This window comes from Magnolia sinica, chromosome 18 (genome assembly GCF_029962835.1).
Source record: "Magnolia sinica isolate HGM2019 chromosome 18, MsV1, whole genome shotgun sequence".
Classification (NCBI taxonomy): Eukaryota; Viridiplantae; Streptophyta; class Magnoliopsida; order Magnoliales; family Magnoliaceae; genus Magnolia; species Magnolia sinica.
In genome coordinates, this window is record NC_080590.1 from 3,432,646 (window position 1) to 3,504,734 (window position 72,089).

Consider the following 72,089-nt stretch of genomic DNA (forward strand, 5'->3'; position numbering starts at 1 on the left):
AAACCCGATAAAACAAACAAAAGCCAGTTGTCAAACTTTTGTCAAGCAAATCATGAGTATTCTTACCCTGAATCTTGATACCGAAATAGAATCTATGAAGCCAACCCAGATAGCTAGGAAAACACTATTTGGGAGGATGATGATGATGATATTTAAGACCTCTAATCAACTTGTTCTGCAGGACCAACTGCTATTCTGTAGAAACTAGCGAATAACTTGGGGGCAATCATCACCGAGAAAGTGCAGCCAACAACTCTTTCCAATAAATTAACAACAATTCTTTTTTTTTTGTTTTTTTAAGAATCCTAATCTTAAACATCTTAAGAAATCATAAACCATAGCCGCTACCAGTGTTTTCAGTAGCGCCCGTAGCGTAGCAGTAGCGTACGCTACGTAGCGTAGCGTAGTGATTTCGCTACGTAGTGTAGCATAGCGATTTCCTTACATAGCGTAGCAAATAGTGTTTTTCCCCTGTAGCGTAGCAAAAGTGTTTTTCCCCTGTAGCGTGCGCTACAAGGGTCGTAGCGTACGCTACGGATAGGTAGCGTGTAGCGCAGGTAGCGTGCGCTACCTGTTTGGTATTTTTTTTTTTTTGTTTGTTCAGTGCGGGAAACAATGGTGAACTCACACCACAAGCCAGACTTAAGTTAAAAAAGAAAAAACCTAATTCGAAAGGGCTTCCACCCCCAAACCGAAGCAGCCGACGCAGCTGCTCTCCCCACCCTTCCAGTTGGAGACTAAAAATCCTCTCACAAGCCCAATCCGACGCTGTCGACGCTGCTCCTCTCCCCACCCTTCAATGTTGAGGTTGAAAATCTGCTGCCAGGCGCAAACCGACGCTATTGACGTTGCTTCTCTCCCCACTTTTCAATCTTGAGTTGGAAAAACTGCTTCCAGACGCAAACCGATCGCTGTAGAGCTTCAACATTTGCAGTTTTCACTGATTCAATCTCATCTTGAGACAAAAATAAGTACGCTCCTTCCTCTTTTTTTTGAATTTTTTCGATGACAATGAAAATAACTTGGTATTTTCAATTTTTTCCTCATTTTTTCCCTTTTAAAATGCCGGTTACTGTCGGTTTTTTGTTCTTTATACTTTTTTTTCTATGATATGGCCCACGTGGGCCCCACTGAGGTGCGTGAAGGGGTGGGATGTGCATTATTTTCTATGGTGTGGCCCACGTGGGCCCCATTGAGGTGCGTGAAGGGATGGGATGTGCATTATTTTCTATGGTATGGCCCACGTGGGGTCCACTGAGGTGCGTGAAGGGGTGGATATGCATTATTTTCTATGGTGGGGCCCACTGAGATGCGTGAAGGGGTGGATTTGCATTGTTTTCTATGGTGGGCCCACTGTGGTGTGCTTATGAGTGTAAAATTAAAAAATGTAAGTATTGTTTTATATATTTTGCTTTTTTCTTACTATTTAATATTTATCATATATATATATATATATATATATATATATATATATATATATATATATATATATAAATTAAAAAATAGAAGTATTGTGTAGCTTACGCTACATGCTACAGAGGGTTGAACGCTACGCAACATGCTACCACTATTTAAAACACTAGCCGCTACCAATCTCGATACCTCAACCTCGAGGTCGAGAGACAAAAATCATAAACCATACTCACTACCAATCGGGCAGGCTTGAGATTGATTTTTTTTTTCTTTTTTTCTTTTTTGAATGATACAAAAATATACTCATTCTCCTGTAGCCTGAGTGGCAAGGCAGTTGTTTCGCTCTGTTTTTTTTCCCCCTATGAAATTCCCAGATACATTAAAATAACAAATAATGCATTAGAAATGCGAACATTGAACATTCACCAACGCATAACTATTGAAGTTTGTCCTCAGTTCACCAATTACCCATTCTATAGAATACAGTGGTAACAGCACACGGCTGAATTTTCTCAAGTTGAAGATTTGAAGGTAAACAATGTTCCATGACATAAAGCAACATAGACTTAATTTACATTTAACTTGAAAGTAAGAAAGGAAGACGAGAACTTACGTCAATGACTTCCCATGAAAGACAACTGGAGGAGCAATGGCAGCAAATATGCAAAAACCAATGTGGAACTGCACCATGACCATGTCAGTAACATGAGAAGTTAGTTGATGAAGGTAACTGTGCTTACTGTGCTTAATAAGAAGTGATGGGTCAAAACAATCACCAAGTACAAAAGGAAAAACCAACCAAACTTCAGGGCACTATCCGTCCTGTAAATCAGAAGCAATAATCAGAAATCATTCATCATCCACAGCATTGGGGGGTGGGGAAAGAAACAGTAATTTCATGCAGTTACACATGCAAGATAACTCCTAGACTGCTGTCCTACACTTGTTGAAAGAGAAGTATAGTGACATAAAGCATGAAAAAGAAGTGGCAACAGCTTTAGGTGTGGTAGAGGGGAAACATCTGTTTCAAAATGTTAGCAATTGTAAGCAGCTAGGAAGCAGGAGCGGAGACACAAGTCCAAAGCACCATTGAAAGAAGGAGCAGCACCTGCTTAGAATGATCTTGCCACTAAAAAGAAAACACAATAGATCCCAAATAATGTTTCCAAAAACAATCATATTTGTAGGAATCCAACCAAGTCATTGAAAACATACTTGTCCGAATCCAACTGAGCCATCAAACAAGCAAGCATAACATATAAGTGTTCCTCACAAAACAAAAGAGTTCTTTGTGTTACTTTCTTTTATCATTGTTTTACTTTCAGAACAAATGAGTATAATACTTCCTAAATAGAATAAAACAATTAAGGATCTATATGAAGAATAAACCAAGTGCAGCATGCATACTAACTGAAACAGTGATAATAGCTCCAGTAAAAGCTCAACCCAGTTTAGCTATTCCAGGGTCAGACTAATTACCTCAGGAGGATCTTCGACTGAACAAAAAAATTTGAGCATTTCATCAACAAACCTTTTGAACGATTAGGGGAGGTCATCCATTTTATTAATAGTGCACTTGATTGAATAGGTGTATGCACATAGAACTAGAAAGGAAACCAGAAAATACAAATGCGGCCAAATAACAGCAACCATTGACAACCCACCTCACTGCACGATATAAAGGCCTATACCACAGCACATAAGAAAGAGGACATCCAAGTAAAGCATAAATGGTTGCCAGGAAAAATATTTTAACACCTGCAAATGGTGAAGATTATCAGAACCATAATATGAATTAAGTTCCCATGAAATAATCTTATTTCAAATGGAGCACATACATTCTGCAAGGGAACTAAAGCTTACCTCCACCTCTAATCCAGCAGACAGTCACAGCAACTATGTTCCATACAAGACAAAGAACTATACCTGAAAGAACATGAACCAATGATTAGTTCTTCAACATTTCTCACAAAAACAATTATACTCCACAAAGAACAATACTTGGGACAGATCAATATTTCGCAATTCCAAAGATGGTTCATCGGTTGGAAGGTAGTGGAGGAATCCCTGAATTATTTCAGTTTTCGACAGTTATGGAACTGTAAAAAAGGGAAGCTAGGGATTGAATGGCCTGGATAGCACATTCTCAGACAGGCCAGTTTTGGATCCAGAGCATGTCAAGTGAATATCAAGCAGTGCAAGATGCAGATATTCCACAATTCAGACTGCCTAAACAAAGAATCTGAAGTAAATCTGCTTTGAGAAAGACTCGTCATATTTGAAGGTTACTTTAACATTTCCATTGCAACAGCGTCACCATCATCCTCATCACAAAAAGTAATTATGAAAAGGCAAATGGGAATATATTTTTTGGAAAAGGTGTTACCATCATCCTATCACCATTTCCAATACAAAAGCATCACTAATATTATTGGACGCAACAAATGGGAATATATGAAAAGGCAAGCACTTCCCAAATGGAGGAGGAAGAAAATAAAAAATAAAAAATCCAACCTATTGGCAAAGAGGTGGAGGAGCAGATTAAATAGGCATACCTAGCCAACTAGCAAAAGCAAGATACTGCAGCCTTTGAGCATGGACTGGTATTTCATTTGCAATATCGTGATGGATAATTGGAAAGAAAGGAGGCCAATTTTTGTCATCAGTGGGGACACCAGCTGCATTGAAAGGATTGAAAAACATGTAAATTACCTGCAGCAAGACGATATAGAAATGGCCATAAGCAACCTACTAATCACAAAGCTTACCACTCGACACAGCATCTTCCCTCCGTTTTATATCCTGTAATGACAGTGCATAAATGCCAAGAACAGATTAGAACTTAGATTTCAAGAGTATACAGCTACAAAATGGTGCATAAAACCATCAAAAAATATAATGGCAGTGATGCAACATTACAGGACATCTAATATACAAGGAAATAAATTGCGTTAACTATCTAGAATAGGTGCTACTTGCTAGCACAACCACCAAGTAGAAAGTGCATCTATATTAGAGACAAGCATTAGCATTAATTGACTGGAGTTATAAAGGTAACCTTTTCTCTCCTTTTCAAGTCTGCCTCCCAAGCTGCAAGGTCTTTCTCTTTCTTCTTGGGATCCTGCATATACCACAAGAGCCAACTAATAAACAACTCAATTCTACTCTTGTATAAATTTCAGAATACATGGGAGACAATAATTATTAAAAGTCCCCTTACATTCATATTGTGGAGTGGTATGTCAACAGTTGCATCATGTTTGTTGCCAAAACCCACTGGCTCAGGTCCCAATGGAGGAAGGCGTGACTTTGAACCAGGTCCTGCAGCATTCTGCATAGGAATACATCAGAAGAACCATGATGCAGATTCAACAAATAAACAAAATTCACAAGGAAAAGATTGTTTCATAAACCAATATCTACAGTAGCCTTATACACAATCTCACCTAATAAGCATGTTGTAGGCATGTAAAAGTACACTACAAACAAAGAAAAAACTTTGTTGCAGTTCATTTCCCAGAAAATTGGGCATTGAGTTGACATCAGGAGGAAAAGAGAATTTCTTCAACCAACATCTACCGTAGCCCTATACACAATCTCACCTAATAAGCATGTTGTAGGCATGTAAAAGTCGACTACAAACAAAGAAAAATCTTAGTTGCAGTTCATTTAGAAAATTGGTCATTGAGTTGACATCAGGCTGCCGATCCCTCAAGTGTGGCTCAAAGAAGCAACGCTGAGATGAAGAAACATCGTAAAAATATCCCATCAAATACTAAAGATTTCACCTCCGTTATCCCCTCTGATATAAAATTTCACATCCATCTTGCAACTGAATTTGGCTCCTTACAAATACAGTAAAAAGTGATGACCGTACGAACAATTGAGCATACAAATCCCAACAAAAGCTCAATTGAGCATGCAATTAGAATATGCTTCTTTCTACATAATCGCCGCCACCAAAGCCATTCCAGTTATTAGGGAGTGGCATTATAAATCCTGTTTCGCTAATCATTGTTGGAATGCACATTCTCGTGACTTCTTGCAAAGGTTTTACAATCAGCTGCCAAGATAACACCAACACTTGGACAGAAGTGACATCAACCTTTCTTTCCACATGATGTATGTTCTTTTTTTTTCTTTATTTTGTATCAAATTAGCCATTTGTGCACAATAAATGAAAACTTACAATCCACTTGGTAACCTAGGGTCAGATCTAAGGGGCCGTTTGGATTTGGGGCATCTGGATGACCTGCATATTTTAATTACCAAGTATTGTAATTGCTGGAATTATCATCCTTGTGTTTGGATAACATTTTGGAGTAGGTAATGGTGATTCCCAGAACTTGATTATGTTTGGTTTAATTACAAGTTGGGAATCACAGGTGGAATTGATCATTCAATCACAATCTAGACCACCCATCACATGGGTCCACACCAAGGTATTCCGTAACAGTCACCATCGTTACCTTTACGATACGGGGTGTTGTAACGGCCATTACGGGGGCCATAACGGCCGTTATGGTCTCTTTTATATTGAAAGAAGAACACAAAAAAAAAAAAAAAGCTTGTATCAGCCCGGTAATGGACCATTATGGGGTCTTACGGCCTTTACGGGGGGCTGTAACGGACCGTTACGGGGATGTTAACGGCCTTTATGGGTCATTTTTTTCCATAACGGCCATTACGGCCTTACGTAAAGGCCTTTACGGCACACCTGGTTGCACATCCCTCTTTTTTCTTTTTTTTAATCTTTAAAAAAAAAAAAAAAAAGATCACATTGTCAAATGATTCTCAATGGTTGGGGAAATGGACAGTTAATATTAATCCTACTAAATGTGGTTTGATCATTGATCTAAACCATCCATTAAATAGGTCCACCCTTGATTGCCAATCACTAAAAAAATAACTTACGTGAGTTACATCAGATGATTTTATCCATCTGTTGAATTGTTAGAGAAATGGACAGCTCATATTGATCATACTACTAATGGTCAAATCATTGATCTAGATCATCCAACATGTGGGTCCCAACCTTGATTGCTCATCCCTCTCAAAAAAATCACTTCTGGAAAATGTCATTGTTTGGTGAAATGAATGGTCCATATATGGTGTTAAAAAATGGTTATGTAACAGTCATAACAGTAATGGTGAGGGCCATTACACAATATATGGCCGCAACGGACATCCTAAAAAAATGGCCCGTAATGGTCCGATTTGGGGCTGATACTTCTAAAAAAGGCATTACAAGGCTGTAATGGGAGCCGTAAAGGCCATGTTGTCACGGTATAAGGCTGGCCATTACGGCCATGGTTACCGTTATTGAATATCTTGTATATGAAACATGCTTTCTTTCCATATGGTCAATTGCCCATGTAGAAGATGGCTTCTCTCTCGCTCGAAAATACTTTCCCTTCGGGGGAGATAAAGCATGCCATATAACATGACACAATACAGTTTGGTCATTTTAAAGAAGAGGACTGGCCATGGTTACCGTTATTGAATATCTTGTATATGAAACATGCTTTCTTTCCATATGGTCAATTGCCCATGTAGAAGATGGCTTCTCTCTCGCTCGAAAATACTTTCCCTTCGGGGGAGATAAAGCATGCCATATAACATGACACAATACAGTTTGGTCATTTTAAAGAAGAGGACTGATCACTTACAACTGGCTGTAAGCTACAGCCCATTTTTTATGCCTCCAAATTTTTTATTTCAAACCTTGGCCTTGGAACTCCGTCCATATTTTCAAAGAACTGATCACCGACAGAACAGCACCATAACTTGTGGTGCCATGCTATCTTTCCCGCTAGCAGATATGCCAACTGTGTAAGACATCCATGCCATGAAAACAGTGGCACCGTGAAGATCACCCACTTCTAAAATTAGGCTGATCTACTCACTAAGTAGGCCACACCCATATGTTCTGACAAACTGTCAATTGTCTATTGATTCCAACAGTGTGGCCAATCTGATGAGCGCGCAACCTGATTTTTGTGCCAGGTAATCTTCATGGCGGGGCCTATTGCCTACCATTTTCATGGTACGGATGTCATAAACAAGTGACATGTCAGCAGGAAAGATGGAATGGAAACACAAGCTGCGGTGTTGCTGCCAGTAGTTGATCGGTTCTCATATTTTCAAGGGCAAAATGCTTGTCAGAGGGTTGTAGGTTAACCTACAACCGGCTACATGTAATCAGTTCTTATATGTTGCAGCAGTATTGCAGCATGTCTAATATCCAGTTAGTGAACTCCCTTTTTAAAATCCTTTTCGCCCAAAATTCGTAATGCACGAATACAAGAAAAAATGGGCTGTAGCATGCAACCGGCTGCAGGCGATTGTTCCTCATAGCCACAATAAGTACATGATGAAATGCATACAAATCAATCTACATTTTTAGCCAATTTAACATATGCTGAGCCCGGACCGAGTACAAATCAAGAAACTAGGGTTCTAGTGTATAGATCCAAGATTTCCATCCGACAGACAAGATCAGACGCACGCACAAACACGACATTGGAGGTTGCAAGTGGAATTTCAAAAGATCTAAAACAAAAATGAGGATGTCAAAGGGAAAAAGCGAAAACCCTAGGGCAAAATAGAGAAATCTAAGAAAACGAGAGGGAGAGAGAGAATCAAGGGCGGTTACCGCAAACGGATTCACTTCTTCTTCGTCAAAGGGATTTGGATCGTTGTTGCGACGCATCTCGTCTTCTCCTTTTTTTGAGGGTTTTCTTCCGAAGCGAGAGCGATGGAAATGGGTGTTTTTTTTTACTTCGCACCGACGGAAAATGCGAAAACGAGAGCGCAGCTGGTGCGGTGAGGTGAGTGGAGAGAGCTTTTCTGCCTTTATACGACGCGCCAGATCTGGGGAAAATGTTCGTTTTGCGTCCGTCGGGAATCAGGAAGATCCAGCGTCCGTCTCCACTCACTTGAGCCACATGTTGAGACTGTCTGGTTATTTAGACCGTCCGTTCTAATAGAAAATAACCTTTAATCTCTCTTCGTTGATGATCCTGACCTTTGAGCCACTTAAAATTTTCTTTTCAATGTTATAAATTCATCAGAAATTAAGGACGGTTAAAATCGTCTTATCGGAGTCGTTTTCTTTGTATGGTCCATATACAATATATTCCACAAAATGGACAGATCTGATCTTCATAATACTCATAATGTCGGCTCCAGTAGCGGAGACGCACTCTGCACGTTTAGTCCCGACAGACATAAAAGGATTCCCTCGAAAAAATATTCAATGTGCTCTTCGTTTTTACCCCTGAGTTAAGAGATGATTCACGTAATTAGCCTCGCGGTGCCGGATCCTTTTTCAATTTTGAGAAATGGGACCCACAGTTCCATAATCCAGACCATTGGGCTATTTGTGGCATTTCTCTTCTTGACTGTCTATCTTTATGCCACAAATCAAACGTCTGAGATTTGTCTTATTGGGTGATATTTTTCCCATTATGCCCATCGACCGTAGGATGCAGCCGACCAGTGGCACGGATTGCCAGAGCATGTATCCAACTTCTCAGAAACTCGAAACCCCGGGCATTCTGCGATAAACACGTGTTGCGTGTGATGAGGTGTTTACTAGTTCTACACGCGTGTAGAGCCGATATATATACGCGCAGCACATATGCGAATATGAAAAACATGTATCCGATCGGATCTCTGCATTAGGTTAGAAGTAATGCTTAGATCTTCGATCTAAAAAATCAGACAATTTCAATATTCAAGTGGACCACATCTTTCAAAGTAAACTGACATCTACAATTTTTTCCAGCCATTCATTTGTTTTGATATACTGTCGCCTGCCTTAGGTGCTAAACTGTTGATTTTACGACCGTAGATCTAAACAACAGTAATCTAAACAATGTATAAAGCCTGAGGGAAAAAGCTCAGATCTTGCACATGTGTCACAATGTGACAGATGAGCCCTCGTGTGGATGCGGACAAGTCCCGCACGCGTGTGGGATTAGCAAACATCTGCGTACTCAGTATATCTTTCGTATTTTATAATCCAGATGCAAACAGCGTGATTAGGAATTTCACAATCCTGCGTTACGCAGTTGTTAAGATCAAGATAACTATGTAGATCTGGACATACCTTTCCCGCCAAAATGTCGCTTGTGTGGGAAATCCGAGCCCTAGAAAGAATGGGCCGCACCATAATGCTCAGCTGTGCCAGAAAACATGCTAAACCCTGGTCAGGGAGAACGGATTGGCTACTCTCCCTGCCACTAGCCCCATGGCTAATGATCGGTGCTCTATGGGCCCCACCATGATATATTTGTTTCATCCATTCCGTTCATCCATTTTTACAGATCATTTTAGGTGGGCCACATCACAGGAAAACAATAGTGATTGGATATCCACCATTAAAATCCTCCTAAGTCCCACTGTACTGTTTATTTGACATCTAATCTTTTGATTAGGTCATACATACCCAGATGAAGGGTAAAACCAAAGATCAGATTGATCCAAAACTTTTATGGCCCCCAAAAAATTTTTAATGGCCCACGTTCACTCAACACTGTTTCCTGTAATTTGGTCCACTTGAGATTGAGGTATACCTCATTTTTGGTTTCATATAATAAAATAATCTAGAGAAATAGATGGACGGCATGGATGAAACAAATACATCGCGGTGGGGCCCACAGAGCACCGACCATCAGCCATTGGCTGGTGGCGGGGGAGTAGCCGATCCGTTTCCCTGGTTAGATTCTTTACAACCGTACATCGAGTCAGACCATCATCTGTCCATTGATCCAGACACGGTAGTTCTCCTGATCAGTGGACCATCCGGTTGTTTTGCTGAAGCTAATCTTATGACGTGGTCCACCATTTTGCGTTGCTTGGATGATCTCAGCTAACGATGTACATGTTGGAAATTCAAATAGAATGTCGTACGTAAAAAAATCTCTGATCAGGTAGTCGGGGATCAATCGGACCACCTGAAAATCCAACGGCTGTGGCATTATAATAGGCAATGACTCTCGTGGTGATAAGTTGCGAGTATCAGGTGGGGCCATGGTGCTGACTGCAGGGATGGTTTGGCCATCCACGCATAGGACCCACTAGATGGATGGTGCAGATCCACTACTCCCAAATGCCTAGCGAAGAACGTGGTTTGCCTGTCCCACGCCTGGGAGGCAGTAGCCTCGTCGCTCAACGGACCAGTGTCCACTAGCGCTTACATCAGATCATTCCCCGCATTAGTTTAGGAGAGTTATTTGATACTCTGCTAGACGATAGCTTTTGATACGCAGTCGATCTGAAATTGTATATGTAGCATACATTAACTCAAGTTAAATAGACTAGATTGTGGAGCCTGGCCGTCATAATCCCAAAATCCAATTGATCGAACCATTCTGACCTTTGTTTCGTGATAATTCGTTTGTTGAATTAGTACAGTTGGATTTTTTTAAACCGTCCAATAAATGCCCCACCAACCCCCAATAATCAGGTATTGCGTAGTTTTCTTTATGATACATCTAAACTAGTGCCCGTGATTTGAACAGTTTAATTCGAAGTACGTGTGTGCAGAGCATGCAGCTTCTGAGTAACTTCCATGTGCCTGCGTATCATCTATCAGCCTAATTAGAGTATCAAAGAGTCTCTCAATACTCGATGGTTTATTCTTCTGGATTAGCACGCTGATAACATGATGTGCCGTGCGTGACCCTCGCGATATCGAATCTAACCGTTAATAATTTAATATGTGAACAAGGCTTTGAATTTTGATACTCCACCAGGGTATGTCCACCCGCGAGTGGAACGTACATGTGCCCAGTCCAAGGGAATGAGGCTGTGGGGTTTAATGTAGATGGGTCGCAGTCCAAAAATTATATTGAAGAATCATCATAACCTCGTCCCGTAGGTGGCTGACAAATGGATTGTTGAATTAAAATATTCAATGGTCCAGATGCAGTCCTTTAGTTAGATGTCATGATCGTCTGGTGCGTCTGATATTGGTCATATGCTCCATCTATGGTGGGCCCAATGGTTTACACTAGTTGGATCGTGGTACAGTCCGATCGTGCATGTTATGAATTTTGTGTTAGGATCTTCCGATTTGGCAGGCTTTTGGGGCATGGTCCACCCACACATGGGTCATCCCATCCACCGGTTAGAATTGAATATACATGCGCACCCGAAGAATGTTCCTATCGTGCATCTAACATGGAAAATTTCACAGACCATGCCTTGCTGTTGGCCCATGCACCTACATTCGCAAGCAACTACATGAACAGCTAGCTTGCTTGTGATAGATGAAGAACGCGGATTGCGTCTTACCCCCGCCCGTCTCAATCTAGGAGCGTGCAGGAGCTCTGAGCGGCCATTGTGATGTATGGGTTTTATCCACACCGTCTATCCATTTATATGTATCATTTCAGTAGATATTTCCAAAAATGAGACAGATCTAAGAAACAGGTCAACCACACAATGGGGATTAAATTCTTACCGTTGAAAACTTCTTAAGGGACACAGAAGTTTTGGATCAAGCTGATATTTGTCTTTTCCATTCATTGAAGTCTATGTAACTTTATGAATAGGTTGGATGGTAAATAAACATCACTGTGCGTAAGAACGTTTCAACGGTGATCATCGCCAACACCACTGCTCCCTATGGTGCAGTCCACTTGAGTCTTGGATTTTCCTAATTTTGTCACATTCCATGAAATGTTACAGAGAAATAGATGGATGGTGTGGATAAAACCTCTAGCTTGAAACGGGCAGGGGTAGGACGCAATCCGCGTTGGGATGGATTTATGCCATGTTGTTGGATTTAGGCTGTGGGGCTTGTGAGCAACTACTAATAAATGTCTCTCATACAATAAATACCATGCTATGGATATTTTTTATTTTATACTTAATTTTTTACCATCTTCTGTCAAAATTCAAAAGAAATTAATAATAATAATAGCCATGATGATTGAAATAAGGGAGAAAGATGGAATGTGATAGGTTCCAACAGTCTCCGTTCATCTAAAAGGAAGGCAATCCTTTGATAAAAGTATCTAAAAGAATTTCTGAACATAAAGTTGATTGATAATATTCATTAATCATATTGTCTATGAATGATCCAAAGATCTAATCATTCCCGGAGGCCATCCTAACCATAAAGCTAAGGTGGTGATGAAATCATTTTTACTCCGATAGTTAGTTGATCTGTTGGATATAGGCCATCCATCCTGAACTTCATGTGAGTCCCGAACACCGTGCAGATGCTATCAAACCTTGTGGGCCACCCATTTAGGTCATACACGCATGGCACTCATCTAATGACTAAGATTACTCTGAAGGTATTCTACTCTTTTCCATACTTTACCCAAAGGCTTCCACACTCATGACACGGCTAGATATACTGTCAGTAAGCTTTTGAATTGTATAATTTCGTATTAGAGGAGAGCAGCCTACCGTTTCTAGACACTCAATGGCATGTTTGGAAGCTTTGGTTTGAAATGCATTGGAATTCAAATCATAATTATACTAGGGATCGTTTGGTATCATGAATTTGAGAGAATTTAACGGGATTTCAAACACCTTGTGTGTTTTGCATCATAAAGTAATTGGGATTTAAAATCTCATCCGGCAAAGGGTTTGAAATCTAAGGTGGAAGCTAAAATTACATCTAAAATCTTCTATGAGTTGCATGCATAATATGTGTGCCACTAGACTACTAATTTATTAAGCATGCAGGCATAAGTGATATCCCAAAACAAATAGATTATCAATTACGTCACTAAAATTACTTTAATATATAGGATGGTTTGCACCTTTAAACATTGTCCATGTAAATCAACAATTACAAATATTGGTTAATTGCTTGGATGTGATCTTATGCTTGTGGCCCATTTGATACTTGAAATTTCATCATTTTTCAGCCAAAGTATATATTCCAATGAGCTTATCACAATTATTGTGTTGAACATTATATACATGCATTAGATAGGGATATTAAAGTTAATTTAGTAATTAAATTCAAACCTCTGCAATATACCATGCATAGCTACTTTTTTATTACAAACGATTCTAAATCCCAAGGTGTCAAATATGATCGGGGGATTCCAAGTCTAAGGTATTTTCCAATCCATAGTGCCAAACAAGGCCTTGGAACTAAGGGGATTTCAAATTCTCAGTTGTGTTTGGTTGAAATGCATTGGGATCCAAATCTTCCAACTGGAGCATGTATTTATAATATGCTAGAATTATTCATTGTATTCACATACATAGATTTAAATAATTAAATCCGCTTTCATATTCCTGATTTTTGTGTGTGAGATATTTGATGGAATGGTTGTAATAAGCGTATTAAAATATATACTCTGGCAACAAATAAGGAAAATTTTGAGCTTTAGGTGGGCCACATGCAAGGATAGCAAATAAGCGACTCACCGGTGCTTTTTTACCTTCCACTTACATGTCCAACATTTGGATGGTTGGAATTATTTCATTGATGCAATTTTAGTGATGTTGTGGATAGTTAGATTGTTTTGGGGTGTCATCGGTTTCACATGTTTACGGTGGATTAGTAGCTTAGCAATACTTTTATTATACATACGATTTTCCTACTTTTAAAGTGGAGCACAAAAAAAATCACTTGAATTGAAAATTCCAACATTTTATTGGGATTTCAAAACACAATAAATAGATAAATAAATAAATAAATAACACTAAAAGATATAAAATTTAAAAAATGCTTTCAAGTTACTTTCAATTTCAAAAACGAGGATGGCCAAATGTAAAATGTAACTACTTGTATTTGAAATACACCTATTTATGTAAGACCCATATCCTAATCCGTACCATTCCGTAGGTTTCCGCGGTCCTCCCGGTCGAATTTCGACAACTCTCGATCCGTATCCGATGTCTGCACGCGATCCTAAGCCGAGTCCTACACACCAAAGTCGGCTCGACCCGAAACTTGTACCTTAGCAACTGCGCTATCACCGCTGTTCCAACGCCGCGACTCGCGCACCGAACCGATACCCGGGCCAGGAGATATAGACCCGCATTCATTCCGAAGAAACGTCGCACGTTGCGAATTTCGAGGGAATCTCTACAACATATCTCATCAATCAATCAATTAATCAAGTCAAGTACACCCCATACCTCAAGTACAAGCAATTCATCCCTCTTTTTTCCAAGTCAACTCTCTCTCTCCCCTACCCATCCCTCTTTTACAAAATTTTTAATCAAACTTTACCTATCCATCTATTTTCCTCACAACCACCACTCCATCCATCCCTTTAATCCATCATTTCTCTCTTTCTCTCATTTCTCAAAACTCACTCCTAAGCAATACCCCACGTCCAAGCCCTCTCAAGCTCTCCTAAATCATCAAGTGTGGCCCACTTTTCCACCCTCTCATCTCTCATCTCCACCATCAAAACTCCATCAACCACCGTCAAAAGTTGAGCATTTGAGTTAAGGGGACTAAGGAACCAAGAAGAAGGCCGACAGATGGGTGATCCACCGTTAATTCTTATTTTATGGCCCACTTGTTGGTGGGACCCATTTTGATGTATGAAACTATGAGGGGCCCGTAGTGGCGGGGTCTCTCTCTCTCTCTCTCTCTTGAATGATGTAGAGGTGTGTGGCCCACCTGGTGTATGTGAGTGGCCTACCGTGAAGAATGTATTATATCTATGTCATCCATATAACAGGCCCACCTTGCTGGACCATCCGGCGATAGCCCAGCTAGCCTACCCGTCTGGACAGTCCCAGTTAGGGGTGCACACGGTTCGGTTTGGTCCGGTTCTGGGGTGAAACCGGAACCAAACTGTTCCTAACGGTTCTAGGAAATTTGGAACCGGAACCGAACCGTTGGCACCCTAGAACCGAACCGTTAAAACCGGTTCGGTTCTGGATCGATTCCACGGTTCTTGGCTTTTTATAATCTAGCCCAATTGCAAGCCCATGTCCATCCATGTTGTGGTCCATTTGATGAATGGTTTAGATGTTGTATAAGGTGTTCAAAAATACATTTACGAAAATAATTATAAGGTATGTAAAAATACATCGGTTCGGTTCAAGGTTCGGTTCCACGGTTCGGTTCTACGGATCAAATCCACGGTTTAGTTCTACGGATCGGTTCACGGTTCGGTTCGGTTCTACATACCCCCAAACCAAGAATTGAACCGATATCACCGGTTCTTTGATTTTTGGAACCGGAACCGGAACCGGAACCGGTGCACTCTAAAACCGGACCAAACCGGACCGTTTGGTCGGTTCCGATCTGGTTCTACCGGTTAAATGTGCACCCCTAGTCCCAGTTGAAGGGAAAATACAAATATCAGCCTGACCCCATACTCTCGTGGGTCGTGTCAGCTGCGGACCCACCAAATGTGGTTTTCATCAACTGTTTGCCCGAATGAGTGATTTTTCATGTATATGATATTATATATTATATATAGTATATATATAATATAATATAATATAATATAATAATAATAATAATAATAATATATATATATGTGTGTGTGTGTGTGTGTGTGTGTGTGTGCTAGAGGGCCCCACGTGGGACCCACATTTACTGCAACATCCTACGTCCAGCCGACCATCCAGGTCTGGGCGTCGGACGTTGGACCGTCCAAATAAAAATATATAATATATATTTATATATATAAATTTTGGGTGGGCTACTCATGCAAGCCCCACCTTGATATATGTATATAATCCATGCCATCTATCCTATTTCTCATCTCGTTTTGGGCGTTGAACTGAAGAATGGACCCAGTCTGAATACCTGGTGGGCCGAATTAAAGAAAACAGTGATCCTTACCGTCAAAATCTATCAGGGCCTACTCTGACGTTTCTACACACCAAAATACATTGAATATTGGACTTGTTTGGTCCGTCATGAGCTGTAAAATCCAACTAGGGAAGTGATGCAGGCCCTACCACAGAAAAACCATGAGAAAACATTAAAAAAATAAAATTTTAAGGGTGCAGCAGGCGCTGACGCTGCAACAACGTCCTACTGCTGTGCGTGGATGGAAGGACAGGCAGGGACGTGGTCCTAGCTGTGGGCCCGATGTGAGGCGTGATGCACATCAACACCGTGCATTTGGTAGGCCCCCCTTTGGGGTAGTGGGCCACCCCAAAAATCAGTCGTATGTGGACTTAGGTGGCCCACGTTACAGGGAACAATGAGGATTGAACGTCTGTCATTGAAACCCCTTTTGGATTGATAGAAGTTTTGGATCAGTATGAAATTGGTTTTTTCTCTTCAATCTTGGTCTGTGTGACCTTCTCAACTGATTAGATGGAAAATAAACATTATGGTGGGCCCCACGTGGAAGCCGTTGATGTATGTGTCCCACGCTGATGTATGTGTTGTATCTATGTTGTCCATCTATATGGGACCCACCATGATGCACGTGCTGCATCTAAACCGTCCAACCATTTTAAAAGATAATTTTGAGGCTTGAGACTAAAAATAAGGCAGATCTAATATCAAGTGGACCACCCTACAGAAAACAGTGGTGTTGAGTACCCACCCTTGAAATCCCTTTGGGTTACAGAAGTTTGATTCAATACAATAATTGTTTTCCTTCCCTGTTCAGATCCTAATGACCATATGAACAGTTTGGATGGAAAATAAACACTATGGTGGGCCCACTAGAAACTTAACTGTGGAAATCATTACCACCACTGTCATTTGTGGTATGGTCCAGATGATCCTTTGAATATGATTCATTTTCTGTATGCTCTATAATGATCATGGATGAATGGTGTATTGGACTTAGCCCATGCAACTCATCCCATTCGAATTGGCTCATTTTATTCAGCCTATTTGATTAAGCCCATTGTTGAGGCCCACCTTGATATATATGAGGCCCATGTGATACGGCTCATTTGGTACATTTGAGGCCCATGGGCCGAGGCCCAACGTGATGTACATAAGGCCCATTGCAATGTGTGATTCCACCATGGTTTATGTAATAAAGTTTATGGCGGGCCATGCCTTGGGAGCAATGATGGTTTAACATCCACATTGTAAGAATAATGTTGGTTAAATATCCGCATTATAACTCTCCATAGGGCCCATTGTTAGGCTCATACTTGTTGTGTGTAGGCCGTCTAGGCCCATCTTCGTTATGAACAGAATCTATCACCACATGTTTAGTATAGTTTCATGACTCATGCTCACACGCATCATACGTATGCTTGATATGAGGAGTGACTGATCATAGCATATGCCTTCGGGCAGATTGTTTATGGGCTCCTTAATAGGTGGAGTTGCCCCTTATGAGCGCACGGTACGCGTATGATTATTGCATGACTGGTAGTGTGATTCATGCACTTCGCATTTGTATGACGTGATTTCTATACGCCCTAGCAACATCAGGACTATCACTTCCACAAACATATCGTGGAAAGCAGAATTGGACACGGAAAATATTGTTACTAAGCATCGGGGTGCCATAAATGCCCCTGGGTGAAAATCTCTAAACCCAGTGGTACCAGAGGATGACTCCAACGTCAAGACCGAGTGGATACATGAGCGCACGAGGGCCGAATAATAGGAGGTCGCGTCTCCCACTGTGTCGTGGTCAATTTGAAAAGGGTGTGGCCTTACTCGCCCGAGGGTAGGAGGCATCACTAGGCTGAGTTTGACCAGCTCGTGAATAAGTCTGTTATCAACGTGCCGGATAGATATTGACAAACTATTGGCCAGGCGAATAGTGAGGTTTCTTACGCTCACTTCGACTACGCGCCTAGGAAAGGGGCAGTGCCATTTGGAGTGTATTAAACCTTAGTGATTATCCAAAATGAGAAATGTACTAATATTTGATGAGTTGTACTGATATGAGGATTGACATGCTTGAGTTGCATCTCGCATCACATGGTCTTGATATGGCCGATAGCATTTATGTTTTGCACCGCATAGCCTTGGTACGACTGATTGCTTTAATGTATCCATCAGTATGATTTTGCATTACTCTGGCATTGCATTTTAAGCATGTTCATACTATGCACACACTTACACCACCTTCTAAGCTTTGTATAAGCTTATGCACGATTGATGCATGCAGGTGACGTCAGGATGCAGCCATAGACTCGCCGCAGTAAGAGTGTGCAGTCGAGCTTCTGGAGTTTCTGTTATTTTGCTTATCTTGTATTTCCCTTTCATACGCACTGTACTCAAAGCTCTTGTGGTTATTGTTCGTGGGTTATGCTTATGGTTATGCTCATTACGAATCAAATCATGTTTGAAACCCTCTTTATATGATCCCAGGATCGGAACCTAGTGTATGGGTGTCGGGAGTCGAGAATGGGGTACTATGGAGGTTGTCAGCGCCGGATTCAGCGATCGAAAATTTTGTAAGCCCGGTTTCCGAGTTTGGGGCGTGACAATTTACCTCCAAATCCAATGTGCCGGTGCAAAGCGCAACATGTATTGCCATCATGCCCCAGATCGCCATGGTCCAATGAGTGATTTTCCACGATAAATGTATCGGATGCATATCGGTATATGTGGACGGTTGGAAAAGATATGATAACTGTCTCCATTAAACTCGTGTATGATGTCCCCATGATGGGTAGGGGTGTACACAAACTGAGCTAGCTCGGTTACCTCACTCGACTAGACTAAAAAAGGCTTGATTCGACTAGGTTCGAAGCTAAGTTCGAGCTGAGTCGAGCTGTTTTTTTAGCTCGAAAATGAGTTCGAGCCAAGTTTGAGCAGGCCCTAGCTCGACTCGACTCAGATCGAATCCAGCTCGAATCGAACCAGTTCGATGACTCGGTTACTTTGTCATTGATGTTGCTCACCAAGTGTTTGATAAAATGACTCAACGACATTTGGCTGGTGACAATGCCAACAAGTACTTTCATGTATGTTGGCCGGTGACAGTGCCATCAACGAAGGTGTGGTCATTATCTCCACCTTCCTTTCATGTATGTTGCTCACCAAGTACTTTATATATGTTGACAGTGCCATCAATATGGGCCCTAGGAAGGTATGTACATGAAACAAATACCCTCTCTTTTTTTTTTGTTTTTACTGGTTTTTATGTTGCTTAGAAAGTGTTTGAAAGAATACTTGTAAAACTATTACTTATATTTCACATACAAATGGGTTTTGAAGGTGTAGTAAAGGTGTTTGTGAAAATGCCTTAATGGTGAACTTGGCTCGATCTTGGCTCAAACTTGGCTCGAGCTGCTGATCAAATCTTCCAACTGGAGCATGTATTTATAATATGCTAGAATTATTCATTGTATTCACATACATAGATTTAAATAATTAAATCCGCTTTCATATTCCTGATTTTTGTGTGTGAGATATTTGATGGAATGGTTGTAATAAGCGTATTAAAATATATACTCTGGCAACAAATAAGGAAAATTTTGAGCTTTAGGTGGGCCACATGCAAGGATAGCAAATAAGCGACTCACCGGTGCTTTTTTACCTTCCACTTACATGTCCAACATTTGGATGGTTAGAATTATTTCATTGATGCAATTTTAGTGATGTTGTGGATAGTTAGATTGTTTTGGGGTGTCATCGGTTTCACATGTTTACGGTGGATTAGTAGCTTAGCAATACTTTTATTATACATACGATTTTCCTACTTTTAAAGTGGAGCACAAAAAAAATCACTTGAATTGAAAATTCCAACATTTTATTGGGATTTCAAAACACAATAAATAGATAAATAAATAAGAATGGGATATTACGGAGGCTGTAAGCGCCGAATTCAGCGATCGAAAATTTTGTAAGCCCGGTTTCCGAGTTTGGGGCGTGACAATTTACCTCCAAATCCAAGGTGCCGGTGCAAAGCGCAACATGTATTGCCATCATGCCCCAGATCGCCATGGTCCAATGAGTGATTTTCCACGATAAATGTATCGGATGCATATCGGTATATGTGGACGGTTGGAAAAGATATGATAACTGTCTCCATTCGACTCCATGTACACCCCTAAATGGGTGGACCGCCGTATTATGACACATGACAGTTACCTTAGAATAAAAGGCAGGGTGGCTCAATCATTGCTGGGCCATGCTCACATGAGAAAGATGGACGGGCAGTTTAACACAAGATAGGATAAATGTTCAATGTCCATGTGTGGCCCAACAATGAGCGTTTCCAGCTGCCGATCAAGATTCTGGATCAAGGAAGAGTGGGCTCACTTGTACTATTGCTGCGGGCCTAAAAATGATATATTGCTCCGTGCCAATTTATAAAGTAGTGTCAAGCGGCCCGCTTTGAATGAGGCCCATTCTTGAACGTGAAACGATTTGTGTGGTTTACTCCACTCTATATGGATCGGGTGGGGGAAGTGTGCCTATTGAATGATCCCGCCGGACCTACCATGTTAAGAGGCCATGGTCAAGATTGTTAGGATTGTCCAATTGGTGGGACCCATGTAAGTTGAGACATTTATAATGGGACCCAGCAAATGGACAGTTGTGATTGATGGAGGTGGGCTGCATGTACGGTGAACATCCTACTAGCTGAAAGTGTGGACACTGGTGGAAAAGGGGTTTCGCCTTACTTGGAATCTCAAAGAAGGTTTATTTTGACATCCAAACTTCCTTCTTTTAGTTACCACCAAGTCAATAGGGACTTATCTCGCCAGGGCTCTCAATGGGCCGGATCTCGATTGGCTCCAAGTTTGAAAATTTGTAGCTAGATTTGGATCTGGAGCAGGATCCGGCGTGGACCGAAAAGGTGATATCCATATATGATCCACATATAAATAGTCAAATCTATTTCTAAGTAAAAAAATCCATATAGCCAATGAATTCGAGTCAAATCTAGGTTTAAATTCGCCACATCACAAATCTAAAAATTGTATACGATAATATATTTAATTTCGAATGGACCAAATGGTCTGTTTGGGATAGGGGATCCGATTAAACAGCTACACGGAAGTAAGATAGAGGAAGTCAGAATGGTTGACGGATTGAAGCATGTAATAGTGAGGATCTAATCGGATCTCACTATTAGATTCATATCCAATCTAAATCATGTAATAGTGAGAATCTGACCCGCTTCATTGAATTAATCATACATATTTAAAAATCAAATTCTGCATTATACAGGTTCAGAGTGAATAGGATCTCAAATATGACCTACTCCACTGAGATCCCTATATCTCACTAGCAAATGGTATATTTGGATGCATGGAATTCACACATTAATGAAAATTATTTCTCACTAACAGGATAATTAAACTTGTGTTCACATAGCCATATCATGAATACAGTTCTATCTCTCACGTTTGTAGGATATTGGCACATCTATTAAAATCACACTCCTTTGATCTCTCCTGTGCGAATTGCCTCAAGGCCTATTACGGCGACACTTAAATTTTACTTTATTTCATTTTTGTTGATCATAGTTATATATTAGATATCACTTTTTAAGAATAGATTTCCATTACATAATTACAGTCAAATAAAATGAGATGAGCTCTTACAGCTCCCTATCTCTAATCAATGAGTAAGCTTTTTGGTGCGTTGCCATATGGTAATAGATGTTGCTAAAAAATTAAAAGAAAGGTGTGCTGCGTATTTTGAAAGAAGAAAAGTGATATCACACAAGGCGAACATAGATCACTTGTTCCATGTGAGAGGCATTATTTCAAGAAATGGTAGCAATTTAACATGCATTTTTCATCACACAATGCGAACCTAGATCATTTGTTCGTCTCATATGAGGCATCACAACATCGGACTGTTAAACCTTGCTATTTTACAAGACTAATCCATCAGATCAAAATGACACGAGGGGAGGTAGTAAGAAAGGACTCCGGCTAATTGAAGATCCTTGATTAAATGAAAAGAAAAACATGATTATTGTAGTCAACCCCAAATAGTTTGGACAAGGTTCATATCGATGATGGTGGTTTAGGTATAGTGGCCGATGTTTAAGTAGTTTCATAAAAACCTAAAACTGTATCTGTTGTATCTGTTGGCTGACAGATAAAGGTGGAGAGCCTGTTAACAAACAGAACAAAATATACGTTGAATTGTATTTAACATTTGCAGAACTACATTTCACTGATGAAGTCTCACTCCAAGGAGATAGATGTAATAAACAGAACCGTTCCGAACGGTTCGACCGTTGGCACCCTAAAACCGAACCGGAACCGAACCGTTAAAATCGGTTCGGTTCCGGATCGGTTCCACGGTTCTTGGCTTTTTATAACCTAGCCCAATTGCAAGCCCATGTTCATCCATGTTGTGATCCATTTGATGAATGGTTTAGATGTTGTATAAGGTGTTCAAAAATACATTTACGAAAATAATTATAAGGTATGTAAAAATACATCGGTTCGGTTCAAGGTTCGGTTCCACGGTTCGGTTCTACGGATCAAATCCACGGTTTAGTTCTACGGATCGGTTCACGGTTCGGTTCGGTTCTACATACCCCCAAACCAAGAATTGAACCGATATCACCGGTTCTTTGATTTTTGGAACCGGAATCGGAACCGGTGCACTCTAAAACCGGACCAAACCGGACCGTTTGGTCGGTTCCGGTCTGGTTCTACCGGTTAAATGTGCACCCCTAGTCCCAGTTGAAGGGAAAATACAAATATCAGCCTGACCCCATACTCTCGTGGGTCGTGTCAGCTGCGGACCCACCAAATGTGGTTTTCATCAACTGTTTGCCCGAATGAGTGATTTTTCATGTATATGATATTATATATTATATATAGTATATATATAATATAATATAATATAATATAATAATAATAATAATAATATATATATATATATGTGTGTGTGTGTGTGTGTGTGTGCTAGAGGGCCTCACGTGGGACCCACATTTACTGCAACATCCTACGTCCAGCCGACCATCCAGGTCTGGGCGTCGGACGTTGGACCGTCCAAATAAAAATATATAATATATATTTATATATATAAATTTTGGGTGGGCTACTCATGCAAGCCCCACCTTGATATATGTATATAATCCATGCCATCTATCCTATTTCTCATCTCGTTTTGGGCGTTGAACTGAAGAATGGACCCAGTCTGAATACCTGGTGGGCCGAATTAAAGAAAACAGTGATCCTTACCGTCAAAATCTATCAGGGCCTACTCTGACGTTTCTACACACCAAAATACATTGAATATTGGACTTGTTTGGTCCGTCATGAGCTGTAAAATCCAACTAGGGAAGTGATGCAGGCCCTACCACAGAAAAACCATGAGAAAACATTAAAAAAATAAAATTTTAAGGGTGCAGCAGGCGCTGACGCTGCAACAACGTCCTACTGCTGTGCGTGGATGGAAGGACGGGCAGGGACGTGGTCCTAGCTGTGGGCCCGATGTGAGGCGTGATGCACATCAACACCGTGCATTTGGTAGGCCCCCCTTTGGGGTAGTGGGCCACCCCAAAAATCAGTCGTATGTGGACTTAGGTGGCCCACGTTACAGGGAACAATGAGGATTGAACGTCTGTCATTGAAACCCTTTTTGGATTGATAGAAGTTTTGGATCAGTATGAAATTGGTTTTTTCTCTTCAATCTTGGTCTGTGTGACCTTCTCAACTGATTAGATGGAAAATAAACATTATGGTGGGCCCCACGTGGAAGCCGCTGATGTATGTGTCCCACGCTGATGTATGTGTTGTATCTATGTTGTCCATCTATATGGGACCCACCATGATGCACGTGCTGCATCTAAACCGTCCAACCATTTTAAAAGATAATTTTGAGGCTTGAGACTAAAAATAAGGCAGATCTAATATCAAGTGGACCACCCTACAGAAAACAGTGGTGTTGAGTACCCACCCTTGAAATCCCTTTGGGTTACAGAAGTTTGATTCAATACAATAATTGTTTTCCTTCCCTGTTCAGATCCTAATGACCATATGAACAGTTTGGATGGAAAATAAACACTATGGTGGGCCCACTAGAAACTTAACTGTGGAAATCATTACCACCACTGTCATTTGTGGTATGGTCCAGATGATCCTTTGAATATGATTCATTTTCTGTATGCTCTATAATGATCATGGATGAATGGTGTATTGGACTTAGCCCATGCAACTCATCCCATTCGAATTGGCTCATTTTATTCAGCCTATTTGATTAAGCCCATTGTTGAGGCCCACCTTGATATATATGAGGCCCATGTGATACGGCTCATTTGGTACATTTGAGGCCCATGGGCCGAGGCCCAACGTGATGTACATAAGGCCCATTGCAATGTGTGATTCCACCATGGTTTATGTAATGAAGTTTATGGCGGGCCATGCCTTGGGAGCAATGATGGTTTAACATCCACATTGTAAGAATAATGTTGGTTAAATGTCCGCATTATAACTCTCCATAGGGCCCATTGTTAGGCTCATACTTGTTGTGTGTAGGCCGTCTAGGCCCATCTTCGTTATGAACAGAATCTATCACCACATGTTTAGTATAGTTTCATGACTCATGCTCACACGCATCATACGTATGCTTGATATGAGGAGTGACTGATCATAGCATATGCCTTCGGGCAGATTGTTTATGGGCTCCTTAATAGGTGGAGTTGCCCCTTATGAGCGCACGGTACGCGTATGATTATTGCATGACTGGTAGTGTGATTCATGCACTTCGCATTTGTATGACATGATTTCTATACGCCCTAGCAACATCAGGACTATCACTTCCACAAACATATCGTGGAAAGCAGAATTGGACACGGAAAATATTGTTACTAAGCATCGGGGTGCCATAGATGCCCCTGGGTGAAAATCTCTAAACCCAGTGGTACCAGAGGATGACTCCAACGTCAAGACCGAGTGGATACATAAGCGCACGAGGGCCGAATAATAGGAGGTCGCGTCTCCCACTGTGTCGTGGTCAATTTGAAAAGGGTGTGGCCTTACTCGCCCGAGGGTAGGAGGCATCACTAGGCTGAGTTTGACCAGCTCGTGAATAAGTCCGTTATCAACGTGCCGGATAGATATTGACAAACTATTGGCCAGGCGAATAGTGAGGTTTCTTACGCTCACCTGGACTACGCGCCTAGGAAAGGGGCAGTGCCATTTGGAGTGTATTAAACCTTAGTGATTATCCAAAATGAGAACTGTACTAATATTTGATGAGTTGTACTGATATGAGGATTGACATGCTTGAGTTGCATCTCGCATCACATGGTCTTGATATGGCCGATAGCATTTATGTTTTGCACCGCATAGCCTTGGTACGACTGATTGCTTTAATGTATCCATCAGTATGATTTTGCATTACTCTGGCATTGCATTTTAAGCATGTTCATACTACGCACACACTTACACCACCTTCTAAGCTTTGTATAAGCTTATGCACGATTGATGCATGCAGGTGACGTCAGGATGCAGCCATAGACTCGCCACAGTAAGAGTGTGCAGTCGAGCTTCTGGAGTTTCTGTTATTTTGCTTATCTTGTATTTCCCTTTCATACGCACTGTACTCAAAGCTCTTGTGGTTATTGTTCGTGGGTTATGCTTATGGTTATGCTCATTACGAATCAAATCATGTTTGAAACCCTCTTTATATGATCCCAGGATCGGAACCTAGTGTATGGGTGTCGGGAGTCGAGAATGGGGTACTATGGAGGTTGTCAGCGCCGGATTCAGCGATCGAAAATTTTGTAAGCCCGGTTTCCGAGTTTGGGGCGTGACAATTTACCTCCAAATCCAAGGTGCCGGTGCAAAGCGCAACATGTATTGCCATCATGCCCCAGATCGCCATGGTCCAATGAGTGATTTTCCACGATAAATGTATCGGATGCATATCGGTATATGTGGACGGTTGGAAAAGATATGATAACTGTCTCCATTAAACTCGTGTATGATGTCCCCATGATGGGTAGGGGTGTACACAAACTGAGCTAGCTCGGTTACCTCACTCGACTAGACTAAAAAAGGCTTGATTCGACTAGGTTCGAAGCTAAGTTCGAGCTGAGTCGAGCTGTTTTTTTAGCTCGAAAATGAGTTCGAGCCAAGTTTGAGCAGGCCCTAGCTCGACTCGACTCAGATCGAATCCAGCTCGAATCGAACCAGTTCGATGACTCGGTTACTTTGTCATTGATGTTGCTCACCAAGTGTTTGATAAAATGACTCAACGACATTTGGCTAGTGACAATGCCAACAAGTACTTTCATGTATGTTGGCCGGTGACAGTGCCATCAACGAAGGTGTGGTCATTATCTCCACCTTCCTTTCATGTATGTTGCTCACCAAGTACTTTATATATGTTGACAGTGCCATCAATATGGGCCCTAGGAAGGTATGTACATGAAACAAATACCCTCTCTTTTTTTTTTTTTGTTTTTACTGGTTTTTATGTTGCTTAGAAGGTGTTTGATAAAATACATATAAAACCATTGCTTCTGTTTCACATACAAATGGGTTTTGAAGGTGCAGTATAGGTATTTGTGAAAATGCTTCAATGACGAACTTGGCTTGATCTTGGTTCAAACTCTACCTAAGCTGCTGACCAAACTGAGCCGAGCTGGCCAGTCAAGCTCGAGGACCAAGCCCAGCCGAGTTCAAACTGATGTCAGCTAGTGGCCAAGCGGAGTCGAGCAGAGGCCAACTCAACTCAATTCGACTCCATGTACACCCCTAAATGGGTGGACCGCCGTATTATGACACATGACAGTTACCTTAGAATAAAAGGCAGGGTGGCTCAATCATTGCTGGGCCATGCTCACATGAGAAAGATGGACGGGCAGTTTAACACAAGATAGGATAAATGTTCAATGTCCATGTGTGGCCCAACAATGAGCGTTTCCAGCTGCCGATCAAGATTCTGGATCAAGGAAGAGTGGGCTCACTTGTACTATTGCTGCGGGCCTAAAAATGATATATTGCTCCGTGCCAATTTATAAAGTAGTGTCAAGCGGCCCGCTTTGAATGAGGCCCATTCTTGAACGTGAAACGATTTGTGTGGTTTACTCCACTCTATATGGATCGGGTGGGGGAAGTGTGCCTATTGAATGATCCCGCCGGACCTACCATGTTAAGAGACCATGGTCAAGATTGTTAGGATTGTCCAATTGGTGGGACCCATGTAAGTTGAGACATTTATAATGGGACCCAGCAAATGGACAGTTGTGATTGATGGAGGTGGGCTGCATGTACGGTGAACGTCCTACTAGCTGAAAGTGTGGACACTGGTGGAAAAGGGGTTTCGCCTTACTTGGAATCTCAAAGAAGGTTTATTTTGACATCCAAACTTCCTTCTTTTAGTTACCACCAAGTCAATAGGGACTTATCTCGCCAGGGCTCTCAATGGGCCGGATCTCGATTGGCTCCAAGTTTGAAAATTTATAGCTAGATTTGGATCTGGAGCAGGATCCGGCGTGGACCGAAAAGGTGATATCCATATATGATCCACATATAAATAGTCAAATCTATTTCTAAGTAAAAAAATCCATATAGCCAATGAATTCGAGTCAAATCTAGGTTTAAATTCGCCACATCACAAATCTAAAAATTGTATACGATAATATATTTAATTTAGTAACAAAATGGTACAATTTAAATTATACGGAAGTATTAAAGTATGAAGAGCATAAGTCGAACAACCACATATAACTCACTATTGTGGGAGTCGAAATGGTTGAACGTTTAAAGCATGAAATAGTGGGGCGATCGGATCTCACTACTCGATATGGATCCGACCTGAATATGATTCAGATTTATTTTTTGTAAACTTGAATCCAGTCCATTTAATTAATCATACATATTTAAAAATCAAATTCTGCATTATACAGGTTCAGAGTGAATAGGATCTCAAATATGACCTACTCCACTGAGATCCCTATATCTCACTAGCAAATGGTATATTTGGATGCATGGAATTCACACATTAATGAAAATTATTTCTCACTAACAGGATAATTAAACTTGTGTTCACATAGCCATATCATGAATACAGTTCTATCTCTCACGTTTGTAGGATATTGGCACATCTATTAAAATCACACTCCTTTGATCTCTCCTGTGCGAATTGCCTCAAGGCCTATTACGGCGACACTTAAATTTTACTTTATTTCATTTTTGTTGATCATAGTTATATATTAGATATCACTTTTTAAGAATAGATTTCCATTACATAATTACAGTCAAATAAAATGAGATGAGCTCTTACAGCTCCCTATCTCTAATCAATGAGTAAGCTTTTTGGTGCGTTGCCATATGGTAATAGATGTTGCTAAAAAATTAAAAGAAAGGTGTGCTGCGTATTTTGAAAGAAGAAAAGTGATATCACACAAGGCGAACATAGATCACTTGTTCCATGTGAGAGGCATTATTTCAAGAAATGGTAGCAATTTAACATGCATTTTTCATCACACAATGCGAACCTAGATCATTTGTTCGTCTCATATGAGGCATCACAACATCGGACTGTTAAACCTTGCTATTTTACAAGACTAATCCATCAGATCAAAATGACACGAGGGGAGGTAGTAAGAAAGGACTCCGGCTAATTGAAGATCCTTGATTAAATGAAAAGAAAAACATGATTATTGTAGTCAACCCCAAATAGTTTGGACAAGGTTCATATCGATGATGGTGGTTTAGGTATAGTGGCCGATGTTTAAGTAGTTTCATAAAAACCTAAAACTGTATCTGTTGTATCTGTTGGCTGACAGATAAAGGTGGAGAGCCTGTTAACAAACAGAACAAAATATACGTTGAATTGTATTTAACATTTGCAGAACTACATTTCACTGATGAAGTCTCACTCCAAGGAGATAGATGTAATAACAAATAACATAAAGTTAAAAATTCCCCCGTAAGTTGAAATGCATTGACTTATACTTTAAATAACTAGGAGAATGTTATGATGTACGGCATCCACAACTTAAATAAACACAATTGAACTGATATATTCAATGAAGCTAATAACCACTTCCTCGAACAACTAGGTTAGACATCAATTATAGTATACCCCTTTTTAACTTATATATATTTTTTCTTTTTCTTTTTATATAATTTTGGCTTACACCTGAGAGTGAGCAAATTGCATTTTAGTTAGTCTTACATTATTGTTGTTTATCAAGAATATTTGCAATCCACGTTGAAGATAAATAGAGGCCATCAAGAATACTATGGATCACACAAAAAGTTGTCCACATCCCAAAACTAAGGTAGGCCAAAAAATAAGTAAATACATTTCAGACATAAGTAATGCTGTAAATCCTGTTGTGGAACAAGCCAGCAAGACCAAAACCATGCTCTAAAATTTTAAAATTTTATTTATGGCCAATCACACTTTTGCAGTGAGCACATTTCTTGGTGAATTCCTTTGCCACCTCTCAAGATAAACAGGTTAGATAACACATGAATGTTAGCACCTACTTGGCAGCGTAGATTTGGAGCCCCAGGATTCAGAACCTCCTGGATTTAAAATCCTCCTATTGCATTTTGTAACCTGGATTAGGAATCAACTTTAATCTAAAAGTAGCTGTGTATGGTATATTTATAGGGGTTTGAATTTAATTACTATGCATGTAATGTTTGACATGGTGGTTGTCATAAGCCTACTAAAATATATGCTTTGCCCGAAAATAATGAAATTTCAAGTCTCATATAAGCTTCAAGCACAAAATCATGTCCCTCTTGTTTTGTTTTGCACCTTAAATTAGGAGTCAACTTTAATTTATAAGTAGCTATGTATGGTATATTTATAAGGGTTTGAATTTAATTACTAAATCAACGTAACAATCTCTAATTAGTTAATGTATGTAATGTTTGACATCATGGTTGTCATAAACCTGCTAAAATATATGTTTTACCTAAAAATGATAAAATTCCAAGTCTTGTATGGGCCACAAGCACAAAATCATGTCTAAGTGACTAACCAATGAATTTTTATGGTTGATTTACATATAAATTGTCTAGACAGTGCCTATAATACAGATGCAATTAATAATTTAATTGTTTTGGGATATCATTAGCAGGCCATGTGCCCGGTAAAGTAATTGCTTGGTGACACGCTATAAGGATTTTAAATATAATCTAAGTTTTCACTTGGATCTGAAACCCTTTGAGGGATTTGAAACCCACAGTTCTTTCATGGTGTCAAACAACCTGGGATTTGAAGTCCCCCCAAATCCACGTTGCAAACCACTCGTAATGGTAGTCCTTACAATGCATCATGTTGACCACCAAGAAGCCTTTATTTAGTAGCTATTTGGACTTTCGGCCTGATTTTTCAGTCGTCCAAATTTTATCATGTAGCTATGTGGACTAAGATTTCGGCCTCAATAACCGTCCTTTGGAAGGAACTTCTTTTAGCCTTGATCCCAACTTTTGATCCAACATGTGTGGCCACCCACTGGGACCCATATGATGAGAAAGTCCTGTGATTCGATCCATCCGCATACTATCCATGTGTAGCCCAACAATGATTGTACCGAACTGCTTTCTTTGACAGATTATGGTATGGCGATTCGCACCGATGAATGGACCGGATCTCTCTCAAGTATGAATTTTCACCGCGCGTGCACACTGTCCACCTCATTGGAGCGATTTCACGGCATGCCTAAAAATGATGAATATTCACTTGCTTCTAAAAGCTCTAATCTCATACAGTGTTAGCATTGAGAGTTATCAATCAGGCCCAATTTTTCCTATTAACATAAAAATCGTGAGTTACACCTGATTACTGGGTTTGATTAAAGTCAATCATCACAGTGGCCGGACACGAAAACTATGTTTGACAACTCATCTCCATCGTTTACTATGATGTAGCCCATCTGAGATTTGGATTAGCTGATTTTTTTATTTATTTTTCATTATGTCATAGAATCGAAGATATAACCTGATGGACGGAGTAGATTCTAAATATATAACATCATGGACCCCACTGAGATAGCGTGTTTACGCGCCGCATAAAACAGGTGTTGTAGAGAAATCCCGTCATCCAAACGAGGAGTGCTGATTCCAGATCCCCATCTTCAAGCGCAAGAAATAACACCCCCACATGTGCAATGCAGGGACACGCGTAGTCAATCCAGGACGTTCAACGGACGGTTCCAACGGTCCATGCATCCTCTTATAAAATAAGGCTGGCCAACTGACCAGATAAACGACACATGAGCGTGCAATGCAGAGCTTTGGTTCTCATTTTCTAACCTTCCATTCGTTCATAGGTGGATGGCCTACGCTTGGGACGCACCAGCCTTACTTTTGATACAATGAAAATTCACCGAAACAACTGCCTTATGAACGTATCAGATCCTACACACGTATGCCAAGACGGCACTTGCTGGGTGTTCGTGTATGGCGCTTGATGATGGGGTGCGTATGGAGCCATCATTACCATGGAGAAAAAAAATGCAGTCGAATTTAAAAACCCACACACCATTTCCCTCTTCCTTTCCCAAATCCATCACTTCAAACGCCCATTTTTATTGAAATATTCCCCCCCTCATTCTGACACGACCAGACCCCAAAAAATGAGCTTCGAGGGTTTCGACGAATGGGACGAGAAATTCTTGGACCAGGCGATTCGGCTCGAGGAAGAAGTCATCTCCACAAGAAACGCCACGCAAGCCACTCCCGCCATTCCTCCCTCCCACCCCCATGCGCACGATAGCGCGTGGGATGACGTCAGCTTCTCGCCTCCCCGAGAGCTGTCGCAGAGGTTCTCGGAGAGACCCGAATCCGATTCCTTCCCCGAAATGGACTGCGAAGTGGTCGAGCAGTGGCGGCCGGCCGCGAGGACCGGAACGGGCCGTCACGCCGGAGGCGGAAAGGAGAAGGAGATTGAGCGGTTGAAGGTTAGGGTTTCTGTTTCCGTTTGGGAAATTGGAAAATCCAGAATGTTCTGTTATGGAGGAGATGCTATTTTTTTTTATTTAAATTTTAAATGACGCTGATTCATCCACCGTACACGTGGCATGCATTGACGTCTACCAAGGCCGTCCTAACTGCTGGACTCCTCGTGGATAGATTGCCAGCTGAGAATCACGCTCGACAGGCTGAGCCTGATTCGATGAGCGGAATCAGATGGTTGAGGGCGTCCGAGCAGTGCAGTTTTCAGCTTTTTTTCATCCATGATGGGGCATATATCATTCAGATGATTAAATGCATGCCATTTGCACGGTTGATGATCCACCATCATTTAAAAAGTGACGGTGAACTATCACTGTAGCCTACCTTGTTACAACATATACGCGGGGCCCTCCATTCAGTGTTCAGGGATGTTGATCTGGTGAGCTCATAACTGGCCAAGTTATGATCTTAACCGCCCAATTGGGGTCTGCAACTGGCTGGGTTAGGCAAGGAATTTGATTCTATGGCTTGAGGTTTTCCAAAATGGGGGGTTTGTTTGAAGCAGGACCTGTTGACAATGGTGCCCACTACATACATCAAGATTCTTGATCAATAAAAGCTGGGTACGACTTGTACTTTTTGTTGGATGGACCAAAGATGCCATCTTGATCGATGGAACATCATATGTTGTTCAAAGCCAATTCACAAAGTCCTATCAAGTAGTATCACGCAGAACCAAGAGGCCCATTCTTGAACATGGAACGGATTGCCTGGTGTGTTCTGCTACATATGGATCAAGGTGGAGGAATCCTGCCTGTTGGATGATCCCATGGGCCTCACCTAATTTGAAGCTAAGGTTAAGAGGCCACACTCAACGAGGATAAATCCATTAATTGAATGGTCAGGATTGTCTGCTTGGTGCAATCTATGCACGGTTGGTCATTCATACTGGGACCCAGTAAATGCTGGGGGTAGGCTACATGTATGGTGAAGTTCCCACGGTCTAAGAGTGTTGACGGTCTGGTGGAAGCGGGCTCCATCTTGTTGGAAGCCCACTACGTAGCAAGTGAAGTCCTGTCTTGATAAAATTTTGAACTTGCTAGAATCCAGATTCTGGAAGCAGGTTGATCACAATATTTAGAAGTCCTCTGGATGCACACCAAATTGTTAGTGAATTGGGTATTTTCAAAGAATGGATGGGCTTCCATTCTTGTATGTGTTTGGCGGGGCAGGAATTTTGACAATGTCCTGAAGAATGATCCATTTCCCCATCCTTTGCCCCATCAATATCTGCAACGTTTCAGGTCTGGTTTGAAACAGTCATCGGAGTAATTCGGGGGCTGTAAAAATCCCTTGAATCGCTTTATGGGAATCCAAATGCAGCATGACTTCGATTTTATTTGATTATTGATGATTGATGAATCTTGAAGTAGGTTGATATTGACATCTAACTTTTCTCTTTCAATTACAGAGGGAGTTGGGACGTGTCTCTAAGCAACTTAATCACCTGGTATTTTTTTCTCATTTTTATGTGCAAAACTAAAATAAATTGCTGAATTTCGTTTTCTATTAAACTGCCTGTATTATTATCTAAATAACTGTACTAACATTCATTTTTCATGAACTGCTGGTATCGATAATCGAATATATTTATATTTACAAACTGCAAACCTATATGGGAAAATCAATATCATCATCATCTAAGCCTTATCCTAACTAATTGGGTCAGCTACATGAATCCTATTCCGCCATTCCATTCTATCAAGTACCACATCCTTAGTTAAACCTTAAACCGTCAGATTGTTGGGATTAATGATAAAAGTTGTGGCCAGAGTTGTGATCCGATTAAATTTTGAAATGGATTTATTTGGACTTGTATTGTTGGGCTTGTTTTGATTTCTTTGGATTTCTTTGGCAGGAACATGAATGCATGGAGCTTAAAAAGGACAGGGATAAGAAGGATGGACAACTAAAATCTGCCTTTTCCCAGCTGGAAGCAAAAGATGCCGAGATACACTCTCTGAAGAAAACAAACGCGTGAGTAAACTGCACTTCCCTCTCGTGATGTTCATTATCTTTGAAGATGAATGAGCGTGTGTATTCTGAATCTGGAATTGTTTTGGAAAAAAAAATAAATTTTATTTTATTTTTTTATATTGCAATATAGATATTTATAGTTTTTTTTTTTTTCTTTTCTTTTTTGTCAAGACTGCCAAGGCTTATGTTTTAACTTAATAGCTAGCTTTTACTTTGCCATTATTTTGTACCATGTAATTTCAACATGTTGGTAATTACATTCCATCTATATCTTAAATTAATCCTTCTCTTTTATTGTTTTTCTTGTTGTAAATGAAGTTTATGTTAAACATATCTCGATATACACAGGCATATGCTTCATGTGAACTTGTCTGCATCTGATGCTCGCATTTCCTTCAGCACTGTGTATGGTGTACTATAAATCTTACTAACATGCCTGGATTTTGTTAATTTGGCTGATAATTGTTAGGCGTAAAGTATCACACAAACAAATAAAGTAGATTTGCTTAAGTATTTATTCTTGTATATAATCTGATGAGGGGATATCTCATTTTTAGTGCATGATCTTAGCTTAGTGACTGTTTCAATTCATGCATGAGATTTATTTATTTATTATTTATATATTTTTAAAGGTAATTCATGCATGAGATTGAGCATTACTTACGTACGAACAGGGAGTATGAGGCTTCTACCCTGCAACTTCACAGGGCAAGCACTTCTATTGATCAAGTTGGCACTGGGTTTCCCATTTCTGGACCATGGGCTCGAGAAGGTACATCAAAACGATTATCCCGTAATATCAAGAACAGTTTTGAACATGATTCTACACGGACAGACATTCAGATGGATGGATTATCTGCTGTATCTGAATTGAAGCGTCGCATATTGATTGATAGTGGTGAGAATTGTATTTAAACACCTGGAGTTAAGATGTTTTCATTTTCCTACTATTTCATGTTTCTATTTTTTCCTAAAATGTCTGCTTTCATTTGCTTTATTTTTTTTTTCAGATACTACCACCTCTAATGGATGTCCAATTCCGGTAATTTCTTCAACTAAATTGCTTTAATTGCAACAGCACCTCCCATACACTAGATATTTTTTTGATTTATTGGGTTTAAGGAGTTTGTACTAATGGTACAAGCTGTTTATCACAGGAGATTATTTTCCCTGAGACATCACAGCCAAAGTGTACTAAAGCCATAGGAATCCAAACAGATCTCGTTAATGATTGCTGCAATGTTACAACAAGGAATGAATGTGCGCAGCATGATCTTTCAAACACGTTGTTAGCAATCTGGGACTCTACAAGTGACAAACAATCAGAAAGAAATCTGGTCTCCAAGTTACTTATGACTTGTGCATCAGATTTTTATGTGCTTTTCAGGTGCATGAGCGTGTCTTCCAAAATAACTCTCGAATCTCTGGCAGATGAAAGCTTTTCTGATGTGACTTTGCATGATCGCATGCAGCCTGTTCATTCAGTTGAGGCTGCAAAAGTTTCTCATCTCCAAGATGTACTGACAAAGGTAATTGGAAAAATAATGAGATTATATATCATTGATCAACTGAGGTAACAAATCCTCTCTATAAATGACCATTTAGATAACCAAGTTGCTAAGAATGTCTGGTTGACATTATCTCTCAAAAAAGGACGTCTGGTTGAGTTATCCAAGATATCAATAGTTTTGACGTGGATAAATTGTGTGAAGAATATCATTTAGTTTGGTCAAATAAAATGGGACCATCCTAGTGCTTTTAGTTTGGTTAAAACAGTGGTCTCATATTTGCATATGTGTGCGTGCGTGTGGAGAAAATCTCAGTGAATTTGACATATTCATTTCCAAAATTTAGAATTTCCTTCATGTTGTGTGCAGGTAGATGCATTCATCAATAATTCGGACATGCTATTGTAATTTTATGTTTTGCACTGGAATAATGTGGATTCTGGTTATAACTTGGTGACGCAATCATTTCTAACCCCAACTGTGGGGTTTAGAGGTCAACTTCTTTCATGGCTACCAGTGTCATGCACTTCAAATTCAGTGTCATTAGGAAGATCAGGATCATCTTACAGTTGGCAGTATTGTCTTCTCCATTAACCAAGTGCCAAAACTTTTGTCTCAAGGATGCTGAACTGATTGATTGTCTTTTTATCTATTGTGAATTCGCGGTGAAGATTTGGAGTGGAATCCTTGGTAGTTTTTCGTATGCACTAAGTGATGCCTAGATCAATCGCAATGGGGGATTATATTCTTTCCTGGAAAGGGGGAATTGATGGCGAAAAGGAAAATATCTTATGGAGCCTTTCTTTTATTGCAGTTTTTGGTCCTTGTGGAGAGAGTGAGATGGCCACACCTTCAATAATAAAACTGAATCTAGTGTGGCGGTTCTCTCAAGGGCCAACGGCTACATTTTCTCTTGGTGGATCTTTTTAAGAGGGAAGAACTCCCAGGGAATTGGGTTTTTATGCTATCATTGGGTGGTTGGCAGTTTTGAGGGATGGCTCCCACCACCCCCCTTCCTGATTTGCCCGGTTGTTCCTCTTTTTGCTCAGTTTTAATAAAGCTTTTGTTACCGTCCAAAAAGAAGTGCCAAATTTTTTTTTCCCTAAAATCATGATTTTGTTTTAGAAGACTTGAAGTGTGTTCATTTTGGCTTTGGCTTGTATAGTTTATTGGATTGACTGGTAATTTTTCTTGTAATGACAGATAAATAATGGGATGCTGCAATTGGATGTGTTGCTTGAAGCATTACTTGACCTCTGTATTCTAAAAAATGTGAGTGACTTATAGTAATAGGTTGTTTGGAGTTTCTAGAATGAACAATGAATAGTTTTGTAAGTTGTAATTTGGCATTGTGCAGATTTCGTATCTTGTATTGCTATTTGAGTGCATCATTTGTTTGTTTCTTGTAGCAAAACGAAACAAGATTCATTAAGAATGATGACCAAAATGGTAACATGGAATGCTGCAAATAAAACAAACCAATAGATATACTAGCAACCAAAAGAGATGAGGCTATGAGCAAAAAGTTTTTGAATATATTGTTCAATTACACTAATCGCTACTTGATTTTTTAATAAATTAATAGGAAGAAACAGGGAAAATTGTAAAATATCTTAAATGGACAAAAGTATGGAGCTGTTTGGATAGTGCCTGCTAAGGCCTCCATGATCTTTCCATTTCCCCACGATTTTCTACTTTTTTCTTTGGAAGTGATGGGCGCGGCTTCGTTGGATCCCTGGAACCATTGAGCGGTGCGGGACCCTTGACTGTGGGGCCCACCATGATGTATGTGATTACATTTACTCTAGTGTTTTAAATAGCGGTAGCGTGTTGCGTAGCATTCAACCCTCCGTAGCGTGTAGCGTAAGCTACACAATACTTCTATTTTTATATATATATATATATATATATATATATATATATATATATATATATATATAGGGAAAAGGTACTATGCGCTCGACCTCACGAGTCCGTCCCATGAGGTCGAGCTGTGTGGGCCCCACCGTGATGCGTTTCGAACATCTAACCCATCAGTCAGATGCACCATTCCATCGTGGGCCTAGGTCTCAAAAATCAAGTCAATCCGTGACTTGTGTGGGCCACACCACATACAGAGGTGGGGAGGGGCCGTGCACCGTTAAAACATTCATAATCAGTTTTTTGGGCCCACCGAGATGTGGTTTGCAAATCCAGCCCATCTATTATGTGTGTCCCACTTGCATGAGGATTTAGACCAAGTTTCAGCAGTATTCAAAACTCAGGTGGGCCCCACCAAGTGCTTTTATATGTTTTAACGATGTTTCACATGATTTTAGATGGTATGGCCCACCTGAGTTCCGTATACGGCTGATTTTTGGGATATCCCATAATTTAGAGGGTATCCATCAAATGCACGGTGTTGATGGTCGACACGCATCACGGCGGGGCCCACAAGCTCGACCTAACGGGAGCTAATCGTGAGGTCGAGCGCATAGTACCTTTTCCCATATATATATATGTATGATAAATATTAAATAGTAAGAAAAAAGAAAAATATATAAAACAATACTTCTATTTTTTAATTTTACACTCATACACACACCACAGTGGGCCCACCATAGAAAACAATGCAAATCTACCCCTGCACGCACCTCAGTGGGCCCCACCATAGAAAATAATGCATATCCACCCCTTCATGCACCTCAGTGGGATCCACGTGGGCCACACCATAGAAAATAATGCACATCCCACGTCTTCACGCACCTTAGTGGGGCCCACGTGGGCTACACCATAGAAAATAATGCACATCCCACCCAGTCACGTACCTCAGTGGGGCCCACGTGGGCTATACCACAGGAAAAAAAAGGATAAAGAACAAAAAACCCGATAGTAACCGGCATTTTAAAAGGGAAAAAATGAGGAAAAAATTAAAAATACCAAGTTATTTTCATTGTACATCGAAAAAATTAAAAAAAAAAAGGAACGAGCGTACCTATTTTTGTCTCAAGATGAGATTGAATCAGTGAAAACTGCAAATGTTGAAGCTCCACAGCGATCGGTTTGCGTCTGGAAGCAGTTTTTCCAACTCAAGATTGAAGAGTAGGGAGAGGAGCAACGTCAACAACGTCAGTTTGCGCCTGGCAGCAGATTTTCGACCTCAACATTGAAGGGTGGGGAGTGGAGCAGCGTCGGCAGCATCGGTTTGGGCCTGTAAGAGGATTTTCAATCTCCAGATGGAAGGGTGGGGAGAGGAGCTGCGTCGGTTTGGGTGTGGAAGCCCTTTCGAATAGAGTTTTTTTTTTTTTTAATAACTTTAGTTGTGGCTTGTGGTGTGAGTTCACCACTGTTTCATGCAGTGAAAAAAAAAAAAAAAAACACCAGACAGGTAGCGCATGCTACCTGCACTACACGCTACGTATCCGTAACGTACGCTACGACCCCTGCAGCGCACGCTATAGGGGATAAACACTATTTGCTACGTTACATTGCGATTTCGCTACGCTATGGGCGCTACTGAACACACTGATCTACACCATTCATCTGTTTTGAAAACTCATTTTAGGGCATGTTCCAAAAAAAATAAAGCAGATCCAAATCTCAGATGGATCATAGTACAAGAAAAAATAGTAATTGACCATTAAAAACTTCTTGTGGGCCACAAAAGCTTTGGGTCAAGATGATATTTTTGTGGTCTCTTCATATAGGTCTTTGTGACCTTATCAACAGGTTGGATGGTAAATAAACATTCCAGTGGACTCCATGAAGTTTTTAATGGTGGGGATTCAATCACGACTATTTCCTGTGGTGTGGTCCACCTAAGATTTGGGTATGCTTCATTTTTGAGATCATGCCCTAAAATGAGCTTTCAAAATGGTTGGATTGTGTGGATTTAAGGCAAATACATCACTGTGAGCCCCACGGTAAGGGGTCCCACCCAACTCCGCGCTCTCAGAAGTAACTGCTTCTTCTGGCTTTGTAAAGAGTCGTGGAATTGGACAAGGGGTCCACCATGTTGTATATGCAAAATCCCCTCCATCCATCAGGTGATAACCCTTATTCGGACCGTACAGCCAGAAAAAAGCCCGATTAATAACTCATATGGGTCACATCAACAGGAACAATGTAGAATTGCTCCTAAAACCATTAAGTTCACATGGTATTGCCCGCCTTAGTCTTCTATCAGGCCAATTTTGTGTCTTCTCTTCATCTTCACAAGTTACACCTAACTAACGATGAAAGACACACACCTTGGTGGCCTCACACACAAACCTATGGTTGGTATTCCATCCCCATTGTTCCATGTGCTGTGGCCCACCTGAGTTGTGGATCTAGCTGATCTTTCGCTCAATGATAGGATTTAGGGACAAAAATCATTTGGATTCACAACTCAAGTGGGTCACGCCACAGTAACCAATGGGCATGGGCTGACAACTATAGGTTTGTGTGGGCCCACGATGGTGTTTATGTTTCATCAAAACCGTTCATTAGGTATGATTGACCATGATGAAGGGAAAATACGAAAATCAGGCAGATCCAAAACTCATGCGGACCAAAACACATCGACTTAAGAGGCTCTAAGTGCAATTTTACATTGTTTCCTGTGGTGTTCCCAGCTGAGTTTACTAATTTAATCATGTTCATTACACGTGTACAAATCATTAGTGCATGTATAAACTCATTACTGCCTGCCTACCGATCACAATCTCAAGAGTATCAAGGACTTTCTCCAAAATCTTACTACTTGAGTCTGTTTTGTCATACCTCGCGACTCAGTGTCAGTAGCACGTGTTGCCCTGTTGGGGCCCACATGCAGATGTTCCAATGATCACAACCGTCCATTATTTAGGAAACATGTTGAATGCCCTATGGTCTAATCATCACAATGCAAGTATGGTCCTCAACAGTTTTCTTTCAAGTTTGGAACCTGAGCAATTGAAACTTCACTTTCCAGCAGTCCTCTTTCAGCTGAACACATCAATGATTAAAATCACAATCCCATGTAAATTTTAATTCATGGATTTTCAAGGATATGACTGACAGTAAGACTACATTCTGATCACCTCTTCATATCGGCCCCACTGGGGCAACTCATACCATTGATCATTAGACAAATGATATCCAACCGAAGTACATCTGTCTCAAGTCTCACCCTTAACTCTAACCACTCCAACTGTCCAAATGATCCAGGACTCTTTCTGATAATTGATTAACCACCTTCTCCCTAGAGCTGCCAATGGGTACCCGAACCTTGCCCGACATGGGCATGGCTAAATGGGTGTGGGTGTGGGTTTGGGTATATTTTGAGCTTGATAAATAGGTGGGCCGGGTATGGGTATATCTGAACCCCACCTGAAATTTATATATAAATATATGAATAAATAATATGTATTCCATGCATTGAAATAGCAGACCGTCTAGATTAAACCTATCAATTATCCATTTTGAAATGGACATGTGGCCCATCCGAGGTGTAAAATGGCCTGTGGTACAAATGCCAGCATATTGGATCTGTGTATAAATTTTTTTTGAAAGATATCCATGTAGAGTTTACATACCAAATCAAGAGTTTTAATCAAATGGGGAGTTATTTGATACACAGGCTGTATGACATTTGATATGCAGGCACATGGAAATTTCGCATGTGGCAAACAATCTCTCAAATCAAACTGAGTAAATTTTGGAAACCACTGTCACTATGTAACTGTCCCAAAATCTGATCGATTGAACAATCCTAACCTTTGATTCTTAGACTTTGTTGAAATAGGACCATTGGATAATTTTCACTTTTATCCTTCCTAAAGATGCTTGCTAATCTGATCAATAGATAATTAAACAAGCTTAACTTTTGGTTCATTCTACATCTTTTTGGGCCGACAATTTGGACGGTTTATATTTTAATTATTTGTATTTGAAGTATGCAATTTCCCTTTAGTTTTTAGCAATCATGTGATAGATTATATACACGAAATGAAGAAGATTTTATTTATTTATTTAATTTGTGCTATAATTTTTTTTTTTTTAGTTATTGGTGTATGTTTTTAAAATCCTAAATCATAAATGGGTAGCCGATACCCTAATGGGTACACCAACACCCTAGAGGGTATGGCAATGGGTGTGCATTTCAGGCCTGCCATGCATATGGGTATTGGCATGGCTGTAGTATCCGATGGGGTGTATGGGTATGGGTACCCCTATACCTGGCCAGAACTTGGCCCATCGACACCCCTATTGCTCCCGGTCACCCACTCAAATGCCCATCTCCAATCCACTAATTAAATCTACCCTTAACTTCTCACATCATCTCTCTCTCTCTCACACACACACACACACACACACACACACACACACACAAACACACACACACACACCCATCCACATGTCATAGATCTGGTGCTAAATTGGCTCCCCCTCTAGCTGGAATGTGGGAAATTCAACTTTGATGGGGCCCCTTGTGGAAGTCTAATTCCATCCGGTGTGAGTGGGGTGAGTTTTATTTTTTATTTTAATTCTAGATATTTCTTTTTTTAGCATTTGCTCCTCAGGAAGTTGTAAAAATCATCGACGACCAGTTCCAAGGGAAGCATGTCATTGTAGAAGGCTATTTTGCTAATGTTATCATGAGATTGGGCTAGAGGAATGGGGCTTAGGCATTCCCGCATTGGGATTTATCCTTTGTTTTCAATCAGATTAGACCTCCATCTGCTATGCTAAACATTTCATTTGTCCATGTTGGTAGACATGCTAATTCTTCTGTTCATGGTTTGGCCAAGGTGGGGGTGTCTTGCCTTTCTCTTTGTACTGGGAACTTTATGCCCTTCCATTTATGTGCAATCTCCTTATCACCTACAAAAATGGCATTCCGAGTGGCTGGTTGGTAAAGATAAGGCTCTAATTGTCAACCACTCGAGAAATAGGAAGATGATTATCATCAATGGCACAACATGTGCTTTAGTAATGCCAACCTCGTGGATCACTTTGTTACTTTGTGTTTTTGCGATGGAGATTTGGAGGAGGTTATTAGGTTTGTATGTAATGGCATGGGTGATGGCCAGATTGATAGCAGCATTGCTGTAAGCTTGAGAATGGGGGTAGTGGTGGCAAGAGAAGGTTGGTCTTGTGGAGGTTGGCATATCTTGTTTGAATTTTGCCTTTCTGGAACACAACAGAAAGCATTTTCAACAACAGATTGGAATTGCCAAAAGGGGTCTTTTAGAGAGCGAAGGGAAGGATGATTGATTTGGCATTGGGCCTCAACGCTTTTGAAGGAGGCTGTAAAGAGGAGTTTGTTGCTTCCAGTTCAGTTTGGAAGAAGAAAATTTTTCATCAGCCGATAATTTTTTTTGTTGTTGTTGTGCTTTTCTTTGCTCCATAATAAAATTACTGTTACCCTAAAACAAGCATGTGGCATATCTTTATGGTAAATCCCTTTCATTTTCTCAAGGATAATATGTGGTCCATATACTAAGCGTTGCTTTTTTCTTCTCCTGTTTATGTGCTTGGTTCTGTCTTGGTGCAGGTTGTTGTTGTTCATAGATCTCTTCGTATACTGCGTGTCATTTTGCAGCACACACTGAGTTTCAACACAAGACCTGATAGAAGGTAGAGCTTGCAGCCGCTTATTTTTGTCTGTCATTTTCAAATTTCTTTGTTTTGTTTCGTGTAATGGAGTGGAATGGCTGACTTGGAAAGCTTTTTTAATCGTTCATTTGAATCATACCTGGGAATCTAGCCATTTTCTATCTGTTTTGGGTAATAAGGCCATCTGTAACATGCTGATTTATCATATATTCTGATGTCTGTTTTTCTGTACAACGTTTTAGAGGACTGAAAGAGGAGGATGAATCTGGAGCTAGGTGTTATTTTTAGATCTTCCTTTAGGGTAGGAGGCATTGACTATTGTCTTATATATGCCGCATGCCAACTTAACCCAGTAGTTGGAAGATATTGTTCATAGAGGTCTTAACCTAGAAGTTGGAAGATACTATTCATAGAGGTCCCAGGGAAGGCAACTGGATCGTTGTGGAATTACATCATTTGTCTTCATGAGTGAGGAACTGATTTTGAACAGTTCTAATCTATCTCTTTTCCAGGGAACAAGTTACAACACCACTATGTGGATTTCACAGTCGTCAATAGCTAGAATGCAGAGGAAAGCATTCATTTCCTTGTTCTGAGAAATTTCTGGCACTTGGGTCATCTCTTACACATTACATCATCCTTGTGTGTCTTGGCTAAGTGTTGTTTCATGCCATGCCAGTGCCCGGTGCATTCACTCCCAGCAACTACTTTTCTCTTTGGTATTGAGGATGAGTCTGCCCCCAAAATGCTAACTCAAGGTTTTTTTTTTTTTTGGTGTCAGTCCATCTTTATCCTTGCAACTTCCTCTCCCTAATGCAATCTTACATTGAAGGTCTGATAAGCTAGAACCTGAGTATAGTGTTATGTCTTTATGAGAGGCCAACTTTGGTGTGTCTTGCACCCCGTAAATATGGGGTGCAAATGCTAAAGACGGGTTTTGAACATGTCATCAATGTTGTCGAATTGCATATGCGACCGCATAAATTTGTTTTTCCGAATATATATATATATATATATATATATATATATATATAAAAAAGGGAAAATTAAAAAAAAAAAATGTAAAAAAAATAAGAAACTAAGGGGAAATTTTCTAAGTTAATAGATAACTAATTTTACATATTTAAAATACATTTGAGAAAGAGAAAAATCAATTAAACATCGAATCATTGACATTCAACAATATAGTTAACAAGAAGTAACAACAAAATCAACAAGCTATTTATTTATTATTGTAGAAAATTAACAAGCTATCTTCCTTAAATTTAAAAGTGCTTGAATCTTGATCTTCCAACTTTCAAGAGAGAGAGAGAGATTAAGATCACTTGGAACTAGGAAATATGAGAGAAGAAGAGAGTAAGAGAGTTTTGGAGTGAGAATATTACAAATGGAGGAGATTTAAAAGCCTTTTTATAGGCAAAATGTTGTTGGTTTTATTTTTTTTTGCAATTTTTTATTTTTTTATTATTTTTTAAATGTGCCATGTCCATTGTGTGATCACATATGCTGTATGCGGTTGCACATGACGACACTGGATGTCATCATCTTGTGACATTATTGCTGACCCCCATTAATTGGGGGATAAGGCTTATATGAAGAAGATCCTATTGTGACCAAGGTATTCAATAATGTTAACGGTGGCTGTAACGGCCACTCTCATTATCGTTATTATATGGGTCGTAAGACTTGTAACGGCTATTATGGTCTCTCTCTCTCTGTTTTTTTTTTTTTTTCTTTGGAAAATAAAAAACTGTATGAAATGGATTGTTACGGGCCATTTTTCCATAAAGGCTGTTACAGCCTCGTAATGGTGGCCATTGTTACGTAACAGCCATTACACAACTGTTTTTGGATACCTTGCTTGTAACATCACAGAGACATCATCAAAACATGTTGTTTAGTGCTTGCACCCTAGAATCTTCTTGTTATCCTGTTTCCATTCCCTCTGTACATTTCATGCCGAAAGGTTTTGCCATGCAGTAAGCTAGACTAGATACCTTATGCCATTTTTTTTCCTGATAAATGCTTATGGGATCTTTCTCATTTTATTATGTAAGTGCTGTTGTGATGTCATCTACCTAGGTTCTAATTGCACAGTTTCTTAGATGGACAGTATATATGAATGGGAAGATATGTAAATTATTCCCATACAGTTTGTTTTTAGTGCTTATGCTTATGAAATTCAATATGATTTTTTCAGTGTACTCTGCTCAGGGACAATGTTGTGATCACCTATTCCCAAAATCCCAACATTCTTGAAGAGAAGAAAAAGGCAGACACTGGAGTCCAATTTTCTGAGAGCTGGGATGAGGCATTCTTTACAGGTTTACTTTCATCAGCCACCAGATCCTTTGATGTGAAAAGTCTAGGCAAGAAGGGAAATGAGGGTTTTTGTGGCAGCACATCTATTTCTTCTATGCATTGGATCTCGCTCTTTGAAACGATGCAACAGATTCTTGTGGGAAATACAGAAGAATGTATACGAGTGGAAGCAACATTTGTAATGAACCTTATTCTAATGAGAAGTAATCCCAATAAGGATAGAGTGAAGTAAGCTTGCAGGAGTTCTGTTTTTGTTTTGTTTTCCTTTTTGCATCTGCCCATGAATCATATATTTTCTTTGCTACTCTGATGGAATCCTTTTTGCCGCAGGTTTGGGTCAATCCCACTGTTTGGATGCCTCTCAAGGCTCCTGCGGAAGGAAGCTGGCTTATGCGTGCAAAAGCAAGCTGTCTGCCTTCTTTTCCTGTTATTGAATTGTATGTAGGTCATTCTCATTGGATTTTTATTTTTATTTTTTTATTATTAATATTTTTTTCTCTGATTTAGGATGTATAGGCTTACAGATTGAGCCAACTTGATTTGAATTGACTACTCCTGGATTAGCAGGGGGGGATTTGCCCAGCTTGTGTAGTTTATTCCCGGAAGGTTTTTTTTTTTTTTTGGTGGGGGGGGGGGAGGGGTTGTCTTTTCTTAGTCAAATTGCATCAATACATAATGTATCGTATGGAGAGAATATGCCTAGAATTGGGTCTTTTTTTAGTCAAGTTGCATCAATACATAATGTATTGTATGGAGAGAATATGCCTAGAATTGGGATTGGGGCTGAGTTTTTCGGTTAAACAGATGTTCAGAAAATCTTCTGATCAAGTGGGAACATGTCCAATCAACTTCATTTTGTTCCGCTACTTGCAATGTGTCCAAACTGTGTTCTTGATACTAATTTTTTCATTGATCTGGCCAAATCATCATCATCATCTAAAGCCTTATCCCAACTAATCGGGGTCAGCAACATGAATCCTTTTCTGCAATTCCACTATCAAGGGCCATAACTTGAGTTTGACCATAAGTCATCATGTTTCGTACTACCTCCATCCATGTCCATTTGGGCCATCACCTTGCCCTTTTAGAGCCTTCAACTTGTACCACCTTACTCCTAATCAGCGCAATTGTTGGTCTCATAGATCTGGTCAATTAAACTTGGAAATCCAAAGTCTGATGGTCTATTGGATTCCGCATTCTTGAACATTGGGTAAAACAGGACTTCTGTTACTGCAACAGTCAATCTTTCAGGATATGATCAAAGTTTTGTGGTAGAAAAGATATCTTTCTTTACTTCTGGATATGACTAATCTTGCACTGTGAAATATGGACATTCCAACGTTTGGCCGAGTACTGGGCATTTTGATGAGAACTGTGTTCTGGTTATTTGTAACTAGATTGGGCAAATATCTCTCATTATTTTCACTCTTACTGTTCCTGCCTGTTATGCTTACACCAAACTCATTATGGCTACTTGCCTTTTTATGCTATCTATATTGAATTGCAGGCCCAAAGCTTTTGATGATGTTTTGTACTGGCGATAAAGATGGCATTGAGTATGCAGAAGCAGTTGATGTCCCAAAAGATGCTCCTGCATTACAAGGCAGGTTCAGCAGTATCCTGGAGGGCTTAGCAGAGTGTGTAACCTGCAAGGGAAACGGTCCACATGTATGCCTTCCACTCATTGTTGATTCTGTGATCAGTCTGATGTGCTAATGCAGGCAGTGCTTGGTTTCTTTGTATTCTGCTGTTAAACTCAAGAAAATAATGTACTAAAACTGGAGTAATTAACTACTGGGCATTAAATTCGGGTGACATGCAGTAATCCATCAACTACAAACTTGCCACATTACAATTGGCTTTCTAGGCTGGATTCTAATGTCATTTTGGTAACCAAGATATAATAAATATTGGTCTCTAAGGGCGTGTTTGGTTGCACCAAATTAGACTGATTAATCATGAAAGATCATGAAGTTCCGTGGTATTTGGTGCAACCAAATGCATCTAAATTAAAGAATAACTCGGGTAAGATCTTTCTACATAGAGAGGCTGACTTGGTGCAGCCGGCTGTGTACAATCTGTTGTTAGTTAAAAGTCTGCTCTATTAGTTCAATGTTAAAAAAAAATCTACAATAAATTTTGAAATCAAAATTTCAATTTCTGAGTTTGATTTGGCTGAGTTGAAGAGAAGCCAATATCACAAAAGATCGTGTCAAGTTCATTGATTCGGCTGTTTTCTTCTTCTTCTTTTCTTTTTTCCATTTACTTTTTTTCCCTTGTGCAAAACTGTTGTTTCATCTCATGACTCACCTGGTAAATCCAATCAACTAAGCTGAGTTTAGAGTCTATCAGGTGCCTGAACAATGATTGAGATAATGCTTTTGCAATCCTATACGCTCAGTATTTCACAACTATATTATGTCTGATTTTTCTAATGTGACTCTACATTACATGTCTACAGGCATATCATTTGCAGCATATTTGTGTAGGGCTAACAATGCACCCTGATTTCGGTACCTCATATTCGGATATCCACACTCTAATGATTGACTGTACCAAATCTGAGTCATTCAAGTTTCTGAATAATTTTTTAACCATACTGTAAGAATGCTACCATAATCCCAGACGGTATCCACATTTATTCTAAGCCTATGAGTTTACCAATTTGAATCTACGCTTACATGTCTACAAACATATCCTTTGCAGCATGGCAAATGCACCCCCAATTTTTCAATAGTTACTCTATTATCTTTTCCTTTATAAATGAACCTTTATACCATTGGCCAGTCTAGACTTCCCTATAGATGAAAAGAACATATATATAGATAAAGAAGATTATTTCTGTTTATATTTTTTGTAATTGCGGTTTTGCTTGCGTACGCTCTGGAAAAATATATATATGTATAAAAAGATCTCCCCAGAACTTCGGCTGAATTTTGTTATGCTTTTCCTCAATTTTCAAAGTTCTAAATAACTATGAATTTCTTAGGAGGTTCAACTGCGTCGGCATGCTATTGTAGTGGTTGCTTTTATAGCATCATCCGGCAAATCCGGCTTTGAAATTCTGCTGAAGTCCAGTTTACCAAAGGGTATCTGCTTTCTGGAGTTGATTGTGGAAGTCTTGGCATCAGAAATGGATGCTGAAGCAGCAGATCTGGCTGAATCGCATGATCTCTGTAAAGAAAGGTAAATATAGAATCAATTTCTCCTTTAAACCTTCTAGCTTTTGTCATTTGACGAAATGCTGTTTGTTTAGCCTCAGACACGTGCTTCTCCTCCTCCTCTTCTTCTTCTTCTTCTTCTTTTTGCATCATGTACTAGGTGTTAGTATGTACTGGTCGTAAGTTAACAACATTTCATGGGTTCAATACCTGCTTGTAAACTGATAAACTGATTACTTCTTCTCATGGTCTGCTGGTCTATTTGGGCGGAATGTGATAACCACTGTTTCAGGAACAAAAGTGCTTCTTCTGCTGGAGTCTTCTCCAAAGTCCTTGTCCTCTTTAGGGACTGGGCTCCCTAAAGTTTTTCTGGGGTTCCTCAGCCAGGCGTGGGTCTGGTTTTCTGTATTTTCTTTTTTCTTTTCTTTTTAGATTCTGCTCAGGTTTCTTTTTTTCTCTTTTTGTCTCTTTTTTCTTTTTTCCTTATCTTTTTCTGTGTATAGTTTTCGTTTTTTGAGGGTTCTCCTCTTCCCTGTTGTTCCTTTTTCCCTTTTTAATAAAATTCTCATCTTTCAAAGGAAAAAAGAAAAAAAGGAAAGAAAAAAAAAATCACCCTTGCCATCCTCAGCCTTGTCCCAGCAATTGGTTTCAGCTTTATGAATCCTGTTTCACAAAATGTTTTAAGGGCCCTAGGTCTGTTAGGAAGAAAGATGGTGATAGTTGTCTCATTGTTCCACTGGCTTCTATCCTTTTTGGTTGACGTGTTCCACTTACAGATACCAGAGGGATAGCCATCTGCAATGTAAGGAGCTCTAGTGAAATGCCTTCCATTTTTCTGTGTTCATGGATTCATTACTGCAGTTCAATGATGTTGCTCCACTTGTTTTATCGAATATGCAATCCTGGTGTTGCCTTGATGCTATTCACTAAGGAATTGAAAAAAAAAAGAAAAGGGAGTGGAATCACTAAAACATACCCTTAGGCCATCTTTGGAAACCTTGGACGCCATGCCAAACAGAGGAACAAAAAAAAGGTTTTCCTTTGATGTGATGATTTGCATTATTTGGATAGCAAAGAAAGGTGCCGATTCCACCAAATGATCATTATACTTTTCCATAATTTGGATTCTTGGCACAAGAAACTAGGTGAGTGTTGTGAGAGGAATACAACATTTCCACTTGCTACCCCAATACGAACTAAAGATTCAAATCCATGTTTCAATACTTGTCATGGAAATCATTATGAGATAATTATTGTTTTTTGGCCTTGGATTTCACGTATTCAAAAATGCCCTAAAGTGTCTCGCAAACTACCAACTGTGGCTCTCCTGCCGCAGCCAGCAATAAGGACTGGATTTTCTTGATAGGTAAAATTAATTGGGTGATTCGCGCAAGTGATCAGCTGCCACCTTGACAGCGTCATTGCTAATTCTATATCCTTTAAAACTGCTGATTATTGTGAGCAATTTCGACATGCAGGACTTTGCTAATGAGGGAGGCATTGATTCTTCTTAATAGACTGGCATCAAATCCTGTCTACTCTGCAGTTGTCTTGGGAGTGCTAACACACAGCAGAGCCACAGCAAGCTTGACTATTGGTGTCGCAGATAGGATATCTAGAAAAGGCAGGGGATGCCAGCATTTTGATGGCATGAAGAGAACACATATGGAGGCTGAGATTGTCAACTTGTCAAGGGTGTTTAGGACAAGGGTTTTCTCCTTCCTAACTGGAAGTGGCAGGGTCACCCATGGAAGTGGCTAAGAACTGTGAGATTTCAGCACGAGGGGGAACCTTCAGCCATCAAATTTTTGAAAAGCATCATTGGATTTACAATGTAAAGCATCCAATCGTCATTCACATAAATGGCATCTTAACCTTTTCTTTTTGGGTTTTTTCTTGTATTTCATGCTGCCATAGTTGCAATTGTATATGTAAACTGATTGTATACAAACACTGCATTCTGCATCAAGGGAAACAACCATGCCAGTGTTGTTGTTAGTCTGTCTGAATTGTCTGGAATGCACTGGGAAAAAAGAAGTGATTGGAAACATCAATCCAGCATGCATGGTGCCTGGTAGAACAAAAAACTTATTTAGGCAAAGGGGCAATGCATGCTGCAGTGTCAATATCAACAATCTCAGCTATGAGAAGTAGAATTTTACTCCATACCTACAAGTTTTACAGGAGTCTGTATGGAGGGGAGAGAAGGTTTAAACAAAAAAGAAAAGAAAAGAAAAGAAAAAAAAGAAAAGAAAACAGAGGGAGAAAAGAATCTTGAAAGGCGTCAAGGCTGTGAGAGTTTGTTTTTTTTTTTTGCCATTTCTGACAAATTTGAAATGCCTTGTGACTGCTCCAACCCTTTGCACTGCCCTTCATATCTCCTTGGCGAAGCTGATATTACCTTCAACTGTACCCTTTATATCTCCTTGGTGAAGCTGATATTACCTTCAACCGTACCCTGTATCCCCCACATCATTAGAAATAATGCATAAACGATGCTCCACAATACAGCATCACCAAAACATGTCATTTTCGTTGTGCTTGATCCAGCGCTCTATCATGCTTATGCTATTGAAATACGTTGTTGTTTCGATCACCTCATCATATCCATCCATGCTACCTTCCTCATCATATTGTCACCCCATCATATCCAGCCATGTTACATCACATCATTGTGATCTATAATTATTTGTAATGCAATCAAGGATGCCACCATCTTTAATTCTATCATCACCTCCTCATCTTTGTGAGATTCCATCTGTGAACTGTGTCACTGCTGTGACTGAAAAATGCATACACTGATGTCATTGCTATCAGCTGTGAAATAAGCACCCAAATAGGCAGCAAGTGATAGGTAGGTTGTTGTTTTGATTCTCACCATAGCAATTCTTGTTGTCCTTTCGGTTCTCAACGTCCTTGGCAACACTGCAACCATCATCATAATCATGGTGCATTGCAGAACATGGCTTCGCTACCTTCGACTTTTGGGTCCCTCTCATGAACACTTCCAGGAACCACCTCAGACAGCATTCCGGATTCTAAGCCACAACTTTCTCCACCGTAGATGTCAAATGGTTTATAGTTTAGATCCAACTGTCAGGTTTTTCATAGATGTCAAATGGTTTGTACTTTAGATCCAACTGTCAGGTTTTTCAGAAATACGACTCCCTCCCTATTCATGAAATCCAAAACATCCCCTGCTTTGAATTCCTTGCCTGCAGACTTGTAAAGATGAACAGCCGCACTTAGAAGAAACCCGTCTGGTTTTACAGACCCATTAATATGTTCAAAGAATGAGATCCCTTCATCAACATATCCATAGTCCATATAACCCCTCAGCATTGATCGATAACACAGTAGATCGGGACTCAAACCAGCTTCCGTGATATTTATATAAACTCTTTCTGCATCATTCATTGATCCTGCCTTTGTGAGAGCGGACAGGAGATGGTTGAAATGAGCACAGGAAGGGTGGATACCTTCCTTCCGCATCGTGTGAATAATCTCCTCCGCTTCCAAATATTTCTGGCTCTTGGAATATGCTCGAACAAGTGCAAGGTAGGTGAAGGAATCCGGAGCATGGCCATCCCTCTTCATGGACTCAAAAACCTTCTCCGCTTCGAGATGATGTCCTGTGGTGGCATAGACATTGATCATGGTGTTGTAGCTGATCTGCATCGTCACGGAAGAAAATGCCCATGTAAACACCTCTTTATGCCATTGCGGGCCTCCTCATAAGTGCTCAATAGGAGGGGCAGAAGCAACAAGCAGCAGATTCATGTGAAATGAAGCAAGCAAGCTATTGGTATAATAAATTCATTTTCCCTTTCATTTTGAAAAAAATAAAAATGCCATAAACAGAGTAAATAAATCAGAAATGGGAAGCTCCCAAAAACACCCTCATTGGAAGACACCCGTGCTCTCCGACCCACACACTCACACAACCCAACCAGCAGCTTTGCTGCCAAGGCAATACATCATTCAGTATCATGAAGAAACTTATTATAGTTTCTCCCTTCTCTTAAATGATACGGAGTCAGACATGGCCATGAGTTGTCCGACGCAGCAACCCTGGGACGCCAATACAGGCACGTACAAACTATCACATCACAGCATTAGATTGTGTATTATCACAGTGTACTAGAAGAAAACATCATGTTGAAACAAGATTACTGGAAAAATAGAAATACATGAAAAATGATATTAGTAATATGTCAAAAGAAAAGGGAAAAGAAAATCATTACTATCATAATCATCATAGCCTTGTTCCAGCTATTTGGGGTAAGCTAAGAGATTTTCCTTGTTACATAAAAGGAGGGCTCATATCAGGTGGGGAGCCGGTAATCAAACCTTTTGCCAAGAAAATTATGAGAAAAACCACCACATAGCTAGGGGATCTGGTATTTCCAAATCAAACGTAACTTGACAGCAGGACCGTTAAATAAGTGAATGAATGATGAATAAATAAAACTCAAGATCAGGATCATTGCATTCATTTAAAAAAGAAAAAAAGAAAAAGAAGAGAGAGCCATTTGTTAATTATTTTAGTTGCCAGTAATGGCTCATGTTTCAGTGTTATGGGAAAAAAAAAATTTATCTTTTATAAAGCCATTTAGAAATGCACATACCTTTCCAGGCCTAATTCCTTCTTCTTGCATCTTGCTAAATAGAAGGGAAGCCTCTTCACTCTTACCTGCAAATGAGAGGAATATGGTTACAAGATAATGGATGTTTTAAGCTTACAAAGAATGATATTTGAAATCAACTATACCAAATCAGTGAAAGTACAAATCAACCCACAACAGCAACTATTAATGGTTAATAAAACAAAATTCTATGCATGGTTCTACAGTCCAAATTCTCTTTCAGAAGTTTCTATAATATCAAGTGCTCAACTCTTATTTCCATCCTTTTTCATTCACAGTTTCATTATGGCATTCAAAGAGTATGATTAAGCAGGGGAATAATGCTTACCAGCTTTACCATAATAGAGAATCATGTTAGTATATGCTTTCTCATCAACCACGACATCCGAGCTGCATGCCATGCTGAACATCTCAATAGCCTTGTCCAACTTTCCACCTCGGCCATATACACTGCATTCATGAACCACCACCCAAAAAAAAAAACATAATCACATTGATTGGAAGGAGAGGCACTAAGGGAAATCAAAAGTTCTGCTGAGAAGCACAACCTTTTTTTTTTTTCTGTTTCTTTTTTCTATTTTCATTTTGACGATTATTAATGATCCTCTGCATTCTTACCTAATCATAGTGCTATATGTCTGAATTGAAGGAGCGGTGCCTGAAGAAATCATACGATCATATATGCTGGCAGCGAAGTGCAACTTACCTGCAAGAATAATGTCATTTTCAGATGATGTGGATAGACATGGTTACCAAATTCATTACACAAGCTTTCTTAGGCTTTATAGAAATTTTAAGAAGAAACATCGCCCAACCTGCTTCTAGCATTGCCTTGATATAGGTATTGTATGCAACAGTATCAAGCTCCACGCCACCCTGAAAACTGGTATGGATAATATTTTCTGCCTCTTGGTACTTGCCTGGAATTGGGTCATTAGCTATCAATATATAAGCATGAATGTCCCGATAAACAAAACAGGGCATAATAATAGAACCTATAGCTATGCACTAGAATTCCTGAACCCGTAAAAAAGATGGAAGAAGATGTTGAGATGGATGAGTGGCAAGACAAGGATAGAATTAGAAATGAATGCATTCGAGGAAACTTAGGTGTAGCACCAATATGTAATAAGATGAGGGAAAGTAGACTTAGATTGTTCTCTGATCCAGACTGTTCATCTGACAAGAACAACCATGTATGAGGGATGCCCAAAAATCTAGGAGATAGTTGGGGCAACTGCTACTCATAGTATCGGGGCAAAAGGTAAATCTGGCTAAGTGTGAGTTGCTTGGTTGGTGGGTGGTGGACAAAAAAGTCTTCCATCTACAGGGTGTCAGCTTGGAAGGGTACCTAGAGTACGAGATTGAACTTCATGAAAGGTGTGGCCTTCTCTTTGGGGAATGGAGATAACATTTGATTCTGGGAATATGCTTGGAGGGGAGATGTGCCTCTGTGTCTCTTTCTCGGCTATTGCCCGCCTTGCTTTGGATTGGCATGTCATGATCAATCGTTGTTTTGAGATCCATGGTGGTACAGTTGTGTGGTTTCCACCTTGTCACCGGGCTCTTTGAGATGACGAGATAGAGGAATATACTGCACTTCTGGAGTTTCTCCATCTTTGTTGGCCCCAGATTGATGAAAAGGATAGCTTGGTTTGGCCCATGGAGAAGTCAGGATGTTTCTCAGTTCTTTTTATTTTATGCTTCGGTCTGATGTGACAAAGTGTGGAAAGACGACCCATGTATGGCACTATGGTGCTCCCCCCAAGATCGGAGCCTTCAGGTGGTTAGCGGGAAGGAACAGAGTGCTGACGATAGATAACCTTCAAAAGCATTCTATGATCATCTCAAATGTTTCTCCTTTGCATGTCCGATGGTCGACCACCTTTTTATTCATTGCTCCTATTCTAGTAGCATATGGGCCCCCTCCTACGTCAGATTCAACGCTGTGTGGGTCATGTCATGTGATATTGGTGACTAATTAGTTGAGTGGCACGGGGTTTCTCTTCGCAACAAGCATCGGGCGGTGTGGAGACTGTCTCCTTGCAGGTCTTTGGGGGATCTGAGGTGAGATGAATGGGCAGTGCTTTCGCAATGTTTGTTGAGATGACAAGGGGGTAGCCTCTCATGTTTGGGAAAGTGTTGTGGAGTGGGCTGGGTGTAAGAGGTGGCTGGATTAATAATTTTCCTTTTTTTTTTTTTCTTTTCTCTTTGTTTTCTGCCTTATACGCTACCTCAGCGCTTTCCAATGAAAGTTATCTTAAAATTAAATAAAAAAAAAAACTGCCGCCCATAGTAGAGGTGATTGTCTGGATTGCTGAGACATGGGTCCACTTGGGTGTTATGGGTGCTTCAAGACACAAACATGATGATGCATCAGGACCCAACTATTCTTCTTATTTGTCTTGGGTGTACACCCCTGCAGTCTGAGTACTAAATGGACTAATCATATAATATCTTGGAGTTCATGCCAAACATAGCTTCCACAGTTAGATGTCATCAAAGAACATTTGAAGAAGGTGCCAAGTAGAGTATTTACTGTTCCTAATGTAGCTATTAGTAAGCATACCATAGTTTGTCAAAGCATTCATGATAATGCTGATAGTAACAGCATCGTGATTATGCCCTTGCTCAACCATTTCTCTGTAAAGGTGGCTTGCTTCGTCCGGTTTACTGCATTTTGTGTAGGCAGCAATCATAGACCTATATACAGGCCTTCCAATTGGAGGGGAAGCTGACACTGCTCCAAACACTTCTTGGGCTTGTCTCAGCTGCTGCCGTCTTCCATAGAAACTAATAAGAGAAGCTATTGCTGCATCCTCAGGCTGGCAACCTAGGCTGATTACTTGATGATAGAGAGACTCAGCTTTAGATATATCACCTGTCAACCCAGATAATTAAAAATAAAAATCAATGTTAGTTCGTAGGAAACACCCAAGGCATCTTGCAGGCCTTGGTCATGGAACCCTGAAATGTCTGTGCAGTCCGCCAAGTTCAAGATGAAGTGTTGCTTTAGAGGGATTATCAGGTCTTGATGTATCAAGATGTGAATAGTTTCCTGATGTGGGCCGGTCTGTATAGGTAGAACCCAGGGTCAGCAATCCAGGCCATTGATCTGACAGCCCAACAGTGGATGGGGGTCACCCAAAAATTTCCCAGATCAGAAGATTGTATCCATCTACTCTTTGGTCTTTCTTCCCAGGCTCTTCATGTTTTTTTTTTTTTTTTTATTTATAAATTTTAATTATTATTTTTTTAATTATTAATTATTCTCTCCATCATCTATTTGTAGTCCACTGGTAGAAGGTTAGGATTGTCAAATCTGGGAGTTCTTTTTAAAAGGCTCCTTCCATGGTCAGATCAACAGTCTGGATCGCCAAAGCATGGGCAAAGACTAATGCACCAGAACATTTTCCGCATCTTGACACATCAGGACCTGATAATTCCTCATTGCTTCAACTCCATCACTTCCATACATAGGATAGGTACAACAAAAGGCCACATTGTGAGTTCCCTACCTTCTTTGGTAAACTTGCTGATGAGTTGGCTGGCTACTGACAAGCCACCTGCATTCTCCAGCAGAGATTTCAGCATTCGACTAGCCTTCAGGGCATCTCCGTTTGCTAAATACAAAGTAAGCATCTGACCAAGAGCCACAATGTCAGGCTGCTCAAATGCCTTGAATGTGTCCTCTGCCTGCTGAAGGCTTCCACATTCTCCATACATGGCCATCAAAGATGTCTGTACGAACTTATCCGCACCCAGCCCAACACTTTCCATCTCTGCTGATAGTTTTTCAGCATCGCTCATCATCCCCTCTTTGCAGTATACCTTCATGACAGTCCTGTAAAGGTCCTCATCAAATGGTATTTGATCTTTCTTCATCTGGACAATGAATGCCTTGGCCTTTTCCAGCAAACCAGTTCGAATATACAAATTGAGTATGTGATTACAGGAAGCGGCATCAGGAATGCTGGCCTTGTATAGATCCTGAAACGTAACTTCAGCAGACCCCACATCTTCCTTAAATGCGTAACACTGAAGCAATGCGCAATATGCAAATCTTGAGAACTCCACATTTCTAGACCTCATCAGCTCCAAAATGTCTAAACCTTTCTCATAATTCCCAGCATTTAGATGAACATGTGCCATTGCAACGTATGTTCTCTCATCCTTAAGAAGACCCAATTGCTCGATCTCTTCAAAGGTTTTCATTGCATCATCATATAGGCCAAGCTTACCATATATTCTAATGAGTATACCATAGATGACTTCATCAGCAGTGATGTTGTTTTTCTCCATCTCTGAGAAGAGTGAGAGAGCTTTAGAATAATCACCCTTTTTGTAGTACAAATTTAGAAGAGAAGCACAGGTATAGTTACTTGGTACGATTCCCCAAGATTTCATGTCTTCGTAAAGTTCCAATGCCTCATCCCGATCACCCTGTTTGGCAACTAGGCTGATCAGAAGGCTGTATGTTACCTCTTCAGGCATGAATCCCGATTTTTTCATTTTATTAAATGTATCAAAAGCCTCCTCTGTGAGGCCTTCTTTGGCATATGAGCTTATGGAAATAGTGTAAGTGAAATGGTTGGGCTCCACCCCTGCAGCAACCATCTGCTTCCACAACTGGATCACCTTCCCATGTAGTGTTTTCTTTTGCAAAGAGGAAATCATGAAATTGTACACTGCGACAGATGGGAAGATCCCTCGCACATGCACGGCAGAATAAAATGACATCATCTCTCTATGGCGTCCCCACCTAGCATAGGTGCACAACATAGTACCACAAGCAACTTCATCTGGTTCACATCCTGCTTCAAGCATCTCCAAAAATGTCTGTTCAGCAAGTTGGATCTTTCCAACCTGGCCGTACATCCGCAGCACTATTGTGTAGACAATTACGCTGGGCCTATAGCATAGCTGCCTTGTGCAAAGGAGTAATCATGATGAGTTAAAAGGAAATTCTTCTCCTGTTTCAACTTGTAGAATAATTATGCAATGAACTCCATCATTTGAAAAAGCGAAAGGCAGTCCATGGAGAAAGAGTAACATGATCTAAGATGTCTCCACTCGAGGAGTCAATTAAATGAATGTGGCACTTCTCTCTAAGCATTGGAAACCCAATTATCAAAATCAATCTATACAATCATAACTCCCTATCAAAATTCAAATACAAACAAAAAACCGACCTACAAATCAATCCAATTATCAACACTTCCTATCAAAATTGGAAACCCAAATCGAAAATCACAATAAAAAAGAAAATCCACCTGCAATTTCATCCAAGCGAAGAAATCCCTGACTTGTCGCCACCCCTTCTGCTCCTTCAACACCACGCACATCTCCCTGGACGTCAGCTTCGCAACAAAAGAACCCATCACTTCCCTTATATCATACGACCCTTCCGCCCGCGTCGACAGATTCCTCACCATCCGTATCGCTGCCACGACATGCTTCCCGTACAGGTGCCCGTCCCTGTCGTCTTCCAAGAACTGGGCCATCTGCTCCGGAGTCCGCCGAATCCATTTCGGGGTCTGGGCGTGGGAACCCTGGTTCTTGCGCAGCTGGCTGAGGTACCGGGCCTTGGCGTGGATGATGCGGCGGGCGTTGTCATCGGAGAGGGGCTTTTTCGGAATTTTCCTGTAGGGTTTTGATCTGGGGTTTTGGTTGTTGCCATTGCTGAGAGTCCAAGGGTCTGATGACAGAGAGCAGAGGATTGGTTTTTTCGGGATTTTGGGGGTTTCCAAGGGGTAAAAATGGAAAGGGTTTTGTGGGGGTGAGAGAGGCAGAGGAGAGAGAAATGGGGTTTTGATGAAATCCATTTACAGCGGTTTTGGGAGGGAGAGTTTCAGACGCTGGCATTAGAGAGAAGATAAAAGAGAGAGTGAGCATTCAGAAGCTGAAGTGGGCCACACATCATGACAGATATTCCAAACTGTCACCCATTAGAGGATCCTGACCATTTGATAATTTCTAATGTGACATGGGTCACAGGTTGTAATCTTTAGGGTGTTTTGGATGGCTAAGATCATCTGATAGAGGTGGGCCAGTTCCATCATGCATGATGGGGCTCACATATGAAAAGCCTAAATTAATTGGGCAATGGGGACCATTATTTAATTATACCTCGTTCAGATTCGGACAGTTTCATTCGTGAACCATGGCTCGCAGATTGTCGGACCGTCGGCCTAGCATATTGGGGAGTTATTTCATAATCCGACGCAGCGTGATGGTTGATACGCGGGCACTTATGAGTTATGCACGTGGCATGCTCTAATCCAATTTCAATCATCTAAACGGCGGGACTAATCGAAAATTTTATATTCCGGCACGGATGGGATACTTACTCTTGAAAGCACCAACCTTTATCACTACCGGCTAGAATTAATGGAGCAGCAGGCCTGGTCAAATATAACAGGTCCAATGGAAATCTATCGAGTCCAGTCTAATCTAGTCGATTATAAGACCATTTTAAGTTTTGAACTGAAAATTAGGTTAATCAAAGGCTCATTGAATTCCCACCATTAAAACTTTCTTATTAGTGGCAGTAGTTTTTATTTATTTATTTATATTGATATGATATTAGTGTCCTTTTCATCTAAATTTATAGGACCTTATGAACACGTTCAAATAAACAGAGTACTGGCTCTCAGGAAGGTTTCAACCGTGAGTTTCATCATTGTCATGGATGCAGTACACTTAAGTACTACACTTGTCTAATTTTTTTGACTCACACTAAAAAATGATCCAAAAAAATGATAGGCAAAGTAGATAAAACTCATACACCACGGTGGGCCTGCATCCTCGGACCCAATCTGCTTGGGTTCAACAGATGTTTTACTAAATAACTTGCAAAACATGCTGTGTGGGCCAATTGTCTTCCACTGCCATCCAAATAAATCCGGTTGGTATTAATAAGGGCATAATCCAATCCAACATTACACGTGTCTGTTACGTATGGAGGCAGTGAAAAGCACAAAATCTTTATTTCTCTATAGTTTATTGTGCTGTCTATATCATATGCTTGTTTCTTTAGAAAGAGATAAGGGACAATTTAACTATCTAATAAATGCGTCACAATTAGCTGGCTATGCAATTCAATTAGCATACATGCATCGAGGTTAATAATCCATCCGAATTGTAGCCCCACAATTTAAAAAGGGTTTAATTTAAGTAATAAGTTTTTAATGCATGTATTATAAACCATTACACTCTTCTTGGCTAACAAAGTTTCTTTAGGCTGTGATTAGGTAAGGGGCTTGAGGGGAACATGTGTAGGAAATCCCATTGGATGGCGCACTTGTCAAATATTTGGGCCATTCATTGGAGACATGGATTGTGTACTAAAGTGTCTTATAGCATGTTGAGTAAACTTTGCGGGCCCACCATGATATATGTCTTTATTCATGCGGTCTATGTACTTTTTCATATCGTTTTAAGGCATAAGCTCAAAATTGAAGTATATCCAAAGTTCAAGTAAACCATACCATTAAAAAAACCAATGGAAATTAAATGTCTATTACTGAAAACTAATCAAGGAAACAAACTCGCATTTGTATTTTTCCTTGTTTATATTTGTAAGACTTTATGGGCAATTTGGACAAATAAACATTATTGTGGGCCTTAGTCCCACTCTTTCCAATGGTTTGGTCCACTCGTACTTTGGATATACTCTATTTTTTGGCTAATGCCCTAAAATGAGTTGGAAATACAGATGGACAGTTATTAAGTCATGCATTACAATAAGCCTCGTAGCGTTTGCTTGTAACTTGCTAGGTTACTCGGCACCAAATCTGCATCCATTCATTGGGTAGTGTGCACCAGGATTGCGTATAAAACCAAAGAAGCAGTTTGGTTTGAAGATGCCACCTAATCTATATAGCTCATGAAAACGACGGTTGTGATGAGTGACCCATATTTTAAGGGTTAAGATCATCTCAATGGGGTACTTTTTGCATTACGGTATGAAAGAATGGACAGTAAGCATCCACATTGACTGTCCCACATATCAAGTAAAAGCTTTGGCTGCTAATGTCTCCACCTTAGTATGCTCTGGAAGCTTTTAAATGACTGGTGGGACAGCCAATCATTCATCCGGACAGTCCATTCATCTTTTCTACCACCAGGGGCCAGCCAGAGTGGCAAAATCATGCCAATTAGATGATCCTAGCCATCCAACCAACAGCATGAAATTGGACAGTCAAGATCGGGCACGGAAACATAATAGTTCTCATCACCATCTTGGAACGTATAATTAACAGGCCCCACCATTAATTGCTTATGAGTCCACAGGAGCACTGTGGTTTGATGATGGTAACCACCCATCTATGGCTTAAAAAAGAAAAAAGAAAAGAAAAAAAGAGGCCGTCCTAACAAAATAACCTACAACCAAAGGGCCAGGATCATTCAACACACATGAATTTTTGCACCATGTCTTTCTCCTAGTGGTAAGATTGAATGGACGGTTCGGATCATGAGATCCAATCTGGCATGCTTCTCTGGCTAAATAATACATGGCATGCATCATGTAGAGAGTGGAGGTGGCACGCATGGCCCACCTCCTCGAGCATCCACTGAGATGTCATCATAGCCAACCCAGGTGGGGTAGGGTCGCACCCTGGCTGGTCTTCTTTCACCATCTTAGCTAGTACCATGAAAATGGTCACGATCATGAAGTGAGCAGATTACATTAATTTGGTTCCCACGAGATGAGTGGTAGGAAACAAAACTCGTGATTGTTGGGCCGCTGTCCATGGCACTGCCAGCTAAACATGCCGGGAGAACAGGAATATGGTAGAGCCCTCTTATTAGATTACACGTGGCAGGTTATCTTTCAATCTCTACCGTAATGCAATCCGGACCATCCGTGAATCGAGCATTGACTGAGATTTGATTATCTAAAACCATCTATGGTTGCTTGTTGTATTCTGGCCTATATGCATTTTAATTTTAACCGTCCATCTGATGGGCAGTAATTGGATGGGGAGGATCGATAGAATCGGTTGAATTTTGGGTTATATGCTTCATCAGGTTAGCAGTGGGGCCCAAGGGCGTGTTCATAATGGGACCCACATGCTGAATGGCCCGGCTTGCACACTGTACAATGTTGCCACGTGTCCCACCGCCTATTCAATCTCTCCTTTTGTAATGTGGTTTCGTAAAATTTTAACAAGATCTGAGCCGTTGAGTAATCTCACATGAAGCTTGTATCCTGCAAAATCATGAACATGAATTTGTCCAGACCGAAGATGAAAGAAATCTTCGGATTTACAAGCTTTTAGTCGTGCCCATGTGCCAAAGTGTCGTATGTGTGAGAGATCAAAGTCATTCATCAAATGGGCCCCACCAGGTAGATGTGATTGAAAAATAAAAAAATGTGATGCCTGCCCACTGATTGGTTGAGCTGCAGCTAACAAACAAAAGGATATGGCAAATACATTCAACCAAAGTTTTTGTTTCTATATGGCCCTTTAATAAGTGATATTGACCTGATTTTTTGGGAGATGTCTAAAATGTGGGACCCAGATGATGGGCAGCTTGAATTTCTCACACGTATGCCACGTTGGCATGTTGAGTTGGACTGTATGGCTCTCTTATACGCGCATATGGCCTTAGCAAACCTCAGTACTAATCCCTGCTGTGTATCATGTCGAGTGCAGTGTCTCATATTATGCACTCAAGCAACGTATATGCGGCCTGCATGTAAATCCAATCAAGCCGTCCATTTCATTTATCACGCTTCATATGGGCCATATATCAACAATTACACAGCATTTGTTTCCTAAATGATGACCGTAAAAAATGAAAACCTACTAACGGTCAGGATTCAACAAAAGAATGACCATCAATAAGTGGTTTCAACCATCCAATAAATCTTATTTTCACTTTATGATTACGATCTATCTACATCGGTCCCATGATTTTATTGCGTTATAGTTATATGTCCGCGAATTGTACAGAAGTTTTCACTTTATGATTTATGATCTATCTACAACGGTCCCATGATTTTAATGGGCTACAGTTATACGTCCACCATGTATACATTATGTAGAAATTGCGTACTGAGTTACTCAGCATTGCTGTTGTTGTACTGAGTAAACTCAGTTGCGCCCACCTTGAATGTACGTGGTCTATCTACTCCTTCCATCCATTTTTCCAGCTAATTTAAGGGTTAAGTCCAAATTGTAAAATATCCAATTATCAAGATGGTCAAACCAATTGAAATAGTAGGATAATGATTTCCAATGTTGAAACCTTTCTAGGCCCTACAATATGTTTATTTGTCATTTAACTTGTTCATAAGATTATAGAGACATGGATGAAGAGAAAACACAAATATAAGTTTGATCTAAACTTTCGAGGCCCCCAAGAATTTTTCAACAGTAGATGTTCAATTTAACTATTTCTTATGATGTGGTCCATTAGAACATTGTATGTTGATGCAATTTTTCCAAAAGACCCTTGAGCTCCTGTACATAATAGAAAAAAGAACAAATGAGCAAATGAGAACCTTACGAATATAGGAGACCCTCCGATGTCCAAGTCAAGAGCATGGGTCTTTGTAGGAGATGATTTTAAGGAAAAGAGTTACCAGTCGTATTTTAAGTTAAGGGTTGCATGTGTATGTGAGCCCTTATATGTATGAGAGGAAAGATTATAGGAGCAGAAGATCTTCTCTATCATAAGGAAGATCACAACGTTAAAAATCTTCCCTATTTAGGACTCCTGATACATCGAAGATCTTCCTACGATCGGGATAAGGCCACTCACCAATAAGAGAGCGGTAGGTCCATTTGACCTTTAGGAAATGTTAGATAATATAGGCAAATGACGCCTCGGAGGCGTGTGATACCAAGCTATCAGTTGGTTAGTATTCTCCTAACGTTGATACCGATAAACCAACTTGTGATGTCATTGTAACCGTCATAATCCAATGGTTATAAAGCTCGTCGAAAGACTAGACTGACCTATGGCCAGCATATAGTCGCGTCGACATATAGCCCATTTATAGCGGGCCCACCTATCCTATGATCAGTCGATTGTCATGCCAGTAATCACCTTTGGAGTAGTTTAGCCTATCGGTCTATTCTGATGGTTGGTTGGACCTTTTTTTTTGGACCACTATATTCTTCCCATGACACTGCATATACCTGAATTTTGGAATCAATCCCCAAAATTATTTGATAAAGACGGATAGGATAAAATACATAAATCACAGTAGACCACATGAATTTTCCTCAGTACCCAATCCGCTTCCGTTTACGAGTGCATGAGTATGAACCATCACGATCCGCCAGATAATTACGTCACTCCTCCATTTGCGAATGGGAACCGGCCATTTGCAATGATGCAACAGCGAGGTCCTTGAGTCTCAGAATAGCTACATGCTTGTCAACATCGGGAAAAGCATTGATACTTTAGCAGTGTATGGAAACTCATACGCCCGCATGCAATTCATTCAAAATCGACCAATTTGTGGGCCACATTGTAGGGAAAATCAAATGTACAGGGAGATCCTAATCTCTGATTGAAGACTTTTGTTCGTTGAATTGGGACCGTTTGATGGCCAGCAGAGATCCATTTAGGATCACACCCAGATCCATAGCTCAACTCGTAGACCGAGTGGAGATACCTCATTTCAACACTTGAGGTATTGGCGTGGATCCCCAGTGGGGGTGGCTAACATGGAGTGTCTGTACTGACATAGGTGTGTACTAACAAGCTAACAAAAAAATAAAAATAAAAAGGAGAGAGAGAGAGACCCGTTTAGGATCGTGCGTCTGTTCTGTCTTTGCCTCTTTGGGTTATGACTGGTCCATGATCCCCCGTGATTTGGACGATTTTGCTGAGATGCATGCATGTACACGTGCATCAGCTGTGTGCATGAGCATGGATGAGTGTCTTTTCTTTTCTTTTCTTTTTTTCTTTTGTTTTTTTTTTCTTTTCAACACACGCACACACACCACCACACACTCACTCACGCCGTAGTGGGATTTCACCACCTATGGGTACTCGAACCCTCAACCAGGTGTTCAAACTCCCAGGAGTCTACCACCGGAGTAAGAGCAAGGACCCTCAAGGATGAGTATCGTACTCTGCCACCGTATTGGATCTGTGATCATGATGCAGTGATCGAAATCATTCATTTGATGATCCTATCGGTGGAAACGTGAAAAGCAAAAAGATCTTCAAGATCGGAGCATTTTATCGATGCCCCACCAAACAACGATTAGAGGAGGATAATGAGACCGTCCATATTCAAAAGAAACCATTCATTTGATGATCCTGTCGGTGGATAGGTGATAAGCAAAAAGATCTCAAGATCGGAGCATTTTATCGATGCCCCACCAAACAATGATTAGAGGGGATAATGAGACTGTCCATATTCAAAAGAAAATGGCTGAATTATCAAACGGTTGATATATAAGAGAAATGCTCCGGTGCTCTCAGAGCACCATAAGTTATGGTGCACTTAGTTGCATGGGGACACATAGACGGTCTAATCCATTGAAATGGACTATTGGTTACATCCTGCCAACATTTCATCGCCTACCATACCAACATCACACTGATTCAGCAAGTATTAACCATTTAATCTATGGTCCTTAACATGGATGGTCAAGATTGTCATAAAAAAAATATATGTCCAACCAACAATTTGATCTACCTATTTGTTAAGGTCGATCGTGAATTTCTTATGGAATTACTTTTGTTAGGTAGTTATAAGAATCCCATTCATACCTTAGATAAAGGATGGCTGTAGAAAATAAGGTAAAATAAAGGATGATTGGATCATCATACCATAGTGATTTTTCTATTGTGGCCTGTGAAATGTGATCTGGACTTTATGGACCGTCGAGATGGACCAATGGGACTGTCTACGGGTTTTAATGCAATCAGGAGCACTCTAACTTCTAGTGCTCCGAGAGCACGGGAGCATGCTTCATATGTAATTGGGAGCACCGGAGCTTGGTTCTTATGGACAGATGAGTTCGATCCATGGGACTGTCCAAGGGTTTCAAACTTTCAATGCAATTAGGAGCACTGTGGTTTACTGTAGTGTTCTCCGAGCACTGGAGCGTGCTTCATGTGATAATCTAAGATTTTTTATTTTTATTTTTTGTCTTTTTTTTCATTTTCTTTCGTGGTATCCCCATCCACTGTAAGGCCCATCGAATAGACGGTTTGGATCATTGCAAAATGACCCCAGATCTAACAGCAAGAGTTTCCGCTTTGATGTACGCCATGTAAGGTTACCGGTGACAATAGGATTCCAAACCGCACTCTCGCAACTTGTTAGCGCGAGATCCAGGCCATTTGTGTGGGCCGCAAGACACGTGCTGTAGCCCGAAACCAGGCTGTGCAGTTATAATGACCACACGTGCATATTATTTTCACTCTCTGTATTTTTCCGATCACCCATTTTTCTTCACGTTCCCATTATCCATTTTTCTTCACGCCCGACTTTCTTTTTCTACAGTTTCCAACAGGACACGTGGCAGGGTGACGTATATCAGCATGATTGACTGGGGATATCCTGTTGGGGGCCAAAGCGTGATGTATGTGTTTTATCTAGGCCGTCAATTATTTTTCAGCTCATTTTAGAGCATGGGCCCGTAAATGAAGCAGATCCAATGATCAAGTGCACCCCACCATAGGAAAAAGTGGTGATTGGACACCCACCGTTAAAAACTTCAATGAGACCGTTAAAGTTTTTGATCAAGTCCCTTTATCCATGTACGTGTGACCTTATGAACGGGTTCGTTGGGCCTAGTAAGGTTTCATCTATGGGTGTTATTATCCCCACAGTTTCCTTAGTGGGTGTTACCCTTACCGTGGGCCCACCTTTACCATGTGTTTTATATCCTTGCCCTCCGTCCGTTTCTCCACCCTGTTTTAGGATGTGGTATAAAAAACTTAAGCATATCAAAATCTCAGGTGGATCACACCAGAGGAAACAGTGGTTATTGAGCGGCTCACCATTAAATTCCAAACTGCCCATCTTAAAGTTTTAGTAATGTTTGTTTTCCATCCAACCTGTTGATAATGTTAAGAAGACTTGGATGAAGGGAAAATATAAATATCAGCTTGATCCAAGACTTTTGTGGTCCACAGAAAGTTTTTAACGATTATTCATCATTATTTTTAGTATTGTGGTCCACCTGAGATTTTTATCTTCTTAAGGTTTAGAAACGAGTTTAAAATGAGATGAAAAAACAGATGGACGGAGTGGATATGCAAAAAATACATCAAGGTAGGCCCCACACGGTTAGGGTAACACCAAGGTTATTATCCTGTTAACTGTGGTGTGGTATACTTGAGATTTGGAAAATGATTTTTTAAAATGAGTTGTAAAAACGGATGGACCGCGTGGATATAAAACACATACATCATGGTGGGCCTACACCACCGGCATGGGCACCAAGATGATTCGCTTTCCAGCCGGATCCACCGATCAATGGCTACAGTACGGGTGTCCTACGTTTCAAACCGAGAAAATCCTACATTTTACACAGTATCCCACCGCATATTTGACCGTTGACTATCTTTGTTTTCCACCGTCAATTTAAAGCCGCATGTAAGATGTAAATGATTATCTAAGAGGAGTTATTTTTTAATAGAAACCTATACATTCTAGGGACCTTATATGGACGGACCTGATTTTCACATTACCTTAACACGTGTCATGTGAAGCGATCGATCTACTGTATTATTGTTCTTCCGGCTCCACCGCATCACCTACCATGCGGAGTAGGCGAGGATGTCAAACGCATCGCGTTACGTTAGCACGTGCGGCGAGAGTAGAATTCGGAAGAAGATTTCTCATCAGACGTCGGCTAGAATACATCCCGACGTATTAAAGTAGGACACGTCGGTCCTGTAAACTCCGGATTTGGGGCCATCTTTCAATGATCGATATCATGTATTTGATGGGCCTCATAACCGATAGGGGATAGACAAAAGATACACTCTTAAATTGAAATATCACAGCCCTTTAATCATTTGACTTTTTAAAAAAAAAAATTCTAAATGAACGGTCTAATTAATCTTCAAATAATCAAAGGATGGCGTAACTTCTATCCATGGTGAGACCCATCTTATAAACGGTTCGGATCAGTATTCATTTAAATGAATGGCTCCATTTATGTGATGGGCGTTAACGTAGATGGGGATACACCGAAATATACTAGCATATCTTAACATGTCAACCCTTCATTTTAAAAAAAAAAAAAAAAAAAAAACAACTATGGAGGCCATCCATATTCAAAGGGAAAAAAGTCAAATATCAAAGGGTTGATAGATTTTCCTTCATTGGGCTAACCAAATCCAAGGTAAACGGTTTGGATCACCAGATCCAAAAGCTAAATTCCCAACTTATCCTATAGCAACGGGTCGAGACGGTTTCAAAATTCAGATGTTTTGGTAGTCCCACGGGCACCATATCTACACGCACTTTTACACGCGGCGCGCGCACGAACCTTGCAGTTTTAATGGGAAATCCAAGCCGTGCATAACATGGATCGTGCCGTGAAGGAGATCTGGATAAGAGAAACTAAATGGCCCACCTGTTTGTTGATCCGCTACTGCACAGAAACGACGGACGGTTTAGAAAAGACTTGGCCAAGAGTCTATGTTCGAAATTAGTTCATGTCCCGATGAGCAGACGGGTCTGATTTCCATGCTTGATCACCTTCACGAGGCCCACATTATTCACGGATCCGGTGTTTCACACACGTGCCATCTACACCGCGTGTGGAGACTCGTGTCTGTGGGCCCATCAATGCTCCAAAATCCAAAGTATCTTCTGTTTTTTTTAATGTGTTATAGTTTCAATCTTGAGCTACCTCGGAAATGATAAAAAAATCATCCACTCTTTTTTACTTACGATAATTTTTAAAAAAAGAAAAAAGCTGTATTATATCCTTATCAAAAGCAGAAAAGAAAGGGTGTGTTTATTAATACTTGGGGTATCGATGTTAGTTAGTTTTTATTTATTTATTAATAACTAGAAAGTTATAGTGGTCCTAGTTGCATTTGGACACTTAAACAGTCAAATTCATTGATCCAGACCGTTCATCCCATTTGATGGGCTACCCTGCAAGATCACAGTAATCTGAAAATATTAATCGTTTGATCAATCGACTTTAATATGGACATTCGGTATTTTTTACACGAAAATAAGTATTAGAAATTTTTTTGACCCGTCTATTCATTAGGGCCCATCATTGAATTTTTATGATTCTAAAGAGTCAATTCTGTTAGCCAATCATAGAAATCACATCCATGGTTTGGGAAAAGGATGGCCGATTGTGTATAGAAAATGAGGCTAAATCAAGGAAGGATTAGATCATCCAATCGATAAGAATTTGTATGGTAATCCATGAAACTTGTTCTGAACTTAATAGACGGTTCAGATCGATCTAATTGACTTTCCTCTTCAACTGATACAACTAGAGGCACTATAATTTATTGGGCGCCTGGAGCACTGGAGCATTTCCCTTCAAGAAGGGTTGTTGTCGCAAGTACGGGTGTCAATGGCCGGCTCGACGGCCCGGACCGAAACACTTCAAAATCCGGGCCGATGCCTACCCAGGCCCGGCCCGTTAACAGCCTAGTCCCAAGTTAGTTAGGTTTTGATTATTTTAAGAGGTTTGTTGCAATACATCTGGCGGTATTGTAATAAGATACACTTCGGAACTTTAACCTTTGAATCTAGGTTATCTTCAAGTGATCCAAACCGTTCATATGACAAGTCACTCACACCATATACGGAGAAAAGTTAACAAATGAAGGCTCTCGATTGAATTATTTCAACCCTTCGATAATTTAGTTCTTTTGCTTTGAAAATGAACGGTTAATGTAAGCTTTGTATATGAAAGGTTGAAATAGTCAATCCGAGAATTCTCTCGGTTATTCCCCAGGAGCCTATCAATTGAACGGATAGATTATTTAAATAACATCAAATCCAACGGCTAGAATGCGATGGATGATACACGCAGACGCTTAGAAGCTACTTAGAAATTGCGTACGTGGCATACAACTAATTAAATTGAACCGTCCAAAGTAGGGTTCCAAGCTTATTTATCCACAAACCAAAAATTAAGCTTACTCGATTATCTGACTATCTGATTGGTGGACATTTATTGGACGGCTAAAAGTAGAATAAACAATGTGCCTATTGCAATAAACAAGTATCAATGAATCTGAGGCTAGGATTGTTAAACTAAAGTGATATTTGGCTTGTGGCTTAGAAACAGTGGGTCCCATATTTTAGTCGGTTTAATTTGAAACCGTACATACCACTTTGCACAATTTCTCGGTGCTTTGTATCAAGGTTCATACGCTGCCAGAGCATCAAATAAACTTCTCATTGTATACGAGAAGTAGGCCCGTCTAACGGAAGGGGTTTGGCTGGTGTACCACACATCAGCTATATAGCTGCTGTAGGTACGTAGCGTGCGAGGACGAGCACTGACGCTCCTCGAGCTCCGGGTTGTACGAAGGTTAAAAGTGGAACAAAGTTACATGGACCCCACAGTGATGTATTTATTATATCTACACCGTTCATCTATTTTTAGAGATTATTTTAGAGCATTATCCAAAAAGTGAATCATATCCAAAGATCATCTAGACCACACTAGAAATAGCAGCCGAGATAATGATTTTCACCATTAAAAAATTCGTAGGGCCCACCATAACCTTTATTTTCTATCCAATCTGATCATAAGGCCACAAAGACCTGAATGAAATGGAAAAAAAAAATTTCATATTGATCCAAAACTTATTTGACTCCAGAAAGGGTCTCAATGGTAGACGTTCAATCCCCGTGGTTGACTTGATTGTTAGATCTGTCTTATTTTTCGTCTTAAACCTTAAGATGATCTCATCAAATGAATGTACGGTTAGGATATAAAACATACCTTATTACTAGACCCACAGAACTTACTTGCTGACATAGATACTGCAGCTATATATCTGGCGTGAGGTACACCGTACACTAGCCAATCTGCTTCCCGTGTACCACACATCATCAACCTAGATGTGTGGGTACGTGCCGTGCGAATACGATCGCTTACGCTCCAGCTGCGAGTTGTACGAACGGTTCAAAGGATATCAAAGTTACTTGGTCCCCACAATGATGTATTTATTATATCCACACCGTTCATCCATTTTGAGAGATCATTTTAGATGTTGATCCGAAAAATGCTTCATATATAATGCTAAAGTGGGCCACACCACAAATAGTAGTGGAGACGATGATTCTCACCCTTACCATCCGTAGGGCCCACCATAATGTTTATTTTCCGTCCAATCTGTTCATAAGGTCACACGGACCTGGATGAAGAGTTTAAAAAAACATTATATTGATCCAAAATTTCTATGACCCCCAAAAGGTTTTCAATGGTAGAAGTTCAATCCCCCACTTTTTTTATGACGTGGTCTACTCAATATTTGGATCTATCTTAATTTTAGGATCAAGACTTAAGACGAGCTTTCCAAGTGGACGGACGGTTTGGATGTAACTCATACTTTATTATGGGACCCACAGAATTCGGTGACGTCAACACACCAGCTAGGTCGGTGGTGTGTGGTACACCGGCCAATCCGCTTCCCGTCTAACGTGGACGTACTCGGAAACAAAATTTCAGGTGATATCGCGGACTACTGAACCGGCCTTCTTTGTTATTTCCAGTTCTATA

General features: G+C 40.3%; 3 protein-coding genes across 10 annotated transcripts in view; 1 reads left to right on the forward strand and 2 right to left on the reverse strand.

Annotated features, from left to right (window-relative positions):
* Nucleotides 1–8,255, reverse strand: part of LOC131232620 (secretory carrier-associated membrane protein 4) — a 12,253-nt gene extending 3,998 nt beyond the window's left edge. Inside the window, exons 1-9 of one of the 2 annotated variants that reach the window (XM_058228983.1) lie at nt 8,069–8,254; nt 4,634–4,744; nt 4,472–4,534; nt 4,182–4,215; nt 3,969–4,091; nt 3,277–3,339; nt 3,078–3,171; nt 2,190–2,235; nt 2,027–2,094 (exon numbers count right to left, since the gene is read on the reverse strand). In XM_058228983.1, coding sequence (XP_058084966.1) covers nt 2,027–2,094; nt 2,190–2,235; nt 3,078–3,171; nt 3,277–3,339; nt 3,969–4,091; nt 4,182–4,215; nt 4,472–4,534; nt 4,634–4,744; nt 8,069–8,125 — 659 coding nt within the window. In that variant the 5' untranslated portion in view covers nt 8,126–8,254. Of the gene's footprint in view, nt 1–2,026; nt 2,095–2,189; nt 2,236–3,077; nt 3,172–3,276; nt 3,340–3,968; nt 4,092–4,181; nt 4,216–4,471; nt 4,535–4,633; nt 4,745–8,068 lie in introns of both variants that reach the window. The other variant, XM_058228984.1, reaches the window with a different exon arrangement.
* A 23,071-nt stretch (nt 8,256–31,326) lies between these two features.
* Nucleotides 31,327–50,740, forward strand: LOC131233858 (protein SENSITIVE TO UV 2). 6 transcript variants are annotated; one of them, XR_009165382.1, is made up of 14 exons: nt 31,354–32,156; nt 33,623–33,661; nt 34,070–34,188; nt 34,863–35,086; nt 35,199–35,230; nt 35,346–35,717; nt 36,900–36,968; nt 43,195–43,277; nt 45,471–45,806; nt 45,909–46,015; nt 47,086–47,246; nt 48,568–48,764; nt 49,032–50,105; nt 50,218–50,352. XR_009165382.1 is itself a non-coding variant. In XM_058230678.1 (13 exons), the coding sequence occupies exons 1-13, from the start codon at nt 31,833–31,835 to the stop codon at nt 50,498–50,500; spliced, it is 2,346 nt and encodes a 781-aa protein (XP_058086661.1). In that variant the 5' UTR covers nt 31,706–31,832; the 3' UTR covers nt 50,501–50,740. The 6 variants fall into 6 exon arrangements, 5 of the variants coding, with proteins under 5 accessions (XP_058086665.1, XP_058086663.1, XP_058086661.1 ...); XM_058230678.1 differs by lacking the exon at nt 49,032–50,105 and having other exon boundaries at nt 31,706–32,156; nt 50,218–50,740; XM_058230681.1 differs by lacking the exons at nt 31,354–32,156; nt 49,032–50,105 and adding an exon at nt 32,256–33,455 and having other exon boundaries at nt 50,218–50,740.
* A 318-nt stretch (nt 50,741–51,058) lies between these two features.
* LOC131233857 (pentatricopeptide repeat-containing protein At5g27270) lies at nt 51,059–59,350 on the reverse strand. Of its 2 annotated transcripts, XR_009165381.1 has the most exons (9): nt 58,659–59,350; nt 56,904–58,308; nt 55,955–56,266; nt 54,201–54,305; nt 54,004–54,091; nt 53,714–53,835; nt 53,368–53,432; nt 51,197–52,411; nt 51,059–51,153 (listed from the first exon to the last, which is right to left on the reverse strand). XR_009165381.1 is itself a non-coding variant. In XM_058230676.1 (8 exons), the coding sequence occupies exons 1-8, from the start codon at nt 59,208–59,210 to the stop codon at nt 51,854–51,856; spliced, it is 3,207 nt and encodes a 1,068-aa protein (XP_058086659.1). In that variant the 5' UTR covers nt 59,211–59,350; the 3' UTR covers nt 51,059–51,853. The 2 variants fall into 2 exon arrangements, 1 of the variants encoding a protein (XP_058086659.1); XM_058230676.1 differs by having other exon boundaries at nt 51,059–52,411.
* Nucleotides 59,351–72,089: the final 12,739 nt, after the last annotated feature.

Excerpts from the sequence above, each read along its gene's own strand:
- LOC131233858 (XM_058230678.1), top strand. The coding sequence starts at position 31,833 with ATGAGCTTCGAGGGTTTCGACGAATGGGACGAGAAATTCTTGGACCAG. Across the intron at positions 32,157-33,622 it reads AGGAGATTGAGCGGTTGAAG|AGGGAGTTGGGACGTGTCTC; the intron begins GTTAGGGTTTCT and ends TTTCAATTACAG. Across the intron at positions 34,189-34,862 it reads TCTCTGAAGAAAACAAACGC|GGAGTATGAGGCTTCTACCC; the intron begins GTGAGTAAACTG and ends ACGTACGAACAG.
- LOC131233857 (XM_058230676.1), bottom strand. The coding sequence starts at position 59,210 with ATGGATTTCATCAAAACCCCATTTCTCTCTCCTCTGCCTCTCTCACCC. Across the intron at positions 53,836-54,003 it reads ACATATAGCACTATGATTAG|TGTATATGGCCGAGGTGGAA; the intron begins GTAAGAATGCAG and ends TCATGAATGCAG. Across the intron at positions 52,412-53,367 it reads AAGGAATTAGGCCTGGAAAG|ATCAGCTACAACACCATGAT; the intron begins GTATGTGCATTT and ends GTGACGATGCAG.